General features: G+C 50.4%; 2 protein-coding genes across 2 annotated transcripts in view; both read right to left on the bottom strand.

The window, feature by feature from the left end:
• HDHD5 (haloacid dehalogenase like hydrolase domain containing 5) overlaps positions 1-989 on the bottom strand; it is a 13,254-nt gene extending 12,265 nt beyond the window's left edge. The window contains exon 1 of the mRNA XM_036865115.1: positions 864-989. Coding sequence (XP_036721010.1) covers positions 864-971 — 108 coding nt within the window. The 5' untranslated portion in view covers positions 972-989. The remainder of the gene's footprint in view (positions 1-863) is intronic.
• A 17,707-nt stretch (positions 990-18,696) lies between these two features.
• On the bottom strand, positions 18,697-44,300 carry ADA2 (adenosine deaminase 2). The gene is made up of 10 exons (XM_036866330.1): positions 44,229-44,300; positions 41,446-41,766; positions 39,612-39,837; positions 38,272-38,482; positions 25,732-25,859; positions 24,287-24,377; positions 22,892-23,000; positions 20,493-20,650; positions 19,787-19,989; positions 18,697-19,585 (listed from the first exon to the last, which is right to left on the bottom strand). The coding sequence occupies exons 2-10, from the start codon at positions 41,756-41,758 to the stop codon at positions 19,486-19,488; spliced, it is 1,539 nt and encodes a 512-aa protein (XP_036722225.1). The 5' UTR covers positions 41,759-41,766; positions 44,229-44,300; the 3' UTR covers positions 18,697-19,485.
• Between the last annotated feature and the right edge of the window lie 26,679 nt (positions 44,301-70,979).

The raw sequence follows: 70,979 nt of genomic DNA, 5'->3' as shown, positions 1-70,979 counted from the left end.
ACACTGTCCACTCCAACCAGCTCCATGTTTGTGAGAATTTACTACATGCGGTGACTGTGCAAAGTACTGCACCTACATCACACAAAGTACCCCAGGTACCCTCTAGCAAAAACACTGCAAGGTAAGGACTATCCCTGGTACACACACGGGGAAAGCCAGGCTTAGAAAGCTAAGTACTGTTGACCCTAGAACAACACAGGTTTAAACTGTGCCGATCCACTCACAGGCGGATTTTTTTCAATAAAGATACAGTCGGCCCTCGGTAACCCCGGGTTCCTCACATGTGGATTCAACCAACTGCTGATAGCAAACCTCACACACCACGGGGGTTGGTGGATCCGCGGGTGCGGGGTCCGCGGATGCCGGGTCCGCGGATGCAGGGTCGGCTGTGGGACTCGAGCACCCGCGGGTTTAGGGGTCCCCCGCGGACACCGAGGGGCAACGGCAATTTGCCGTAAGTCAAACAGGCAGTAAGCGGCCCGGGCAGGACTGATCCCTTAGCCGGTGCCGCATCCTTTCTTCCCTACTCCCACTCTCTCCACCGGGAAAGTCCAGAAAGTCAGGACCCGCGGGGCGGGGGCCGCAGTGTCCTCCTGGAGCACATCCCGGCCGACGAGTCACGGAGGCCCGCGTCCCCGCCCCCCGGTCGCCCCCGCGAGCGACGGGGTCACGTCTCGCCCCCGGGCTCTGTGGACAGAGCCCGGGGGAGCCAGGGACCCGCGCGGCGGGGCCCCAGGGGACGTGACGTCACCACACGCGGGCAGAGCGGGGGGAGTGACGTCCGGAGGCCGGACACCCTGCTCCGAGCCCGGCCCGCGAGGCCGCACAGCCTCCCGCCGCCGCCCCGCACCCTCCGCCCTCACCTGCGAGCCGCTCGCGAAACGGCGGCCCCCGAACCCCGCGGCCGCGCGCGTCGCCCGCCGCCACAGTCCGGGTGCCCACCGCGCCGCCGCCTCGCCGAGGGCAGCCATGGGCCGCCTCCTGCGCGCACCGCGCACGCCTGACCGCCGCGCAGCCAATCAGGGGCCGGTGGCGCCCGGGGCACCTCGGGAGCTGTAGTCCCGCCTCCGTGTCTGGGGCGGGGCGTGGGGCATCTCGGGAGCTGTAGTTCCGTCTCTGGGTTTTATCCGATAACTGAAAGTTTGTACTTTTGTTTATTTATTTATTTATTTATTTTTGGCTGTGTTGGGTCTTCGTTTCTGTGCGAGGGCTTTCTCTAGTTGCGGCGAGCGGGGGCCACTCTTCATCGCGGTGCGCGGGCCTCTCACTATCGCGGCCTCTCTTGTTGCGGAGCACAGGCTCTGGACGCGCAGGCTCAGTAGTTGTGGCACACGGGCTTAGTTGCTCCGCGGCACGTGGAATCTTCCCAGACCAGGGCTCGAACCCGTGTCCCCTGCATTGGCAGGAGGATTCTTAACCACTGCACCAACAGGGAAGTCCCTATTTTATTCCTTTTGATGCAGTGGTATGGTAAATGGGATTGTTTTCTTAATTTCTCTTTCTGATATTCTGTTATTAATATATAGAAATGCAATTGATTTCTGTATATTGATTTTTTTAAATTTATTATTTATTTATTTTTATTTTTGGCTGCGTTGGGTCTTTGTTGCTGCACGTGGGCTTTCTCTAGCTGCGGCGAGTGGGGGCTACTCTTTGTTGCAGTGCGTGGGCTTCTCATTGTGGTGGCTTCTCGTTGCGGAGCATGGGCTCTAGGTGCGTGGGCTTCAGTAGTTGTGGCACGTGGGCTCAATAGTTGTGGCTCATGGGCTCTAGAGCGCAGGCTCAGTAGTCGTGGCACACAGGCTTAGCTGCTCCGCGGCATGTGGGATCTTCCCAGACCAGGGCTCGAACCCGTGTCCCCTGCCTTGGCAGGCAGATTCTTAACCACTGCACCACCAAGGAAGTCCCCTGTATATTAATTTTGTATCCTGCAACTTTACTGAAGTAATTTAGTAGTTCTAAGAGGGTTTGTGTGTGTGTGTATGTGTGTGTGTGTGAAGTCTTTAGAGTTCTATGTATAGTATCATGTCATCTACAGATAATGAAACTTTTACTTCTTCCTTTCTCATCTGAATGCCTTTTATTTCTTTCTCTTGTCTGATTGCTTTGACTAGGACCTCCAATACTATGTTGAATAAAAGTGGTAAGGGTGGGCATCCTTGTCTTGTTCCTGATCTTGGAGGAAATGCTTTCAGCTTTTCACTATTGAGTATGATGTTAGCTGTAGGTTTGTCTTTATGGTCTTTATTATGCCCACTTTGTTGAGAGTTTTTATCATAAATGAAAGTTGAATTTTTTCAAAAGCTTTTTCTGCATCTATTCAGATGACCATATGATTTTTATTCTTCATTTTGTTAATGTGGTGTATCACATTGATTGATTTGTGGATGACAAGCTGTCCTTGCATCCCTGGAATAAATCCCACTTGATCATGGTGTATGATCCTTTTAATGTATTGTTGAATTTGGTTTGCTAATATGTTGTTGAGTATTTTTGCCTCTACATTCTTTAGGGATATTGGCCTGTAATTTTCTTTTCTTGTGGTGTCCATGTCTGGTTTGGGTATCAGGGTAATGCTGGTCTTGAAAAATGAGTTTGGAAGTGTTCCCTCCTCTTCTATTTTTTTGGAAGTTTGAGAAGGATTGGTATTAATTATTTGAATATTTGGTAGAATTCACCATCTGGTCCTGGACTTTTGTTTGTTGGAGGGTTTGTTTGTTTGTTTTGGCCACATCATGTGGCATGTGGGATCTTAGTTCCCTGACCAGGAATTGAACCTGTGCCCCCTGCAGTGGAAGCATGGAGTCTTAACCACTGGACCACCAGGGAAGTCCCTGTTGGAAAGTTTTTTTTTTTTTATTACTCATTCAGTCTTCTTACTAGTTATCAGTCTGTTCATATTTTCTATTTTGTCATGATTCAGCCTTTAAAGGTTGTATGTTTCAAGGAATTTATCCATTTCTTCTAGGTTGCTCAATTTCATGGCATATAACTGTTCATAGTAGTCTGTTATAATCCTTTGTATTTGTGTAGTATCAGTTGCAACATCTCCTCTTTCATTTCTGACATTTATTTGAGTTCTCTCTCTTTTTTTCCTTGGTGAGTCTAGCTAAAGGTTTGCCAGTTCTGTTTATCTATTCAAAGAATCAGCTTTTGGTTTTATTGATATTTTCTATTGTCGTTTTAGTCTCTATTTCATTTATTTCTGCTCTGACCTTTGTTATTTCCTTCCTTCTGCTAACTTTGGTCTTTGTTTTTCTTTTTCTAGTTCCTTGAGGTATAAAGTTTGGTTGTTTATTTGAAATTTTTCTTGTTTTTTGAGCTAGACATTTATTGCTATGAACTTCCCTCTTAGAACTGCTTTTGCTGCATCCTATAAGTTTTGGTATGTTATATTTTCATTTGTCTCCAGGCATTTGAAATTTTTTCTTTTAATATTAATAGGTTAATTAATAACTCATTGGTTATTCAGTAACATGTTTTTTATTCTCCACATATTTGTGAATTTCCCAGTTTTCTTCGTGTAATTGATTTCTAGTTTCATACCATTGTGGTCATAAAATATGCTTGATATGATTTCAGTCTTCTTAAATTTGTTAACACTTGTTACAAAAGATATTTGTTAAGAAATAGAGATCAATACAATTATAGAAAGGGACTTGAATACCCCTGTTACATCAATTGATAGCCTACCAAGACAGAAAATCAGTAAGGAAACATTGGACTTAAGTGACACGTTAGACCAGATGGTCTGATATTTGTAGAACATTCCATCCAACAGAAGCAGAATACACATTCTTCTCATGTGCAAATGGAACATTCTCCAGGATAGATCATATGTTAGGCCATAAAACAAATCTTAACAAATTTCAGAAGATTGAAATCATACCAAGATCTTAATAATGTCAGCTTACCCACAGTTGAGCAGGATCTGGAAGACTGACTCACATTACTCAAACCTACAATAGCCCAACACATAAACCCTGCCAGGGGACATAGCTTTCCAGGATTAGAATGTTCTCAATTTCTTCCTGCTATCAAACTACCTAGAAACTACTTCAGTAATTAGAGCATTTCTTGGTGTAGTGGTTTTTAAATATGTCCACAGTTTATTTGACAATACTTTTCTCAAGAGGTGGAATCTAATTCCCCTCCCGTTGAGTGTAGGCTGCACTTAATGACTCACTTTGAATAAGTAAAATGAGGCAGACGTGATGGTATGTGATTTCCAAGGCTAGGTCATAAAAGATATTGTGGCTTCCACATTGCCTTTGTTTGGATCACTGATTCTAAGGAAGTCAAATGCCATGTCATAAAGACACTCAAGCAACTCTGGAAAGGCCCACAGATGAGGACCCGAAGTCTCCTGCCCACAGTTGAGTGAGAGAACCATCTTGGAGGCAGACCCTTAAGCCGTGGCAGACATATTGGCCAAAACCTCATGAACGACCCCAAGATGGAGCTATTCAGCTATGTCACTCCTGAAGTCCTAACCCTCATAAACTAGGAGATAATAAATGTGTGTTGCTTTAAGTCATTAAGTTTTGGGGAAATTTGTTATGCAACTTGGTGATCAAAATTGTATTGTAGGGCTTCCCTGGTGGCGCAGTGGTTGAGAATCCGCCTGCCAATGCAGGCGACACAGGTTCGAACCCTGGTCTGGGAAGATCCCACATGCCGCGGAGCAACTAGGCCCGTGAGCCACAACTACTGAGCCTGCGCGTCTGGAGCTTGTGCTCCGCAACAAGAGAGGCCGCGATAGTGAGAGGCCCGCGCACCGCGATGAAGAGTGGCCCCCGCTTGCCACAACTAGAGAAAGCCCTCGCACAGAAACGAAGACCCAACACAGCCAAAAATAAATAAATAAATAAATAAATAAAAATTAAAAAAAAAAATTGTATTGTAATCACTGCTCTTTCATCTCCGGGGTTCTCAGTTTGGGTCAGGTTTGTCCCTGTCTGGGTCTGCCCTGCTTTCAGTCTTCCTTGGCTGTGAACTCAGCTCCATCTCTGGCAGGGATCAGAAATGGGCTGGTGTTTTTCAGGAATGATGACAGAACAGAAGGTGCATTCTGGGAGGTTCCAACCTGATCATTGTAATCCAAACTCTGTGTGCATGTGTGTTCAAATATTGATAAGCTTTCCGTAGATCCTCTAGGGTTCTTAAGGAAGAAGAGGTTAAGAACCATCCTCTAACAACCACAACAACAACAGCAACAATCCTTGGGGGCAGGGTCCCTCTCTGTTCATCTTTGTCTCTCTCATAAGGGCTGTCAGGGTGAGGTGCACATGACAGATGTACAATTAATACTAACAGGCAAGTGGATGACTAGCCACACTGCTACTTTCCCCATAAACTTGCTTATACGTGTTTGCATGTACACACGTGAGCATAAGCCTGCTCACACCCATGCACATACTTTGTATTAGTTAGGATTGGGTTTGGCTGCCGTTAACAGAAACCTCCAAAGACCAGTGGCTTAAATAAGAAACAGATTTGTTTCTCTCATGTAAACAAGGTTGGGAGAGAAGAGTACAAGCTTGGTATTGTGGCTCCACAAACTTACTAGGCACTCAGGCTCCTATTTTTCTCCTTTGCCATCTTTGCTGCACAGCTTCCACTTCATGGTCCAAGATAGCTGCTCAAGATCCAGCCATCATGTCCACATTGCAGCCATCAGGAAAGAAGAGACAAAAAAGGGAATGCCATCTCCCTACAGGTACAATTCCAAGAAGTCTTATATACCCATTCTGCTTACACCTCATTGGCCAAAACTTAAGCACATGACCACACCTAGCAGCAAAGAAGCTGGAAAATGTAGCTTTATGCCTGGCTAAAAATCAGGGGTTCCGTTTCCACATAAGAAGGGAATAAAGGATAATGGGGGTGGGGGGATTGGCATTTTATGCCTGACACCAGGAGGAAGCAGACAAAAGAAACAAGTCAGAGAGCTGTGGGTTCCCAGTAGAGGAACGGCAGGGATGCTGTGGCTTGAAGGAGAGTGGAGGCTGGGCAGCAGGGAGGCGGGCGGGCATGGTGGGTGGTCAGTGAAGGGACGGAGGGGGGCTTATCTCACAGCTACTTCCCCAGGCCCCCTGCGTGGTGCTGCGGGAGAATCCCAAGAGGAGGGTGCGTTCGCCTCTGTTGGGAGGAATACTGATCCCCTCCCCGCGTTTCCCTGAAGAGTAACGTCGGTCCATAGCACTTGGGCCTCTCTCCACCCAGGCCGAGGACATGGGACTCTCCTGATGGGTGAGCTCGGAAGGAAGAATGGGCGGCCGCGGCTCGGCCTCTCTTCCCTCTGGGAGCTGCCCCATCAGGGGCCCCGGTGTTCGGTCCAGTAATGAGGGGCTAGGGTTTCAGCTGTGCCAGGGATGGCTGGATAAGTGTAATTCAAGGGTAGAGTGTCAGCAAGTCCATTCATCTCCCAAATAAGCCATGCTCTCCAACAAGCTTTCAGCAGGAATACATGTGACCTTTTATTTCCATCTGTCCCACATCTGTTTCCCAACCGAGTTACATGTAAGCAGGAAAGCAAGGGCATCGTTTATGATTTATCCCCCAAACCCCGGCAGCCTCCTCCCACTGCATTCGCAGGTCCTGCCGATTAGTGGAATAAGTGGCCTCCAGTGTGGCTGGGAGGCCCCCAGTGCCCAGGCCAGCTCCTGGGCCCCTCCCCCCAAACCCCCAAGGAATCACCTTCTACACCTTGCAGAGAACGTTGACTTAAGATGGGGCAAACAGGGACACAGGAAGTTGAGATAATTCACTCCGTGGTACAGATGGATGACGCTCCCATCCTGAATGCGGGCTTTGTAAGTGGGCAGGAGGGGGACGTAGAGGCACCACAGGGTGGCAGTAGGCAGGGCAAAGGCCCACGGGGGCCCGAGGGCTCAGAGCTCAGCTCCCACCAGATCCCCCAGCACAAGGTCACTGCACTGCTCCGTGTTCCCAGGCCCACCTGTACCCCCGCTCGGGAAAGGCAGGCAGGGGACATGGCTGTGTTAATCCTGGGTGACAAGGTTTGGTTCCTGGATGGCCCCGTGCTGCAGTGGGTCCGGGTGGGAGCCCTGGTCCACCAGGTGGGACAGTGTCAGATGGATTGCGTGGCCCTGATTTGCAGCCGGGTAACATTTACGGAAAATCTTGAAAACCTGCTGAGGTAAAGCACTGTCATCGAGCCCCGCCCCCCGCCTCTGCCCTCCCGCCCCGGCTGCAGAGAGGGCGGAAGGGTGACTTCTGACACCTTGGCCCATCCATAGAAGAAAGTCCTAGAGAACGTCTTCCGTGAACAGAGGAACGCAGGGCTGCGGCCCGGGGCCTCACAAGGAGGGGAGGGCATTCGGGGGACGGGGGGAGAGGAGGCTCCTGGGGACTGTCCTCCCGCAGGTGGCCGGCGGGGAGCAAGCGGAGGCGCTGCCCCGCGTCTCCAGCCCTGGGCGGGGCACAGCCTGAACCTGAGCCTGGCTGCTGTGCGTTCTCCCGACTCGTGGCCTAGTCCTGCCTGCGAGAGGATCAATGACAGCCCACCAAGACCTGAGGTCCGACCACCGATGGACAGGAAATAGGGGCAGAGGGACTCGGTAAGGAGCATCGCGGGGCGTGCACTCAGTTCCAGACGGGGGTGCTCTGCAGGACGGACGACTTGTCCCGTCACCAAACAGACTTGAAGGAACGGAAGAAAAGAAAAAAGAGCAGTGACGGAGCCTGCAGAGCTGCTGCTGAAATGGTGCGCGGTAATCCCTGCCCTCCTCCCGGGGAAGCTGGCCGGCCTCTCATCTCAGGCCCCGGCTGCCCCCTGGTCCTCACCAGAGGCTTTCCTGCCAAGATGAACTCAGGGTTGGTTTTCACTCAGAGGCTGGCACCTCCTTCCCCTCCAGCCATTGGCGCTACCGCCTCCCCATGGACCGAGTTTTCTCCCTGCAGTGTTCACACCTCCTTCAGAGCACAGAACTGACTGTCAGAGCCAGAAAGGGCTCTAAGAGCACACCGGGCCCAGCACCTTCTGTGATAAAATGAGGCCGTCAGCCCAGAAGCCCTGTGAGCGGTGGACGAGGGTCAGAGCGCTGGACACGGTGGCAGAGACCTCTGGCTGGCGCTCAGACCCCAGGGACCAGCACTTCTCTCTTTCCTGTGCTGACCTCCCCAGATGCACCCCCATCCGACCCCTCACCTCCCACGGGCCTCCCAGTCTGTGGGGCAGGACTCCATGTGGAACCAGAGCTCACGGCCCTGCCACGCTCCTCCCAGGCCCTGACCCATTCACCTCTCCTCCTGGTGGCTTTGTTGCATTTGGCCTTGGGTGAGTTACTGGGGTTGAAGTGTGGGCTTTTCTGGAAGAGGTCTGGGACCCCAGATACGGCTCCCAGCATCAGAGGATGTTTAGGGCAAGGAGGACTGAGGGGGTTAGAGAGAGGGCATTCCCGGAGCTCACACACCGAGGCGCTGACCCCTAGGCCTCCAACCCCCTTCTGAGCAGACAGAGTTGCAGGTGTCCCTCATCTACAGAAAATTATGTCAGGTTTCTTATTTTTTCCTTCAAAATGTTGTTCATATATTTTCCTTTTTTCATTTCTACTTCTAATCTGCCTGAACCAGGTGTTTGGCCTATAAAGCAAGACCCTGCTTCCCTCTGTTGCACAGATGACTGTTTCAAACGTCCTAGAGCCTTCCCTGGAGCTGGTGCCTTGGAGGAAGGGGCATGTCTATAAATCCAGGGAAGTGCCCTCAGGGCTTCTGTCACCTGGCCATTTATTCATTCATTGCATATATTAGGTACTTATTACACTGCAAGAGTTTTTGTGGTTTTTTTGTGTATGGTTTCTTTGTTTGGTTTTTGGTTTTAGGGGGTTTTTTGGCCACACCATGAGGCATGCAGGATCTTAGTTCCCCAACCAGGGATTGAATCCGTGCCCCCTGCAGTGGAAGCGTGGAGTCCTAACCACTCGGACCACCAGGGAATTCCCAAGAGTTTATAATAACAGATATTTGAAAACAATCCAGGTGTCAGCTATCTGGGCCTTGTTTATTAAGCTCTGGTGTGTCCCCACTGAGAAACAGTGAGACAGAGGGTGGGGAAAGACCCTCAACTAAAAGCAAAGCTCAGGACAGTGGGCAACATGTGCCTTTCATCACAGAAAGAGGAAACAGAGTTTACATGTGCATTTGTTTATTTTGCACAAAGAAACACAAGAAACTAATAAACATGGTGGGAAAAACAGGTGGGGTGGGAAAGAGGTGTGGTGAGTAGAGGTGGGTATAAATTTTTCAACGTATCCCTTTTCATGTTTTTTTGATTTTTGAAATGTGATTCCATACCTATTCGAACTTCTTATTTTACTGTAACAAAATTTAAATACTTCGATGGCCCTGCCCTCCCGTCCCGCTACGAGCTCTAAATGGGGCCAGAGGGCAGGACGCCCATGGCAGGAGCGGGCCTTTCTCCCGGAGGAGGTGGGGCGCAAAAGCAAAGCAGGGGAGGCAGGTAGTGCAAGTGAGACGAACGCAGCCGGGGGAACGGACCCCAGGTCTGGTCACCGTGGGAAGGAGGAAGTGGAATTCCGGCCGATGTGTTTTCAAAGCGAGCGCACCTGCCCCTGCGGGTCGGAGCCGGAAAGGGCGCCGGGAGCGAGCGGCGGCACCTGCGCTACCGTTTGCGGCCACCAGGGGTCAGCAGCGCGCCGCCCGCCGCAGGTGCCGCCGCCACAGGTGCCTCAGGTGCCGAAGGTGCGGGTCGCAAGCATCGCCTTTGCTTTCCGACTCCTTCCTCCGGGCACTTCCCACCAAACGACGGTCCCCGGGGGCGGAGGGGCGGAGGACCCTGGACAAAGTCTCTGGGCAAGAATCCGTTCCTCCGGGGCCACAGGAAGCCGAGGCCAAGGGAAGCCAGGGGTCACGGGAGGGGTCAGCCTGTCCCCCGGGGGCTGATGCGTCCTGGCCTCATGGAGCCAGAACAGGGGTGAAGGGGCTGTCGTGGGTGGGTTAGGGGTTGAGCAGTGCGAACTCCACCCTCAGAGAACTGACCCAGGCCTGCCAGGGTGACGGGCCCCTGACAGGAGAGAAAACAGCCCCGTATTGTAGGGTGAGCACTGAGGCAAGACTCAGGAACCTGCTATCACCTGCTGTGTGACCTGGGAGAGTTACTGACCCTCTCTGGGCCCCAGTTTAGTCCTCTGTCACTCAGAGAGGGTAGATAAAATGATCTTTAGGCCTCTCCCCGCTCTGATAGTCTGTGAATCTAAAACTTCCAGTCCTCCCACCCCTTCCCCTCTGGGAGGTCTGGCTGGACTGGGAGACCTCATCTCCTAACATACGGTCTCCGGACAGTCCCCAAGGAAAGGCCCTTTGGAAGGTTGGATCCTGGCCACCCTGAAGGAGGAAGAGGAAGAGGCTATTGGCTAAAAAGCCTGGACCCCGTGGAACCCAGCACTCTGCCCCAGCCGCACCATCGGCGGTGAGAATTGGGAGCTACAGATGTTTCTCAGGGCAAAGCCCATCTGAAATTGCTCCCTGTCCCCACCATGATCCCAGATCCCACACCTTTGATGTACGCGCTTCGGGACACAGAAGAAAGAACAAAGAAGGTTACATTATTTTAAGATGACTGCTATTTAAAGTAGCATATATGACGGAACTGCCCCGGAGCCCGAGGGGAGGGCGACCTCACTGAGGCTGCCGGCTCTGGAGGTGCCCCGGCGGCCGAAGCCGTGACAGTCGCGGGGACGGCGGGCCGGATTGTCCACTTTAAATGCCAATGTTGAGATTAACCAAGATGGCGGAGTAGAAGGACGTGCTCTCACTCCCTCTTGCGAGAGCACCAGAATCACCACTGGCTGCTGGACAATCATTGACAGGAAGACCCTGGACTTCACCAAGGAGGATACCCCGCGTCCAAGGACAGAGGAGAAGCCACAGTGAGACGGTAGGAGGGGCGCAATCAGAGTAAAATCAAATCCCATAACTGCTGGGTGGGTGACTCACAGACTGGCGAACACTTATACCACAGAATTCCACCCACTGGAGTGAAGGTTCTGAGCCCCACGTCAGGCTTCCCAACCTGGGGGTCCGGCAACGGGAGGAGGAATTCCTAGAGAATCAGACTTTGAAGCCTAGAGGGAATTGATTGCAGGACTTTGACAGGACTGGGGGAAACAGAGACCCCACTCTTGGAGGGCACACACAAAGTAATGTGTGCATCGGGACCCAGGGGAAGGAGCAGTGACCCTGGGGGAGACTGAACCGGACCTACCTGCTGGTGTTGGGGGGTCTCCTGCAGAGGCGAGTAGTGGCTCTGTTTCACCGTGGGGATAAGGACACTGGCAGCAGAGGCTCTGGGAAGTTCTCCTTGGCGTGAGCCCTCCCAGAGTCTGCCATTAACCCCACCAAAGAGCACCGGTAGGCTCCAGTGTTGGGTTGCCTCAGGCAAAACAACCAACAGGGAGGGAACCCAGCCCCACCCATCAACAGTCAAGTGGATTAAGGTTTTACTGAGCTCTGACCGCCACAGCAACAGTCAGCTCTACCCACCACCAGAGCCTCTCATCAAGCCTCTTAGATACCCTCAACCACCAGAGGGCAGACAACAGAAGCAAGAAAAACTACGATCCTGCAGCCTGTGGACCAAAAACCACAGTTACAGAAAGATAGAGAAGATGAAAAGGCAGAGGGCTATGTACCAGATGAAGGAACAAGAAAAAACCCCAGAAAAACAACTAAATGAAGTGGAGATAGGCAACCTTCCAGAAAAAGAATTCAGAATAATGATAGTGAAGATGATCCAGGACCTCGGAATAAGAATGGAGGCAAAGATTGAGAAGATGCAAGAAATGATTAACAAAGACCTAGAAGAATTAAAGAACAAACAAACAGAGATCACCAATACAATAACTGAAATGAAAACTACACTAGAAGGAATCAATAGCAGAATAACTGAGGCAGAAGAACGGATAAGTGACCTGGAAGACAGAATGGTGGAATTCACTGCTGCAGAACAGACTAAAGAAAAAAGAATGAAAAGAAATGAAGACAGCCTAAGAGACCCCTGGGACAACATTAAACGCAACAACATTCGCATTATAGGGGTCCCAGAAGGAGAAGAGAGAGAGACAGGACCAGAGAAAATATTTGAAGAGATTATAGTTGAAAACTTCCCTAACATGGGAAAGGAAATAGCCACCCAAGTCCAGGAAGCGCAGAGAGTCCCATACAGAATAAACCCAAGGAGAAACACGCCGAGACACATAGTAATCAAAGTGGCAAAAATTAAAGACAAAGAAAAATTATTGAAAGCAGCAAGGGAAAAACGACAAATAACATACAAGGGAACTCCCATAAGGTTAACAGCTGATTTCTCAGCAGAAACTCTGCAAGCCAGAAGGGAGTGGCATGATATACTTAAAGTGATGAAAGGGAAGAACCTACAACCAAGATTACTCTACCCGGCAAGGATCTCATTTAGATTTGATGGAGAAATCAAAAGCTTTGCAGACAAGCAAAAGCTAAGAGAATTCAGCACCACCAAACCAGCTCTACAACAAATGCTAAAGGAACTTCTCTAAGTGGGAAACACAAGAGAAGAAAAGGACCTACAAAAACAAACCCAAAACAATTAAGAAAATGGTCATAGGAACATACATATCGATAATTACCTTAAACGTGAATGGATTAAATGCCCCAACCAAAAGACATAGACTGGCTGAATGGATACAAAAACAAGACCCATATATATGCTGTCTACAAGAGACCCACTTTAGACCTAGGGACACATACAGACTGAAAGTGAGGGGATGGAAAAAGATATTCCATGCAAATGGAAATCAAAAGAAAGCTGGAGTAGCTATACTCGTATCAGATAAAATAGACTTTAAAATAAAGAAGGTTACAAGAGACAAGGAAGGACACTACATAATGATCCAGGGATCAATCCAAGAAGAAGATATAACAATTATAAATATATATGCACCCAACATAGGAGCACCTCAATACATAAGGCAACTGCTAACAGCTATAAAAGAGGAAATCGACAGTAACACAATAATAGTGGGGGACTTTAACACCTCACTTACACCAATGGACAGATCATCCAAAATGAAAATAAATAAGGAAACAGAAGCTTTAAATGACACAATAGACCAGATAGATTTAATTGATATATAGGACATTCCATCCAAAAACAGCAGATTACACGTTCTTCTCAAGTGCGCACGGAACATTCTCCAGGATAGATCACATCTTGGGTCACAAATCAAGCCTCAGTAAATTTAAGAAAATTGAAATCATATCAAGCATCTTTTCTGACCACAACGCTATGAGATTAGAAATGAATTACAGGGAAAAAAACGTAAAAAGGACAAACACATGGAGGCTAAACAATACGTTACTAAATAACCAAGAGATCACTGAAGAAATCAAAGAGGAAATCAAAAAATACCTAGAGATAAATGACAATGAAAACACGACGACCCAAAACCTATGGGATGCAGCAAAAGCGGTTCTAAGAGGGAAGTTTATAGCTATACAAGCCTACCTAAAGAAACAAGAAAAATCTCAAGTAAACAATCTAACCTTACACCTAAAGAAACTAGAGAAAGAAGAACAAACAAAACCCAAAGTTAGCAGAAGGAAAGAAATCATAAAGATCAGAGCAGAAATAAATGAAATAGAAACAAAGAAAACAATAGCAAAGATCAATAAAACTAAAAGTTGGTTCTTTGAGAAGATAAACAAAATTGATAAGCCATTAGCCAGACTCATCAAGAAAAAGAGGGAGAGGACTCAAATCAATAAAATCAGAAATGAAAAAGGAGAAGTTACAACAGACACCGCAGAAATACAAAGCATCCTAAGAGACTACTACAAGCAACTTTATGCCAATAAAATGGACAACCTGGAAGAAATGGACAAATTCTTAGAAAGGTATAACCTTCCCAGACTGAATCAGGAAGAAACAGAAAATATGAACAGACCAATCACAAGTAATGAAATTGAAACTGTGATTAAAAATCTTCCAACAAACAAAAGTCCAGGACCAGATGGCTTCACAGGTGAATTCTATCAAACATTTAGAGAAGAGCTAACACCCATCCTTCTCAAACTCTTCCAAAAAATTGCAGAGGAAGGAACACTCCCAAACTCATTCTATGAGGCCACCATCACCCTGATACCAAAACCAGACAAAGACACTACAAAAAAAGAAAATTACAGACCAATATCACTGATGAATATAGATGCAAAAATCCTCAACAAAATACTAGCAAACAGAATCCAGCAACACATTAAAAGGATCATACACCACGATCAAGTGGGATTTATCCCAGGGATGCAAGGATTCTTCAATATACGCAAATCAATCAATGTGATACACCATATTAACAAATTGAAGAATAAAAACCATATGATCATCTCAATAGATGCAGAAAAAGCTTTTGACAAAATTCAACACCCATTTCTGATAAAAACTCTCCAGAAAGTGGGCATAGAGGGAACCTACCTCAACATAATAAAGGCCATATATGACAAACCCACAGCAAACATCATTCTCAATGGTGAAAAACTGAAAGCATTTCCTCTAAGATCAGGAACGAGACAAGGATGTCCACTCTCACCACTATTATTCAACATAGTTCTGGAAGTCCTAGCCACGGCAATCAGAGAAGAAAAAGAAATAAAAGGAATACAAATTGGAAAAGAAGAAGTAAAACTGTCACTGTTTGCGGATGACATGATACTATACATAGAGAATCCTAAAACTGCCACCAGAAAACTGCTAGAGCTGATTAATGAATATGGTAAAGTTGCAGGATACAAAATTAATGCACAGAAATCTCTTGCATTCCTATACACTAATGATGAAAAATCTGAAAGAGAAATTATGGAAACACTCCCATTTACCATTGCAACAAAAAGAATAAAATACCTAGGAATAAACCTACCTAGGGAGACGAAAGACCTGTATGCAGAAACTATAAGACACTGATGAAAGAAATTAAAGATGATACCAACAGATGGAGAGATATACCATGTTCTTGGATTGGAAGAATCAACATTGTGAAAATGAGTATACTACCCAAAGCAATCTACAGATTCAATGCAATCCCTATCAAATTACCAATGGCATTTTTTACGGAGCTAGAACAAATCATCTTAAAATTTGTATGGAGACACAAAAGACCCCGAATAGCCAAAGCAGTCTTGAGGGAAAAAAATGGAGCTGGAGGAATCAGACTCCCAGACTTCAGACTATACTACAAAGCTACAGTAATCAAGACAGTATGGTACTGGCACAAAAACAGAAACATAGATCAATGGAACAAGATAGAAAGCCCAGAGATTAACCCACGCACCTATGGTCAACTAATCTATGACAAAGGAGGCAAAGATATACAATGGAGAAAAGACAGTCTCTTCAATAAGTGGTGCTGGGAAAACTGGACAGCTACATGTAAAAGAATGAAATTAGAATACTCCCTAACACCATACACAAAAATAAACTCAAAATGGATTAGAGACCTAAATATAAGACTGGACACTATAAAACTCTTAGAGGAAAACATAGGAAGAACACTCTTTGACATAAATCACAGCAAGATCTTTTTGATCCACCTCCTAGAGTAATGGAAATAAAAACAAAAATAAACAAATGGGACCTAATGAAACTTCAAAGCTTTTGCACAGCAAAGGAAACCATAAACAAGACGAAAAGACAACCCTCAGAATGGGAGAAAATATTTGCAAATGAATCAACGGACAAAGGATTAATCTCCAAAATATATAAACAGCTCATTCAGCTCAATATCAAAGAAACAAACACCCCAATCCAAAAATGGGCAGAAGACCTAAATAGACATTTCTCCAAAGAAGACATACAGATGGCCACGAAGCACATGAAAAGATGCTCAACATCACTAATTATTAGAGAAATGCAAATCAAAACTACAATGAGGTATCACCTCACTCCTGTTAGAATGGGCATCATCAGAAAATCTACAAACAACAAATGCTGGAGAGGGTGTGGAGAAAAGGGAACCCTCTTGCACTGTTGGTGGGAATGTAAATTGATACAGCCACTATGGAGAACAGTATGGAGGTTCCTTAAAAAACTAAAAATAGAATTACCATATGACCCAGCAATCCCACTACTGGGCATATACCCAGAGAAAACCGTAATTCAAAAAGACACATGCACCCGAATGTTCATTGCAGCACTATTTACAATAGCCAGGTCATGGAAGCAACCTAAATGCCCATCAACAGACGAATGGATAAAGAAGTTGTGGTACATATATACAATGGAATATTACTCAGCCATAAAAAGGAACGAAATTGAGTCATTTGTTGAGACATGGATGGATCTAGAGACTGTCATACAGAGTGAAGTAAGTCAGAAAGAGAAAAACAAATATCGTATATTAATGCATGTATGCGGAACCTAGAAAAATGGTACAGATGAGCCAGTTTGCAGGGCAGAAGTTGAGACACAAATGTAGAGAATGGTCATATGGACACCAAGGGGGGAAAACTGCGGTGAGGTGGGGATGGTGGTGTGCTGAATTGGGCAATTGGGATTGACATGTATACACTGATGTGTATAAAACTGATGCCTAATAAGAACCTGGGATTGGGATTGGGATTGGGATTGACATGTATACACTGATGTGTATAAAACTGATGCTTAATAAGAACCTGCAGTATAAAAAAACAAACAAAACAACTAATACTAAACTTTCATTGGGTTATTTGTATGGAAATATGTTAATATAAATGTTTCAGACATTACATGAAATTTCTAAAAATCTTATATTTGTATTTGTATGGAAATATGTATGGAAATATGTTAATATAAATGTTTCAGACATTACATGAAATTTCTAAAAATCTTATATTTGTATTTGTATGGAAATATGTATGGAAATATGTTAATATAAATGTTTCAGACATTACATGAAATTTCTAAAAATCTTATATTTGTATTTGTATGGAAATATGTATGGAAATATGTTAATATAAATGTTTCAGACATTACATGAAATTTCTAAAAATCTTATATGTTCTGGTATAATGTTATAAGTAATAATCCTAGTTATTACTTTAAAATGTATATCTCAGAAATAACTAATTTTCTTGTCAACTGCATTATTATGAACTTTCATCAAATCTTTAACCGTGGTCATTTTTAAGTCTTTTGTCATTTACAGACAGTTCTGGGTGTACTCTGATGATTTTGCAAATATGTTCCTATAAAAGGGTTTCATCTTCAAGAAATTCATGGAAAAGACTCTGACAAGTACAGGTTTCTGGTAACTGACTGTACTGCTGAACTGAATGAATAAGCATTTTCAGAACTCTAATGAAAAACTGATGAACTCATAAAAGTGCTAACAAAAGATCAAGATGAAAAAAAAATTAATTACATGGGACTGAGTGAACTGATGAGGATGAGTATAATTTTTGTGACTTTCTGTCTGAATTTAAAAAAAAAAAAAAATCCCACAAGGACTCAGAGGCAAAGAATATACGAATCAATTTTCACTACAAAGTAAAGGAACTGTTACAGTGGAGGATTACTGGACTGAATGTCAATATTATGACATAGTATGAGTGTGTTTCATGTTTGGTAATTGCAATCATTGTTGCTTTTGTTGTGGTCATCCATGTACAATGCTTGGTGTCAGTCGATTTATGTCTTGTAAAAATAAAATACAGGGTGTGTGTGTGAATAAAAAAAAAATAAATAAATAAATGCCAAAAAATAAATAAATAAATAAAGTAGCATATATTATGTATGTGAAAATAATATTTATAATCTAGCAAGCTGACTTAATTTCGGCTGATAGATGCATCTACACGAAGCCAGACCTCAAGGGGTCTGGCTTCTCTCAGAGGCCAGGCTGGGAGCCGGGATCCGACCTCAGCTCAGCACGAACAGGGCACGTCCGTTCTTGCAACACAATGTTTATTGGGGGCTGACTGGGCGAGGGGCACGGGCTGGGCTCTGGGCTCGCGGTGGACGTGAACCAGTCATTCGTGCCTGTCCTCGGGGAGATGACGGCGTGGGGGAGGGCGGCCCCGCAGAACTGAATACATGGTCATTACACATCACGGTGGGGTGGGAGGGAAGAGCAAGGTGCCCCGAGGGAGAAGCGTTTCAGCAACAAGGACATGAAACGGAGCCCGAGGGTGACAAGAGTCAGACACAAGTGGGAGAGGGAGCATTCCCGGCAGAGAGATCCAGGGGGGCCCTGGGGCGGGCAGAGCTCGGGACACCGAGGCTGGAGTCCCGTGCGGGGCGGGATGGAGTGGGAGGGGCCCCGGGTCACAGGATGCCACGTGCCCGGTGAGGACGGGAGTTTCCTAAGTGCACAGACTTGTCACAGTGGAGGACCCTGGTTTAATTTAACTTTTTTTAAAAAATAAATTTGTTTATTTATTTTATTTATTTTTGGCTGTGTTGGGTCTTCATTGCTGTGCACGGGCTTTCTCTAGTTGCGGCGAGAAGGGCTACTCTTCTTTGCGGTGCGTGGGCTTCTCATTGCGGTGGCTTCTCTTGCTGTGGAGCACGGGCTCTAGGCACGCGGGCCTCAGTAGTTGTGACTCACGGGCTCAGAAGTTGTGACTCACAGGGCCTAGAGCGCAGGCTCAGTAGTTGTAGCGCAGGGGCTTAGTTGCTCCGTGGCATGTGGAATCTCCCCGGACCAGGGCTCGAACCCGTGTCCCCTGCATTGGCAGGCAGATTCTCAACCACTGCGCCACCAGGGAAGCCCCTAATTTAACTTTAAACAGTCATTGCTCCGGGGAGAAGGAGCTGGAAAGGGCAAAGAGAAGAGGGAGACCAGCTAGGGACTGTTGGGGGTCGGGCCAGTGTGGATACAGCGGCTGGAGGCCAGGCAGCAGCGGTGGAGGGGAGGGGGGCGACCAGGAGCAGCACGGACTCCTCTGACCACCGCTGCGCCGCGTGGACGGAGACGCCAGCCACCGAGACGGCTGGGAGGGAAGCGTTGCTCGGAGCCGGTCTCCGAGGCTCCTGGGGACCATCGAGTGTATCCCAGGTTTGGGAATCATCAACAGGTTTGGGAATCAGCAACAAGTACGTGGTTTCTTAAAGGGAAGGAGTGGACGAGACCACCCAGGAGAAGAGTGCGGAAAGGGGAGGAAAGCAGCCGAGACAAAAGCGCAGGGCTGAGCTGAGGGACGCCCACCCGAGATCAGGCCGAGAGGAGCTTGGGGACGGGGGCCCAGGAGCTGCGGCCGGAGGGAAGCAGGAACCCGGAGGGGTTGTGTCACCAAGGCCGAGGGAGGACATTCCACCAGGTGAGTGGGGTCCACTGATGAGGGCTCTGAGAGGCTGGGCAAGGTGGAGGCTGAGGGTGACCTTCGCGGGTCGTTCTGGTAAAGAGACGGAGGTGACTTCCCCGGGTTCCAGACCGGCTGAGAGAAGGTGAGGCCCGGGCGGAGGGAAGCAGAGGCAGCGGGTGACAGACGGCCGTCTCCTCACTTGGGGCCCCTTGCCAGCTCAACCACAAACTTCTGCCACCTCTCCTCCCAGGTTGCCATGGCAAACTTCTTCTCCATCTCCGACAGGGCGCTGTACCTGCGGGGGAGGGGCGCCCGGGTCAGCCTGGGGAGGGGCGGGAGGGGACCTCGGATGCTGGCAGGGCACCATGTCCCCAGCCCGAGAGCAGTCACAGGATAAGAGACGATGCGGAAAGCACACGGAAACCTTCGGGCCTCCGCCCAAACTTCGGAGCGGTCAACACAGGCGGTGACCGAAGAGGAGAACACGTACACTCACCTGATGGAGTTCATGGCCAGCTGTTTGAGGGTCCTCAGGTCGGCCGTCATCCCCCCGATGCCCATGAAGGCCTCGTAGAAATCATAGGACAAGCCTTTGGCTCCAAAAGTAGCGGGGTCGTCAGAGCTGATGACCATGGGGTACCCGGTGGCCATCAGCACGGCTGCAGGGTGGTTTCTCAGGTCAGACACCAGCTTCAGAACCTGCCCAGTCAGAGACAACCGTGCATCCATGAAGCGCCGTCACGAGGAAGGTGAGGCCACGAGCATAATCGGGCCTTGCCATCCCCGCCACTGTTCCGAGCGTCGGGACTCTGGGCGGTCCTGACGCAGGAAGAGCCAGTCCTCCCGCGATTCCTCGTTTTCTCCACAAACATCTGGTCTCTCTTGGTCCTGCTCGCAGCAGCTGTCCTAAGCACAAAGCCCCAAGCAGCTGCGCGGCAGTGGGACCCCACACTACCCCCTGCGTGTCCGTCCCGGGCCCCTTTAGCTTTGTCCACATCTTCACCCACAATCCCGCCCCACTGGGGACCCGCATTACTATGAATGCTTTAGGCAAAGTCCATTCCTACATAACTTCACGAACGGGAGTGAGAGAGTGGAGGGACAGAGAAACCAAGGGAGTTACGGAGAGATTACGCAGGAGAAAGGTTGGTCGTGGCTGGGGGAGGAGAGTGCCCTCCACTGGCCCCAGGGAGCCCGCGTACCTGGTTGGAGATGGGACAGACTTCGATGGGGATGTCCTTCTTCCAAGCCTCAGCCCAGACGGCCGGGTGTTTGCTCAAAGCAAACCCATGGCCAATCCTGGTCGAGTTCAGTAACAGGGCATCCAGAACGTTTCTGTCTGCGGAAGTACCCTGCCAGTCTAGGAATAAAGGGGGTGGGGCTTCAGTAGGATGGATGGGACCCACAGACCATATGCAGGTGAAGGGCCCAGACTCCCCAAGCAGGAAAAGGAAGAGAAATGAACATTAACACAAAAGCGCACACATGCACACCTTTTCCTTATGACAATGCTGAAGAGAGGTACGGCCTGCCTATAGGTACATATGTATGTATGTACGCATGTAACAGTTGAGGAAGTTGAAACCCACACAGGCTTTATAAACTCAAGGAAGGTCCTCAGGTAGGAAGCAGCAAAACTGGGTTTCAAGCCTTGGTCTACCCAACCCACCATCCATATTCTTTCTTTCCATTTTATGTTTGTTTCCAGAGCTGTTTTCTGGGAATTTTATATGTATGATCTCTACAACAATGTGCTGCAGACTCGGTCACTATAATGATTTGTACGTACTTTAATTTCTATCTTTAACAGAACTCTTGGGACAACCCGTGGCAGGATGGCAACAGCCAGCAGGAACCAGCCACCCCGAGGCAACTTCCTGCTGGCAGGGCCTCGCTGGAGGTGAGAATGGCAGTTCTGACTCTGCCAGCTTGGGGCGGGAGGGTGTGGGTGAGGACTCCTGCAGCTGCCCCCCCAGTACAAGGAGGTGCCCTGGAGGAAAGAGCTCCTCTTTGGTCACGCCTGGATGTGACTTCACTATCTGTGACCAAGTGGGGTGAAATCCCGGACCCAGAAAGAAAGCAGAGGTTGCTTATTGCGGGAGATCACAGAAGACCTAATTGTGAGACCCAGGTGGTAGGGCCCCATGCCTGGATGCCAAAAGCGTCCTGACTGATTCACATGCGAAATGGGAAAACTCCACTTTTCTGTTGGGAATGAAACCCAAGTATTCCCATTGCTGGTGAGGGCATGTGCTTCAGGTGGATTTTCACTAGTTTCCTAACTAATACTTCTTTTCAAAGATTTTTTTCTTTTTAAATAAAGGTATTAAATACCCAAGTCCTGGCAAAATCCTCTCGTAGGACCATGCGTCTTGGAATTGAGATGATCTCACAGAGGTGAGTATGATTTTCCCAACCAAACCACGCGGTCTTCAAGGCTAACGCCCCCCCTACACACACCCCCTGACCCACCTCCACTTCCCCATCCCCACAAACAATTCTTTAAATCTCCTAGAACAGCTTGGATCTAAATGGACTTGAAAATAACGTCAGGAAAAAGAGATTAACGCACAACTTCCCTGGCAGGACTTCCCTAGTGGTCCAGTGGTTAAGACTCCACGATCCCTGGTCAGGGAGCTAGATCCCGCATGCCGCATGGCAAAACTAAGAGTCCGCATGCCACAACTAAGAGCTCGCATGCCACAACTAAGACCCGGGGCAGCCTAAATAAATAAATAAATAAAAAAGAGATTAGTGCACGGGAGCCTTCCTCTGAGAGACGATGTGAGACACCAAGGTTTAAGCCTGGCTACGAAATCTCAGCTCCCACGGCTCTGCCCTTGTCTCCTAGGTCTTCTCGGGTGGCTGGAGCCTAAGGTGCTCTGAGGGGTGCCAGTAGGGATGCAGCAGGTCTAAGCCCCCCAGATCTTTCCTGGGATCTGATGTCGCAGCTGTGACCTGGTGCTGCTTCTGCTGAGGGTTGACATGTTTTAAGGTCTGGAAATTCTGGAGGCTGAGCGATGACCAGTGAGCCCGTGAACTGAGCTTTGAGGAGCAGAGACATGGCTGGGTGGATGGCATTTCAGAAACAAGGGCGGCCAGGCTGCCTGAGTGGGGTGGGGTCCCCCCTTCAGCCTGGCGGGTGTGGACAGTGCCTCCCAGATGTGGAGCTGGTCTGGTGGTCCCTCTCCCACCACCTCCCGGTGTGCCACTTTGCAGGTGAGTCGACCTCGAAAGCACAGTTCATGCCTTATAAAAAGGAGATCATCAGAAAGGTTCCCAGCTCCTTACCGTGGACCAGTTTCCATGTTTGGCTGGAGCCTTGGGCTCCTCACCTGTAAATGGGGGTAAAGTGCCCTCCTGGCAGGACCGGGTGAGAGCTATGAATAATGTATGTGAAGGGCAGCTGCCCCAGCATCACTGTGCCTCCTTCTCCGGGCGTTGCTGTCAGGACAGATGTGATAATGCACGTGAAAGGGACAGGTGCCGCGAGGCGCCTTGGGGCTGTCAGTCCACTTCCCGGTGTCCCGTCCATGCCCTCAGAGGTGGCCAGGGCCCCTGCCCATCACCCACCCTGTCCCCGACAGGGTCATAGGCTCACCTGTCTCTCCGGCGTGGAAGAAGTAAGGCAGCTTAATGCCCTGCGAGGCTGGAATCATCAAAACCTCCTTGTAGTCATACAGGGAGTGGCCCGTGTCCTCTCGCCCCACCTGCAGGACAGAGTGGGGGACCTTGCTGGTGTGCCCTGCAGCCCTGTACCTGCCAGCACTGCTGAGGCCTCAGGCACACAGCCTTTTGAGAGGGACCAGTAGCAGGACCGGGAAAGAAAAAGAGAGCGCCGTTGCCCCGAAACAACTCCCGCCTTATTCAGAGGCTGTACCTCGACCCTCCCAGCCTTTGCGTTGTGTCCTGCACACGGCCTTCCCAGCCCTGTGCTCCAGCCCAAGCTCCTTGTTGGGGGAGAGAGAGACTCAGAGAGACACAGAGACAGAGACAGAGAGGGCGGGAGAGCCTGAGCCCTAGAGCAGGGTCGGGAGGACTCTGGCCTTCGCCCCCTGGGGTCCCGGGGCCTGGCAGCTCCCAGCAGAGTCCCTCAGCTGTAATTAACCCGACAGCAATTGCACCAAAGTCCGGCTCTTCAAACGAAGGCCCACCCCCAGGGGCGGGAGTGAGAGAGCCTTGGGAGAGAAAGCGGGGAGGGGCGCTGGCACTCTCGTGATAACACAAGCTGGGTGTCCAGCGCAGCAGGACCGGCAGACCCCAGGAAACGTGGGGCTCGGGAGCCAACCCTTTGAACAACACCAGCTCGACTTCCCTCGAGGACGGGTGCACCTGAGTCCTGTAGGCAACGGTCGGGAGGCGCCGCGCACAGAGGGGAAAAGGGGATGGAGAGGCCGGACCCCCTGAGCAGCCCCCAAGGACCCCAGGAGGACACCCTGGTCCAAAGAAAACCATTCCTTGAGATCCGCTCCCGGGGCCCTGGTGGGGCTGAAAGTAAGAGCTGCAGCACAGTCTCGAGTAAAATGTGCAGATTCTGGAAGAGGGGGTCAGGGGTGCATTAATTTAGCTTCTTAATGAGATTAAGGAGTTGTCACCTGGCAGCGTGGCCTGGCTGTTATTTGGGGCAGGGGTGAGGGGGTGACACCACCCAGGGATGTGCAGCTTTGGAAGCAGCTGGGGCGAAGGGGGCGGGGCTGCTTTTGGATCCTGGACGGTGCGCCCAGGCCCAGCCCCACGTCTCCTTCCAGACACCCCAGCCCTGGGCTGCAGCTTGAAGAGTGATGTGTCGTGGGCACTGAGGCCAGAGCAGGGCAGAGACCGGGGAGTGGGGGGCAGCCCCTCATCCCGGCCCTTCCTTGTTCTGGAGCTTCCCTTTCTAGCCTTTTTCTGAACTTTTCTGCTCTCCCTTCCCCACCCACCCCCAGGCCCCAAAGGAGGGTCTCAGTGGTGCCGGCCGCCCAGCTCTTCCCGGAGGGCTTTGGGCTGGGCCCATTACCAGGTCAAACCCCGCCACCATCCCGGGGAACTTGGCTCGAAGTTCCATGGCTGTCTGGATGGATTTCGTGATGGCGGACGCATCTTTGGACCTGTGGGAGAGATAGAGAGAAGCACGGGCACAGGTTCCTCGGGGCCAGTGGGTGGGTGAAGTGAGCGCCCCTCACGGCCAGTCTAGCCTCGTCCAGGGCACCCAGCCGCCCTTCCCACGCGACCCCGCCCCATCCAGGCTGTTGTGCCCCCCAAGTGCCACATCACGGAGAAATTCTGCCCAAATCCACCCTTTCAAGGACTCCGGCGGGGTCCACAGAGAGCGTGGGCCCTGAAAAGCCAGTGGGGACGGGGACCCACAGGATCAAAACAAATAATGCAGTTTTATTTGTCTGCATTTGGCTGAAGCAAAGCGGCCATGCCTGAAACTCGCCCCGCATCCCTGAGAGGATGGTCCTGGCTGTGCCCAGCGCACTGCTCCCTGGGCACCTGTGGAACACCACAGGCCACCCAGCCCCTGCCAGGGCAGCTGGGCCTGGGCCCTGGTTCCGTCAGCGAGGCCTGGGCACTGCAGAAACCACACGACCAAACTGCCTCTTCTCCCCCGCAGGTCTCTCCCTTCCAGCCCAGGGCAGGGAAAAGGCGGGAGCGACACCACGGAAGCACAAAGAGAAAAGGCGCAAGTCCATGATGGGGCCGAGGCATCGGCCACCTGTTCCATCCCTGGCTCTGTGAGCCCCACACCTGCCCGTCCCTCCTCTGCACCGGGAGCAGCTGCCTCCGTCCCAAGCGCCAAGGGGACGCCGTGCAGCCGCGCTCCTGCCACCGGCCCCCGGGAGCCTCCACCGTCCACCACTGCCAGCTCCACCCTAGCCCACCAGCTCCGGCGGCCCCAAGTCTCACCAGGAGGGGAGGGGGCTCCAGGGAGGTCTGACTGCCCTTCCACCTCCCCCGGCGGGGGCTGAGCAGCCGGGATCTGCCCTCCCCAAACCCTCCAGCTGGACACGGCACCGACTGTCCAGACTGGCTGCTTTTTGACAAAAGGGAGACCCTTCCTCGGTAAACTCCGGAGAATTCCGCTGTAGGCTTCCTTCTCTTGCTTGGGGCAAGGGTGAGTCTTTCTTTGCAGCTCCCAGAGGTCTCCACACAGACGTGGCCGCCATGAGGCAGAACCCGGCCGCAGATTGAAACAAAAAACATTCAGGCAAAAACACTAAACCCGTAACTGATGACCCAGGCCAGTGTGGGTCACAGCCTGGAATGATCTGGTAAGTTGCCACAGTTCTTCATTCCAGCCTGGTTGTGATTTCAGAGTGGATTCTGCACTCCCGCTATGGCACATGGAGTCCCCCGGGGTCTCTGGCCCCAGCCTCCCAGCCCCTCCTCACCCCTTTCTCCTCCCCCCCACCCCCATCTCCTCCTAGCTCCTTCAGCCTTAGCCGTCCTCGCTCTCACCTGTGATCCGAATAAATGAGTTTGATTCCAATAAACCCAGGATGCTCTTTTGCAAAATTACGAGCCACTTCTTCGTACAACCTCACCGACCACTCTGGGCTGTAGACCGTCCCGTTCAGTTCATACACCTGCGAGGGAAACATGGTCCCGACCAGATGTCAGAGATGAGCAGAGCAGATCTCCAGTCCCAACTGCCAACAATCTCCAAAACCAGGTTGGACTCTGTGATTTCCCTGTTCAGTGCCTTTGACGGCCTCTGAGGTTGATCAGAAGTCCCAGCCCTGAATGGGATAATGCTCTTTGGTGCCACGAGGCTGGGATGTCTGCCTCTTGTTCAGGGCTGGGTCCCGGCACCTAGAACAGTGCCTGGCACATGGTCGGTGCTCAGTAAGCGTTTGTGCAGCAAATGAGGAACAGGCCAGCTGAGGACAGGACACAAGCCAGAAGGGGTGTTCCAAGGACCCACTTAATCTCCCCACTCTCCCACCCCGAGGCGGGGGACCCCTGAGGTGGCCAAGCCACGAGGGACACCAAGAGTGAAATGGTCAGGGGTAGAGTGGGGAGAGCCAGGGGTGCACAGTAGGTGAGACAAAAGAAAAAATGCAGTGGGGAAGAGCGGGCTTTTTGCTTGTCCATCTCTGGGGGTCCTGAAGGATATCAGAATGTGCTACCCCCAAATATCCCACTTTTACATAAGGATTATTTTGAGCTGAAGGCAATTAAGAAGCACAAAAGCAGACAGAACTCTGTGCCCTCCTTTCTGCCTCAGAGCAGGACATATATTTCTGTCTGTGAAGGCGCCCCCTTCCAGCTCCCATTCCAGGGGAACAGCCCTTATCACTGGAGACAGAAACTGGGCTCCAAGCTGGATCTGAACAGGCAAACCTGACTAAAATAACCCCTGTCTTCTATTAGTTCCCCCATACACTTACCTCCCCACAATTTACTGCACCTGGAAGCCCAAACCTCTTTTCCTTTGTCTTATTGCTTTTCCACAATTTCTCACCATTTGTTAAAATACTGTAGTGTATAAGAACCTGGTCTACCCACTTCTTTGGGTCTTCACTTCTGTTCTATGAAGGTCTCCATGCACGTAAAACTTAAACGTTAACATCAAATAAAATTTCTATGCCTTTTCTCCTGTTAATGTGGCTTTTGTCAGTTTATTTTATTTTTTAAATAAATAAATTTATTTATTTATTTATTTTTGGCTGTGTTGGGTCTTCGTTGCTGTGCACTGGCTTTCTCTAGTTGCAGCAAGCAGGGGCTACTCTTCTTTGTGGTGTGCAGGCTTCTCGTTGTGGTGGCTTCTCTTGTTGCGGAGCACGGGTTCTAGGCAACACGGACTTCAGTAGTTGTGGCACATGGGTCCAGTAGTTGTGGCTCACGGGCTCTAGAGTGCAGGCTTGGTAGTTGGTGGTGCATGGGCTTAGTTGCTCCGCGGCATGTGGGATCTTCCCAGACCAGGGCTCGAACCCATGTCCCCTGCATTGGCAGGCGGATTCTTAACCACTGTGCCACTAGGGAAGCCCTGCTTTTGTCAGTTTAATTTGCACATCCCAAGAACAGAACGTAAGAAGGTAAAGGAAACTTACTTTCTTCCTTTCCTACTTACAAAGGATTTTTTCTTTTTTTGGCTGTGTTGGGTCTTCGTTGCTGTGCGCGAGCTTTCTGTAGTTGTGGCGAGTCGGGGCTACTCTTTGATGTGGTGCACGGGCTTCTCATTGCAGTGGCTTCTCTTGTTGCAGAGCACGGGCTCTAGGCACGTGGGCTTCAGTAGTTGTGGCATGCAGGCTCAGTAGCTGTGGTTCGCAGGCTCTAGAGGGCAGGCTCAGTAGTTGTGGTGCAGGGGCTTATTTGCTCCGCAGCATGTGGGATCTTCCTGGACCAGGTCTCGAACCCATGTCCCCTGCATTGGCAGGTGGATTCTTAACCACTGCACCACCAGGGAAGTCCCCAAAGGATTTTTTAAAAGAATGCTTTTCCTGTTACTGATCAAGGCATTCTGTTAGAATCTTCAAATCTTTGATACTGTACTCCAGCAATTCTCAAAGGATAGTCAGGGAGCCGCTGAGGGTCCCCTAGACTTTTGCAAAGTCTACAGATTCAAAACTGTCTTCATAAAAATGTTGAGGTGTTTTCTTTTTCACTCTAATTCTCTCAGAGTGTACAGAATTTTCCAGAAGCTGCATCGTATATGGCAATATTGCTCTGACACAAAATAGATGGTGTAATTGTGTAGGCTTGTGCTTTGAAAATTTCTCAGTTTTAGTTTCTAATACTGGTTATGTTATACAGGACATAGTAGATATAATCCACATAAACAAAAGCCCTTTAGGATCCTCAAAGATTTTGTGAGTAAAATTTGAGAACCATTGTATTAACTCAACCCAAAATTATTAGCTGACGTCATCTTGGCATTACCCACCTGATTTGCAGAAGGGAAGGACAGAATTCTGCCCCGTGCCTTGACTGCTCCGTCATTACGAGTCACCTGTCCAGACACCCCAACCAGGTCGCAGATCCCTGAGAGCGGGGTCCATGTCGCTTGACCTTCCCACCTCCTCTCCTAGGACCAGAGGAGGACCTCCAGAAACAAGCTTTAACCTAAGAAGAGTGCTGTCTACTTGCACCTTTTTCTTTTCTTTTCTTTTTTTTTTTTTTAGTTTCCCAACCCAGGATCGAAAATGCACCCCCTGTAGTGGAAGCGCGACTGGACCACCAGGGAAATCCTTACTTGCAGCTTTAAAATACTAAAACAGGACTTACTGTACAGCACAGGGAACTATACTCAATTCCTTGTAATAACCTATAATGGAAAAGAACCTGAAAAAGAATAGATACATATATATGTGTGTAACTGAATCACTTTGATGTACGTCTGAAACTAATACAACATTGTAAACCAACTATACTTCAATTAAAAAAAAAAGTGCTGGGTCTTTCCTCGCGGTCCAGTGGTTAGGACTCCGCGCTTCCACTGCAGGGGGCGTGGGGTCCATCCCTGGTTGGGGAACTAATCCTGCCTGCTGCACAGTGCGGCCAAAAAAAAAAAAAAACAAACCAAGCCCCACACGGCACGTTTTAGGGGATGGATGGATAGGTGGATGTTGGAGGGGCACAGGAGACAAAAGAAAGAAACTTAAATATATAGATCAACACATGACATTCTGCCTAAAGGAAGATCCCTGGCAGGTTAATCGAGTCTGCATGGATACACAAAAGGTGCCACGGAGGCCTGATGGGGCTGCACTCAGGGTGGTTCCCACTCATGGATTCTGTCCGCGGTCCCACTGCTAGTTCCCGTGGCACGGAGAGCCACAAGGGCAGACACTGAAGCCTCATCCAGAGCATTTCCTGGTCTTCTGGCGCCCCAGTAAGTCTCCCCTGGGGCTGCCCAGGCCCCGAGCTCATGCCCCTCTGGCCTCCAGCCTCTGCCCAAGAAACTGCAGCCTTGATGGGAACACCAAGGTGGGAATCTGAATGCTCAAGAGCCTCCCACTTCCAGGAGTGGAGACCCTTTCCAGGGTGAGACCTGCAGCCCCTCACAGCCGCACTGGTGCAGTTAAAACAGGCTCTGAAGCCAAGCCTCAGAGGAAAGTTCTCAGCTGGTTTGGGGTTGTGGTCAGCCTTCTGGGTTCAGGCTCCAGTGAGATACAATATATTCCAAACCAATCATACCTCAGAGGCTTGTTGCAAGGATCAAATGAGTTAATATTTGTAAAGCACTCAGAAATGATAACTAGGTCATATGGTAGTTCTATTTTTAGGAATTTTTAAAAATAAATTTATTTTATTTATTTATTTTTGGCTGCATTGGGTCTTTGTTGTGCACGGGCTTTCTCTAGTTGCAGCGAGTGGGGGCTACTCTTGGTTGTGGTGTGCGGGCTTCTCTTGTTCCAGAGCACGGGCTCTAGGTGCGTGGGCTTCAGTAGTTGTGGCACTCGGGCTCAGTAGTTGTGGCTCAGGCTTAGCTGCTCCACGGCATGTGGGATCTTCCCAGACCAGGGCTCGAACCCATGTCCCCTGCATTGGCAGGTGGATTCTTAACCACTGTGCCACCAGGGAAGTCCCTATTTTTAGTTTTTTAAAGAACCTCCATATTGTTCTCCATAATAACACAGCACTCCCACAACTGGGCATATACCCTGAGAAAACCACAATTCGAAAAGATACATGCACACCAATGTTCACTGCAGCTCTATTTACAATAGCCAGGACATGGAAGCAACTTAAATGTCCATCGACAGATGAATGAATAAAGAAGATGTGGTACGTATGTACAATGGAATATTACTCAGCCATGAAAAGGAACAAAATTGGGTCATTTGTAGAGACATGGATGGACCTAGAGTCTGTCATACAGAGTGAAGTTAAGTCAGAAGGAGAAAAACTAATATCGTATATTAACACATGTATGTGGAATCTAGAAAAACGGTACAGATGAACCTATTTGCAGGGCAGGAATAGAGGCGCAGACATAGAGAACGGATGTGTGGACACAGTGGGGGAAGGGGGGGTGGGATGAACTGGGAGATTAGGTTTGACATACATATACCACCACATGTAAAAGAGATAGCTAGTGGGCACCTGCTGTATAGCACAGGGAGCTTAGCTTGGTGCTCTGTGGGGACCTAGATGGGGGTGGGTGGGAGGGAGGTCCAAGAGGGAGGGGATGTGTGTATACCTATAGCTGATACACTTCGTTGTGCAGCAGAAACTAACACAACGTTGTAAAGCAACTATACCCCAATAAAATTAAAAAAAAGAAATAACTAGTAACACAGTGTTGTTATTAGCAACCTATCACCAGATGCAGAAAAACAACTCAAATCTGCAGATGTCCTAGGAAGATGAGTTACCATCTAAGAATGTAACAACCTGTAAGTACAAGAAGGGGTCTGTCATTCATCTAAGGCTCAGTGGTACAAAAGCGGCTATGTCCCTATAATAAGCCCCCTTGGATTAAAAACACATTGGACTCAATTTAAATGATCTCAAATCTTACAGTTTACTTGAGGCAGTGTAAATTTGTGGGGAAGTTATTCAAACTACATACTACTTTCATAAACTAGTATAAGATTACAAATTCCCGTTGTCTATGATATTATGGAATTAAAGAATTTGAAGCTGAAGGAACAGAAAGGAAATTTGGGGGCAGTGTTGCTTAAGGTCACACAATTAGTTTGTGTCAGACCAGAAACTAGGACTCAGAAGCTCTAATTCCGAATGCAACCAGCTTTCACTTCTAGAGCCTGATTCACTTAAAAAGCATTAACTGAGCTTCTACTACGTGCCAGGCATATGCCAAGAGCTTTCCATCAATCTCATTTAATTCTCAAAACTGCACCGTTAGGTAGGTCTCATTTTACAGATGAGGATTCTGAGGCTCCCTGGCTGGAGTGGGGGGCTGGGGGTCGGCGGCGACGCGGTGGAGGGGCGCTGTCTCAAAGTCTCCAACCACCCGGTGAGGAGAAAATGCCTGGATCCCACCCCGGATTAATGAAATCAGATTCTCTGGGGGTAGAACCTGGTTTTTTAAACTCGCCCAGGTGATTCTCATGTATAATGTACCTCTAGGGTGAAGATCTACCGTTTTTGTCGATTTCACAGCCTTGTTAAGAGCACAGTCACAGCGTAACGTAGTAGGAAAGTGCTGCCGTCAGGATTCTGCAGAGCAACACCAATGACGTGAAACACGGGTCACCGGAGCAAAAAGCCAGGTGGAGTTCCTAATGAAGGACTCTGCTAAGAATCCAGGACAAAACCCTGGGAGTGGGTAGGGGGAGCGCTAGGACCGCTGGTTACACAAGCGACAGCATCCAAGAAGCCGTCCGCGAACGACCATCCTGAGCTCCCTCGGCCCCCCGACGTGTCCCCCCCCCCAAGACCGCCCACGGGCAAATGCCAGCTGGGCTAGCTCCTGCGCATAATCCCCTGGGAGCTCCCCTCGGACGGCTGGCCCGACCCAGTCTGAGTCTCCGATTCCGGCCGAGGGGGCGGGGATGGGGCCCAGGAGATCAGACCCGCCTAGCAACTGTTGCTACGGGTGAGTGGCCTTTGTGATGGAGCATTAGTGACACAATAGGAGGCTGGGCAGTGGGATAGTCCATCAACATCATCCCAGGCCCTGAATTAGCCCCACAGGCAAGGAGGGGGAGGCAGGGGGCTCAGAAAAGAATTCCAGGGCAGACGTTTTTAGTTGTTAATGTGTTGATGGTTCCCCTACTCTGGCTAAGGGGGCATTAGGCAAAGACTCTGGACTGCAAGGGCCCTTTGTTCCAGGGTCAGACCAGAGCAAACAGCAAATCCCATCCCCCTCAGTCTCCACCGCAGCCCAAATCCCAGCCGCCCTCCACCTTCAAGGAATCCTGGCTGGGTGCCGGAGTGGGTGGGGAGAGAGGCTAGCTGGGCAGGTCCCCAGCGCAGACCCCAGAGCCAAGTGTCCCCAAGGGGCGTGGGGAGGGGGGAGGGGGAGAGGAAGCAAGGTCCAATTCTTTGCAGCTTCCCCAAATACCTCCCCAGGGGCTCAGGCCCTCTCTCCGCAACCCTCTCCCTCCTCTCCCCTTCCCCCTAAGGAGCCGGAGGCCCCTCCCCAAGGGGAGGCCTCCTCCCACTCCCCACTCTGCGAAAGCTGCCAGGATGTGCCCACAGGAAGCGACACCCCCAGGCCGGAAGCCCATCGGGGAGCTCCTTTTGAGATGCGTGTAGCCCCACAGGGCTTCTCAAAGCCCAGCACCCCGGCCCCTGTCCCGTCCCTACTTACTGCCCACATGGCCTGGGTCAGGCTCTTTGACCTTTCCGAGCCTCAGTTTCCACATCTGCAAAGTGCAGGTTGTGAGGCTCAAAGGGGACGATGCAGATAAAGTGCTTTGAAAAGGTCTTAAAGAGTGGCCTGGGTCAGATCATCTGCATTGGAACCACGGGGCGCGGGGGACAGGGGTGTTTGGCTTGTTAACTTGGCAGCTTCCTAGCCCAACCCAAGACCCAAGGTTTGGGACCCTGGGAGGTCGGGGTCCAAAGAGCACCTCCAAATTAGTCCCCATGTACACCTACCACTCCTAAGCGTGATGATCACCCCTGGAGCCTCTGGAGGACTCTGCCGGGTCTGAAATGACTCACAGTCATTTCTCTAGCTGGGAAACCAGGGCTGACATACACACAGGTGCTGGGAATAAACAGGGATTCAAGGAGAGGAAGCCAGTCCCAAGAAGGTGGGGGTGGTGGTGGAGGCAGGGCTTAAACCAGACTCCAGAGGAGGATGGGCTTAGGGGGCGGGGCCCAGGCTGGGCGAAGGAAGGGATTTCAGGCCAAACAGGGGACTAAGGGCTGTGGGAGATGCCCCGTCCTCCACCCTACACGGGCTAGTCCAGGGCCAGCTCATCTCTTTCCGAAATTCTTCTCTTAGTAGAAGGGGGACTGGACCCTCTCTTTTCTTTTGAAAGGATCGTTTGTACCCAGGACTTATTGACTCTGCTCACAAGGCTGACGAAGTCTCTCCTGGGGGCCAAGGTCAGGCCCACTCCCACTTCCCAAGAATCAGAAATAGGTATGCAGGTCTGTGCTCAGCGTTAAACCGGCAAACAATCACCAGATCCTGGTGGAGATGCACACCCTCACCTGGGCCGACCTCGAGGAGGTGTGAACATATCCCAGGAAAAGGGGGTCATCCAGGATGCACAGGAGAGTGGAGACCTGGAAGCGGGGGAAAGGGGGCCCTGGCTCAGGACGGGAAGGACGGGTTCTCAGGGCTGGAGCAGCCTCCACGACAGGGTCCCTCGACCCTTCAAGTCAAACTAGGGCAATAGAGTCAGTTTAGGGATCCCACCCAGGATTTAAAAATTAGACTCCGAACGCAAAAATATCAGATAGTTTGGCTTCAGGAGAAGTTAAGATTTGCCTTCAACCCAAGGCAATAGAAATTAAAACAAACATAGACAAATGGGACCTAATCAAAGTTAAGAAGCTTTTGCACAGCAAAGGAAACCATAAAAAAAACAAAAAGACAACCTACAGAATGGGAGAAAATATTTGCAAACGATGCAACTGACAAAGGCTTAATCTCCAAAGTATACAAACAGCTCATGCAGCTCAACAACAAAAAAACAAACAACCCAATCGAAAAATGGGCAGAAGATCTTAATAGACATTTCTCCAAAGAAGACATACAGATGGCCAGTAGGCACATGAAGAGATGCTCAACATCACTAATTATTAGAGAAATGCAAATCAAAACTACGAGGAACCACCTCACACCAGTTAGAATGGTCATATTCAAAAGTCTACAAATAACAAATGCTGGAGAGGGCGTGGAGAAAAGGGGACACTTCTCCACTGTTGGTGGGAATGTATGTTGGTGCAGCCACTATGGAGAACAGTATGGAGGTTCCTCAGAAAACTAAAAATAGAACTACCATATGATCCAGCAATCCCACTCCTGGGCATACACCCGGACAAAACTATAATTCAAAAAGATACATGCACCCCTATGGTCATAGCAGCACTATTCACAATAGCCAAAGCATGGAAATAACCTAAATGTCCATCAACAGATGAATGGATAAAGATGTGGTACATATATACAATGGAATATGAGTCATAAAAAGAACGAAATAATGCCATTTGCAGCAACATGGATGCAACTAGAGATGATCATACTAAGTGAAGTAAGTCAGAAAGAGAAAGACAAATACCATATGATATCACTTATCTGTGGAATCTAAAATATGGCACAAATGAACCTACCTACAAAACAGAAACAGACTCACAGACGTAGAGAGCAGACCTGTGGTTGCCATGGTGGGGGTGGGGAGAGGGATGGACGGGGAGTTTGGGGTTGGACTGGGAGATGCAAACTATTACATTTAGAACGGATAGACAACAAGGTCCTACTGTATAGCACAGGGAAGTATATCCAGTCTCCTGGGATAAACCATAATGGAAAAGAGTATTAAAAAAAGAATGTACATAAATACACTACCATGTGTAAAATAGATAGCTAAAGGGAACTTGCTTAGCACAGGGAGCTCAGCTTGGTGCAAAAAAAAAAAAAAAAAAGAATGTATATATGTGTAAAACAGAGTCACTTTGCTGTACAGCAGAGACTGGCACAACATTGTAAATCAATTATATTTCAATTAAAAAAATAATTTGTCTTCAAGAGAGAATCTACTGACAGGGAAGCATACGTGACTGGTCTGATTGATAATTTTCTCTGAAAACTGCATTCTGACTTTCTTGTGGATACATCTGTCTCTTATGACTTTGGTCAATGTGTGTCAGTCCTCTGGAGCCCTTTTACTTCTGGGTGTACAAACAGTAAAATTTCTGAGCCAATAAAGACCATGGAATATGGTAACAAAACCAAAATAGTGCCACCCTTGAAGTCAGTCCAAATTATTGAGTGTGGCAAGGCCTTGGCACACTCCATAATTTGGATGAAAGGACAGACCAGTTTGGATACTGTCGGGGAAGTGCTCTCAGCTGGACATCACATCCGTTCCCATCAAACACTCCTCAAACATTCCAAGCTTTATAAACCTTGTCTACCCTCACACCCCAGCTCGGCTCCACGAGCGGTTTTGGTGCCACAGCTCCTGGGGCTCCCGCATCGAGGGGTTAGGGGAAGTTCCCTCCACCCTCCTTTGTCAGAGGCCTTGGGTCCCCAGTGCGGAGTCCAGCCCAGGGACCCAGGCCCTCCTGTCAATCTTTAACTTGGTTAATCAGCCTGACTGTTGCCCTTGCGATTGCAGGTCGGCTTATTAGGTGTCACCTCTGCGTCCTGGCCTTTAAATTTCTCCAAACTGGGGGAAAGAGAGAAGACTTGTTTGAGGCCCTTTCATATTGGGGGGGGCTGGCGGGGGGTCCTTTTGGCCCACCCAGCCTTAGGTAGTGCTGTTATCAAAACCTTTGTTTTAATCCCATCAATGTCCATTGTATTCATCCCATTTCTTAATAACCATCTATAGATTCCCACACTGCTGGGACCAGTCCTGTGACTCTCCCCTTAATAACCCTTTACAAATGTCTACCTTGTTGGAAAGAGTCCCAACTTCACCCTTCTTCTCACTCCCTTGTTAATTAATGGACCATTTTTATTAGCATCTGTAAGACCCATGAGGCAAGCTAGGACCCTGAATTCCATACGGCTTCCCAAACCATTTTGTTCGTTTGAGTTAAGGTAACCTTTTGGTCTTAACATTGGTACCAATAAAACAGGTGTTTACAAGGAGAGGTCTCTAAAAAATTTACCAATTTAGAAGTTTTTCCAGTTCAAAGTATCCATCCTCTGGCCATTGACTGTAGGATCTTAATACCAACTCACACCATAAGGCTTTCCGTGGCTTAACCATGAACAAAAGAGGTGTCGCAGGAGAGTGCAAAGGACACAGCCTCACAAGCTCCAGAAAGTTCGCTCCCAAGGATGGTCTAAGGAAGCAAAGGCGGCCATGAAAGTTGAGATGACAGAGGCCCCTTGTGGTCGGAGACCCCTTGTGACAAACCCCCGGCAGCCGGCACAGTCGGACAAGGATGCTGGTCGCGAGCCCAGCTGTGGCCTGTGCTTCCGACCAGAGGTAACAGCTAGGAATTCCAGTCTATCCGACTGGCCACCAAATGCCCTGGTGCCTGCGCCTTCCGGACGGCAGGACCAGAGCGAGTTTTCTCACTGGTGCTGAGGCCAAACTCTCAAGACGTAGAACAAGAAAAAAGTAAAACCAATCAGACCAATGGTTTTCCTCCTTATGACACAAAAGACAGAAACACAGAAAAACAGCGACCATCTCTGGGAGGAAAAGGATTCACAAGCCCAGAGCTCTCTTCCAAATTCACTGACCCAGAGGCCCTAAGGCCCAAGAACTAGCTCCACAAACATTTTCTCCTGCTAATCTGATTTTAGAAAAGAAAAAAAGGACTCTTACCACTCCTGTTTCCAAAAGCCCCTGCAGGCAGAGATCCAGGAGACTGACAGGATAAAGATTCTCACCTTCTGCCAGGATCTCTGAGATGCAGGAGCCTGGGGCCAGGGGTGTCCAGCCAGTAAAGCTGAATCCAGCTGCCTAGGCCAACTGGCCAACTGTCGGGGTGTAGGGGGAGACATTTCCATCTACCCTTCGAGATTCTGGCTGGTCTGAGAATTAAACTGACATGAGACAGATTAACAGGAGAAAATCCAGCAAAAGTTTAATAACAGCTCTACGTGGGAGAGACCCAGGAAGACTGAGCCACTCACCCAAATGGCTGAAGCCCTCACCTTAAATACCATCTTCAGCTCAAGACAAAAGAGGATGTTGGGGGTAGGGGTTAGGGACTTCAAAGGGGAGGAAGGCAATTCACAGGGTGATAAAAAGCAAGTGTTTGGTAAACACATGTTTGCTGGGCCAGCAGGGACAATGGGACAGAGTGGACTCTGGTGTCCAGGCCCTGAGGAGTCCCCCCACCACACCCCGCCATGCTCTCTGCAGCGACTCTGGTTGTGGCTCTACGCTGAGAACAGGCCCTCTAGGTGCTTTTAGGCGCTTAGGGGGAAGGTCAAAGGCTCTTCCTGAGTCTTTTGGGCCTTGACTGTTTCAGCTCGAAATAATCCACATGCCAAAGTGACATTTTGGGGGCGAGTGTGCTCCCCTACAGCGCAATGCATGCACTCTTGTGAGCCCCCTAAAGGTACTGGAAGAGGCTTCCAGCACCTCGGCTACTCCCTCAACCCCCCAATCCCCACCTCCCCCCAGAAGTCCTCAGGAAAGTCCTCTTCCATACCCACCGGAAGGGTCCTCTCTCGGCAGCACTTGACCCGCCCGGGCTCCTCGTGGGACGCCTCCCCCGGCCTGGAGCCCGAGCCACCCCGCTGCCTCGCCCAGCTCAGGTCTGCAAAGCTGAGGTTGGCCCGTCTCAGGTACCTGAGACCCCATCACCCTCTGCTTCTGGCCAACATGCAAGGTCCTAGTGAGCGATTTGTTAATATTTTGACACTTTGGGATACTTTTGGACTCTTCCCAACCTTGTCCTTTTCTTCCTCTTTGACCTTCCTTCCTCAAAGTCAAATCAAATGTCTCTGTTGCCCATAGAAGACCCCGTGCTCCACAGAGAGGGCCCCCAGGAACTCACCAGACCCCACTCTACCTGCAACTAGACCCATTTACCAGATGAAAGGCTCAGCGGGCCTTGCACCAAGGGCATCGTCCTGTGGGACTCACAGTAGCGCATTTTGATAGGAAAGGAGACGGTCAAGGATGGTCTGGGCACGAGGCACTGCCCAGAGTCCAGGGCAGGTGCCCAGGCATCAGCAGGCCCCGTGCATCTGGGGAGAGCTGGGCCGTGGGGATCACGAGGGAAGGGAGGTGACGGGCAGTGAGGGGCACGTGCCCAGTTTTGCAGGGCCAGCCCAGGGCTTCCTGCTCACATGGCCCCCGGAAAGCCACCAGGCCCCTTGAGGGTGAAGCCGGCCCTCGGTCCTGTGCAGCACTAGGGTGGGGAGCCCGTGAAGCCCTACAGGGTGAGAGCAGAGAGTCCAGCCTGAGCAGAGGAGAGCAGAGACGGACTCACCGGGTACAGCATGGCTCTGAGCTCCAGGTAGAGCACGTTGTCCTGGTAGAACTCCTCCAGGCCCTGGGAGATGTAGTCTCGGAATACCGGGGCATAGCTCACGAGGCCCGCGATCACGAAGAAGATGGTCTCGAACTTGGCCCAGACCGCATCTTGGTTTGCATAAGTCGCCTGGGGGTTCTCGGTCATCAGAGTGAAATTCCTCAGCAGGCTGTCAGGATACAAAGGGTGGGCAGAGGCTTGCTGCAGGCTGTCACCTCCGGCCTGTAGGACTCCTGCCCAGGCTCCCTGATGGAGGCCCCCTGCCCTGGGACCTCCAAGTGCTCCAGGAGACACCTGGCAAGATGTTCCCACCAGCCAGGCTCTGCTGTCCCCCTTGGCCTCTTAGCCAGGCCGACCCCACGGAACGGACATCTCAGACCAAGCTCTCCTTGGAAGGTGCTATGCACTGAATTGTGTCCCCAAAATTCATATGCTGAAACCCTAATTCCCAATGTGACTGTGTTTGGAGATGAGGACTTTCAGAAGGTAATTAAGGTTAAATGAGGTCATAAGGGTGGAGCCCTGACCCAGTAGGGCTGGTGTCCAAGACCCCAGGGTCGCACGTACAGTGAGAAGGCGGCCGTCTGCCAGCCCAGGAGAGAGGCCTTGGAGAAACTTGCCCACACCTTGATCTTGGACTTCCAGCTTCCAGAACTGGGAGAAAATACATTTGTATTCTTTAAGCCACCCCGTCTGTGGTATTCCATTGTGGCAGCCCCAGCAAACTCAAGCCCGAGGTCCGATGGAAATAATTGTGGACTTGGCAGTACAGGACACAGGTTACTTCCCTGATTAGCCGTTTACCAGCTGTGTGGCCTTGGGCAACCTCCTTAAAATGCAGGCTGAGCTGCATTTTCTTACTCATCAAGGAAATACCTCAAGAAAGCCCTCTGTAGATGGTTCTACGATTAGAATAGTTATTGTAATATTTGTATACAAGTCTGTTAGGAAGCTGCCCCATCATGTTTTCAGGCTGTTTCATCCATCCTGGGCCCTCCTGGCTCCGGGAGCTGGGAATCCCCTTGTCTCCGGCCTTACTGAGGGTCCAGACAAGTCCCGTTCGGTGCAGCAGCTGTGTCGCTGGTCAAGTCGGGTTTTAAACGTACCAGGAACTTGCTGCGGATGGGATAGGTGTTGAATACCTTGGTGAAGCAAAGGATCCCATAAAGTTAAGAGAAAAAGCCTCCTGACTTTTTTAACGCCAGGTGTTTCTAGAAGAGTCTGTCCCACGGGGACACCGCACACGCCAACCCCACCTGCGCAGGTGCGACACGGGTTCTTCCCGAGCTACCACCCACCTGTGGTCAAACTCGGTGATGTTCAGCAGCCCCTTTCGAAACTTCTCCAGCAAAACCCACTGGGGACATTCTGTTGTGTTCAGGGTGGGGGGAGTCGAGCGAGCAAATCTGAACTGCGGGGTCCCCCTCGGGGTGAGGCAGAAATAGCAGTGGGGCCTGTAGGTGACGTTTCTCACCAGCCAGTCCGCGCTGGCGATGCTGAAGTCGTGGACGTGTAAGGCAGCCCCTGCAGGGAGAGGGGCGGGGGGGTGGTGAGGCGAGGGCAGCGGGGGCCGAGAGCCCAGCAGAGGCGGACGAGAGGGGCGCGGCTTTCTATGGGGCCACGTTCCTGGGGACACGGGGCCCTTTCCCTCTGCGGTGGCCTCGTCCCGGGGCGGCCCGGCCTCCCGGCTCCTTGACCCCGTCCCTCACCAGCAGGAGCCCTGGGTGGTCTCATCCAAGAGGCCGCAGGCGGGTGTGCAATCAGAAGGCTGGGCCCCATCTATTGGCTTCCAGCTCCCATGGGGAGCCTGACCTCCAGATGAGTCCTCCGGGCCCAGCGCGGCGTGAGGGGCGTGAGAAGGCCGCCCCCGCCCGCCCACGCCAGCCTGTTCGCCCAGGGTCCCTGAGTCCCCCATCCTGTTCTGCGTCACCCCACACGCGGCCTGCCCACCTCCTGCTTCCCGCCGAGCCCTGCAGCTTCTGGCCTCCTTCAGACCCCACACCGACTCGAGGCTCAGGGTTCACCCCCTCTGCCCTCCTGCTGCGTCTGAGCACCTGGCCTGGACACTGGCCCCTTGGCAGGTGTCCCGCTGTGCGAGCTCTGGCGTGTCCCCTCTCTAAACAGGGAGGCTGCTTTCCCAACCTCACAGTTTTTACATTTTTTAATCTCTATAACACTAAAAAAAAGGTATAGAAAGCTTGCAGCTGCAAGTTACGTGTTCAGGATCATGATTGTTCTACTGTTCACAGCGATGCATTTATACAGTAGCGTCACCTGCAAATTGGCACTTGCCATCTACCTCTACAAGGATTAAATCATGAGCCGCTGCAGCTGCTGACCTTCAACATCCCCTGGAAGGAGCTCAGGTGGAGATCAGGAATGAGGCCCTCTGTGCTCTGGGAAAAACTAACAGAGCAGGTCTTCAGATAGATATTTTCAGGAGCTGATTTTATGAGCCCTATTCTTGCATCTCCTCATATTTACAAAAACACTAAGATCCTTCATGGTGACGTCTGCTCCTCGTGACTAGCAGTAACCTTCACGAGACTAGCAGAAACCTTCTGCAGAAAATATGTGCTGGATTGTATATACTCCCCCTTCACCAAAATCACATATATACTGATCTTCCTCCTACCTCTTTGGAGCAGTTTCTCAGAGCTATCTGAAATGCTGTCTCCCGGGCTATAGTCCTCATTTTGCCCCAAATAAAACTGAACTCCCAGCTCTCACATTGTGCATTTTTTTTCCAGGTGACAGTAGCAATGAAGTACTAGAAATGTGTTTATCTAGGATGCATCCTCTTCGGTAACTTAGCCCCTGGAAAGGCTAGAAGAACATATGCAGGGAGGGATAGGGTTCTTATGGGGGATGACTTTCAGCCCTGCCAGGGATGCCCGGTGACATCCAGGCCCCCTCCCTGCCATCTGTCTGAGGCCGAGTCCCCTCGGAGCCAGGGTTTTGGTTTCAGGGTGGACGGCAGCCACGTGGAGCCCCCGCCCCCAGTCCACCAGCAAGGACAAGGGCTCAGGGCCCCAGTGGAGTCTGGGCTCCACTCAGAACAAGAACCACCGGCTCCAATTTAGTACCTCCTATGTCCCCAGGACCCCAGAACCATCCCCTCCAGACCCCTACCTTTTGGCATCTTCTTCAGGATGTTGAACACCGCACTTTTCTCAATGAGGCTCTTGGCTTGGAAGAAGTGCATGCTGGGTGGGATACTCCCCGTCCTCAGGGCCTCCTGCATCTCGGCCTCCTTGAGGGCCCCGAGCCTCTGGTTGGCCAGCTCCTCCTCCTGCTTCAGCACCAGCTGCCCCCCGATCCGCATCATCTTCTCTCTCATCAACAGCCGGTTTCGTGCTTCGTCTCCGGATGTGGCCGAGCAGAAAGAAGACACGGCCACGGCCAGCAGCAGGGTGGGCAGGGCTGGCCGCCCTGACGCGGACATTGGGACGCCTGGAAGAGGAAATTGCTCTGCTGGAGACTTGGGAAGGGGGGAAGCTGCAGGTTTTAGTGTTGAACCTGGACGGCCCTCCTCCCATGCTATACTCAGATGACCAGGAGGCAGCATGTACACGACGCTCCTCCTTCTCTGAGATCCCAGAGAAGAGACCTCTGGGTACAGACAAGGGGGGATTCCCCACATAAAAGTTCATCACGAGGCCTCCCAGACCAGGGCTTGTCCTCCGCGAGCCCTGCTCACATGCACAGGAAGACACCGAAACCGGATTTTTAGTGTTTCACTTTTAAATATAACCGGAGAGCAGAGGATCACGAGGCTTATGAAGAAAGGCTCCAACATAACAAAGGAACTTAAAAAATAACACAGAGAAGGAACTAGCATAGGAAACGAAAGAAAGTCCAGAAGAACCATAGTTAGTATCTTTACAGAGATGAGAAAAGATATGTGTCCTTAAAACAGGAACAGGGCGGTGTAAAAAATAAACAAAACGAGTTTTTAGAAATTAAAAACATGAATGCTGACATTTAAAACATTGACTAGCAATATTAAAAGATGGAACTGAAGAGAAGCTTTTAGAAATTAGGACAGAAATAAGAGAGAAGAAAATGAGAAGACTATTGGCTCAGGAAATCCAACACCCAAATAACAGACATTTCAGAAGGAAAAAGAAAAAATAGGTGGGAGAAAAAAAGGAAATAAATACTATAAGAAATTGTCCCAGAACTGAAGACCTGCCCCCCCGCATTGGCAAGACGTGCTAAGCACCCAGCACGGTCACTCAACAGAGACATGTGTTCCTGACATTTCAGAATATTAGCATCAAAGATTGTAGGAGCTTCCAGAGAGCAGCTGACCCAGGTCTCCAGTGAGCGGGGATTTGAGGGAAGAAGGAAGGAACTGCCCTGGTTGGGTCTGCGGGCGGACCCTGACCTGGGCTGACTACTGGTACCACATTTAGGAATTGTTTCTGCACTCATGAGGGTATGATACTTTCTACCAGAAAGAATCAAAACTGTAAATGGGGAGACCCCAGGCCCAGCCCCAAATTAGCACGTCTTGGTGAGACTTTGGGCAAATCACTTCATGACTGTGGGTCTGTTTCCTCACCTGCAAAAAGGGTGAATTGGATGACATCAGTGGTTCTCAAAGTGTGATACACGTGTCATCCCTGTTCAGGTGGAATAAAAAACTTAAAGCGGTTAATTTAAAGAAAAATGTTAAGTAAATAGAGGTACAGCAATACAACAAAAATGGAAAGTCTGGTCATCATCAGGACACATTGTCCAAGGTCCTTTCCAGGGCTGGCTCTCAATTATTCTAGGTATTTATTCAATGATTTTACCGGACATCAGGGGGAGATTTTCAGAAGGAACCAGATGGCCATCCACTGGGACGGCAGCGTGGCAGGGCTGGACCCCAAATCCGAGAGCTGGGCTTTCGGAGAATCCCTGCCACTTCATCAGGCCCTAAAATCTTTCCTTGGATGACAGTGTTTGCCAAAGCTGAACTCTCCAGGCAGAAGGACAGTGACATGTGCCCCATCCCCATCACGGAGCCACCTAGCCCCCTAACATCCTCCACCAAGGGCCCCGCCCCTTGTCCCCTCTCCCCATGACATTTAACAAGGGCCACCACCCCCAAACGTCCCACTCTGTCCTCTCCAAGGACCCCAGAGCATCTGTGTGCCCAGCACCCGGGGGCTCCTCCCCGCCGGCGAGACCGAAGTGTGTCCAGTGCAGGTCAGGAGCAGCCGGGCTGCGTGGGAGAAGGGGTCATCCCATCCACATAGCCACTTCATGTCCTCCCTTCCTTTTAGAAGAAGACGCGTAGGGGTTTCCCTGGTGGCACAGGGGTTAAGGGTCCGCCTGCCAATGCAGGGGACACGGGTTCGAGCCCTGGTCCGGGAAGATCCCACATGCCGTGGAGCAACTAAGCCCGTGTGCCACAGCTACTGAGCCTGCGCTCTAGAGCCCGCGAGCCACAACTACTGAGCCTGTGTGCCACAACTACTGAGCCCGTGCACCACAACTACTGAGCCCGTGCACCACAACTACTGAAGTCCTCGTGCCTAGAGCCCGTGCTCCGCAACAAGAGAAGCCACCGCAATGAGAAGCCCGTGCACCGCAACGAAGAGTAGCCACCGCTCCCCACAACTGGAGAAAGCCTGCGCACAGCAACAAAGACCAAATGCAGCCAAAAATAAATAAAATTAAAAATAAATAAATTTCTAAAAAAAAAGAAGGCGCATAAAAGCTCTACAAAAATAGCTTGTTTGCAGACTAAGAAGAAAGGATCTGTGCATCTGTGAGCCTGAGTCATGTCCCCGGGCTGCCCTGCCCCCACCCCACCCCCGGGGAGTCACCCCGTGGGCAGGGCCCCCGCCCAGGTGAGTCACCAGTGCCCGCAGCCACCTACACGCCTTGGCCCTGGACCCCACCCAGGAGACCCCAGTTACCTCGGGGCAGCTCCAGAGACCGTGACCGTGGACTCTGTCCCCCCAGTGGCCCGTTGGAAGCCCAGGCTCCCGGCCGTTTCACTTCCCCAAGGGGTTTCACTTCCCTGCAGCCCAGGGAGGGGGGGCTGCCCGCGCGTGCATGTTTCTAAGTGTGTGTGAGCGTCCATGTGTGTGCTTGTGCGTTTCTGGGGGTTATACACACGTGTGTCTGTGTGTGTGCTTGTGCGTTTCTGGGGGTTATACACACGTGTGTCTGTGTGTGTGCTTGTGCGTTTCTGGGGGTTATACACACGTGTGTCTGTGTGTGTGTGTGAGCCTGTGTGCAGGTGGGTTATGCTCGTTTGTCTGGGGTGTCTGAGTCGCTGTGCACCGTGCCTGTATGACCTGGAACATAGTTCTGGACCACACGGACCACCGGGAGGCACTCAGACCTGCTCATGAACTTTGGGAAGTGTTCCCCTCCTCAAAATGCAGGGTGAAGTGTGGGCCAGCCCACTGGACAGCAGGTAAACAAATAGATATAATAAAAGGTAGAGGTTTGGGACTTCCGTGGCGGTCCAGTGGTTAGGACTCGGCCCTTGCACTGCCGAAGGCCCAGGTTCAATCCCTGGTCAGGGAACAAAGATCCTGCAAGCCGCACGGCGTGGCTAAAAAGAAGCAAAAAGGTAGATGTTTTACAGAGAATCAGGGATGTCGGGGAAGGACAGTGGAGGATGGGGGGGTGGGAGGCCGAGGGAGGTGGGGAGGGTAGCCCCTCCGGGAGGGAGGGCGGAGTGGACACAGCACTGATGCCCAGACGCTGTGATCAGGCCGAGCTTCGCACCAGCCTGGCCACGCACAGCGGTGTGACCTCAGCCGTGTCATTTAAACTCTCTGTACTTCAGTTTCCTGGGCTGAAAGTGGAGCACGTAGAAGCAGGGCCGCACACGGTGCCGCACGGGTCAGTGGGGAAGGACTGCAAAGGGCCCAGCACCCGGCCAGTTCCCAGCAATACGAACATCTCTGTCATTGGAGTAACTCTTGTGACTCAGCCCCCGGCCAACCTAATGGCGACACCATGGTAGGCTGTCCCAGTGACCTGTGTCACACACACGGTCCACATGCTTGCCCTGCACCCTTCCCATCCCAGCCGTGCCCCACTCCCGCAATGCCTTCTGCCCCAAATCACCCACAAAGCCACTTCGCAGCTCCTAATCTGCTGGAAACTCCGGGCCCCTTGTCATCACTCCAAGAAGTAAAAAGGCCATTGCTTACTAAGTGGGAAGAAATTCTAAAGATAAAATAAATAGGAATTAAGAACTCCCTCATCAAGAGTTCAAGATTAACATATATTTTTTAAATTTTTATTTATTTATTTTTGGCTGCGTTGGGTCTTCGTTGCTGCGCGTGGGCTTTCTCTAGTTGCGGCAAGCAGGGGCTACTCTTCGTTGTGGTGTGCAGGCTTCTCATTGCGGTGGCTTCTCTTGTTGCGGAGCACAGGCTCTAGGTGTGCAGGTTTCAGTAGTTGTGGCTCATGGGCTCTAGAGCGCAGGCTCAGTAGCTGTGGCACATGGGCTTAGTTGCTCCGCAGCATGTGGAATCTTCCCAGACCAGGGCTTGAACCTGTGTCCCCTGCATTGGCAGGCAGATTCTTAACCACTGCGCCACCAGGGAAGCCCTCTAGATTTATTTTTAAAAGTCAGAGGAATCAGGGACTTCCCTGGCTGTCCAGTGGTTAGGACTCCATGCTTCCACTGCAGGGGGCACAGGTTCTATCCCTGGTCAGGGAACTAAGATCCCGCATGCAGCATGGCATGGCCAAAAAAAAAAAAAAAAAAAAAAAGTAAGAGGAATCAAAAGGAAAAAACAAGTAGTAAAGAAAAACAACATTGGGCTTCCCTGGTGGCGCAGTGGTTAAGAATCCGTCTGCCAATGTAGGGGACACGGGTTCGATCCCTGGTCCGGGAAGATCCCACATGCCACAGAGCAACTAAGCCTGTGTGCCACAACTACTGAGCCTGTGCTCTAGAGCCTGCGAGCCACAACTACTGAAGCCTGCGCGCCTAGAGCCCGTGCTCCGCCACAAGAGAAGCCACCACAGTGAGAAGCCCGCACGCAGCAACGAAGACAAATGCAGCCAAAAATAAATAAATAAATAAATAAATAAACAAATAAACAACAACAACATTGATTAAAGCAGAAGGTAAGAGGGCAGACCACCAACCTTGAACAGAAATCATCTGAAGATTTTTAAAATACCAGATCAGAGTTAAAGATAAACCTCGTCTTTTGAAAAGCTTTGGTTAAAAGTAGGAGCTAATTTTCACATCTCAAAAGCTTGGCTCTGGGGCCTGCACTGGCCGGGGTGGGGTCCAGGTGCTGTGCTGTGGAATCTACCTGGGAGGGGGGAGCAGGGGACCCAGGTGGGCTAGGCGGAAACAGAGGGGCCGGCCGGGCGCGCATACCTGACACAGAGTCAGAAACGAGGAGACCCAGCAGGGTCAGAGCCCAGAGACTGAGCAGAGGCTGTACAGTGCAGCAGGTCCGGGACGGCTGTCCAGGCCAACCTCTCGGACTTCTGTAGCTACGGTCACCTCTGAGGTCGCTCAGCCTCCAGGGTGCGGCACGGTCCAGCAGAGAAGGTGTGGCCTGTGATGGCAGCTCCAGCAGGGCAGCGCGGTGAGGCCATGCCAACCACAGCTGTGCCAGTGCAGGGACCGTAAAATGTAGAGTAGAATGCTGGTCCCACACATTCCTGAAGACCACCGTCAGAAGCCGAACTGGGCTTCTGTTCAAATCAGAATCTCCAGAAAAGGGAACCAAAGCACCCTTCTGGCGCTACAAAATTACACCTGCACGGAATGAAGCCTGAAGGGACAGGTGGGTCATGACCCCTGCCAACTTAAAAAAAAAAAAAGCACAACGTGAGAGTTGTGAATTAAGTTTTATTTGGGGCAAAAGGAGGACTATAGCCCAGGAGACAGCATCTCGGATAGCTCTGAGAAACTGCTCCTAAGAGGCAGCGGGAAGGTCAGTATATATGTGACTTTGGTGAAGGGGGAGTACATGCAATCAAGCACACATTTTTGCAGAAGGTTTCTGCTGGTCACGAGGAGCAGACATCATCCTGAAGGATTTTAGTGCTCTTCTAGATATGAGGAGATGAAAGAATTGGGCTCATAAAATCTTCGCCTGAAAATATCTAACTATCTGGAGACCTGCTCTGCCAGTTTTTCCCAGAGCACAGGGCCTCATTTCAGCTCTCCATCCTGAACTCCTTTCAGGGGGTGTTGAAGGTCAGAAGCTGTAGCGGCTCATGATTTAATCCTTGTAGAGGTAGATGGCAAGTACCAATTTGTAGCTGACAGGGCCCCCTCATGGTCATAAATTCGACCATGGTTTGGGAGGCATTTCATGACCATTTCGTCCCATGGTGCTAGGAAGGCTCATTCCCAGGTCTGGCGAAGATTTCGCTGATAGGCCGCTCAGTGTGCTATTACTGGACTAGGCCTCATTAACAGTAACCAAAGGTCCCTGGACCACCTGTCTTACTAGTCTGTTATGGTCCAGGAAAAAAAATTCCCTCTTATTGCATCTTTGCCTATCTAGAGTTACACCATTACAGTCATTGATCGCATACAGAACTATATATTTGATCAACTGCTTCAAATCGCCTCGTCATCATTATTTTTGTTGGCGGCTCAGTCACACATTTGGTAAGACAAGAAACAATAATTTTGTAAAACAGGTAAAATACAAATAATATAGCTAATAACATTAATAGGGTTATAAGTAAATATTTAAGCCAAGAGCTTCCATGCCAAACCAGTTTTTGAAGGGGTCGTTAAGACTAGGGAGTGGGTCACTAAGGCAGAAATCTGATTTTTCATATGGTTCATTAAACGTGTTATATTAGAGGATTCATCAGGTATGAGAACACGGCATTCAGTTTGAATTATGGCACAGGTGCCTCCCTGAGATGCCGTAAGGATGTCAAGGGCCAGGCGGTTTTGCAGCACCGCTTTTCTCATCATAGAGACCTCAGAATTCAGTAGGCTAATAGCCTCATTACAATCATTTAAAGTTTGTTGAGTGAATTTTGCTAAGGCTTCAATATGGCCGATTACGTTCTCCAATCCTATTAAAGGTGCAAAAATAGCTGCGAAATGGTCATACCAGTGGAATACAGATCTCTTGACCCATAGGGCTCGTACCAACGGTAGATTAGCTGGGGTCATCTCTAAATTGTTACGTATATGACCTTGAGTCCAAGGGAATCCCAGGGTGCATCTTCCTATCCATCCTGGTGGAAGCCAAGGCCATAAATTAGTACCACAAATCCACTGAGTTCCATTAGGTGCAACCCAGTGAATCTCTGGTCGTCTGACCCAGTCGGTTCCATACCAATCACAGTCTCTAAGGGTAATAATATGTAGGCATTGTTCATAAGGCACCCACCCTAATTTCCTAATGTTCCTAGGCTGATCATGCTTAGTATGATTTAATTGTTCCCAACATAAAGGAGCTTTTAAACTTAAATGACTATAACCTGTTGTTAACCACATAAATCCATCCCATAATTGTGGAAGGTTTCCTTCTAGTAAACGGGAGGTTAAATTTTTGATTGAGACTTAGCTTATTGTTCTGATTGAGCTTGAGTGACCCTAAAAGAAAATTCATATCTATGGCCAGGGTCGGAGCAGGTATTATTAATTGGCTAGGTGAGGGGATCCCACCTAGTATACCAATAGTGGCCTGAACAGGACTATAATTTCTTTCTTCTAGAATAAATTTCCTAAGGGCTATCCAATCAGAGCCTTGGAGTGGAAGAATCCACCAAGGTAATCCAGAAGTACTAGACACAGGTAACTGGCCACAAACCCAACAGTTGGATTGATTTTTAAAACTAGCATAGTATAGGAAAACATTTGATTCATATGCAAAGGTCCAAGAAGTCAGGAAAACACTATACGAATCAGGTCCAGTATCTTGGGTAAGCTGTCTACTTCTGAAGTCATCTTCTTCTCGTCCTGGTGTGAGTGCAGCTTCTCCTCTGAGCATTGATTTTGAGGTTAGCCGTCCTCTCTATAGGCCAGTCCAGCGTAGGGGCCCTTTGTAAGCGGGAATGAATCCAAGAGTCAGTTCCTTTCAGTTTCAGCGTGCATGAGCTCATTAAGAGTACCTGATAAGGGTCCTTCCATCTAGGTTGGAGATATTCCTTTAAATTATGTCTCTTCCAGTATGCATAATCTCCTGGTCGCAGGTCATGGGGCATCTGATCTTCATCTAAAGATAGATTACTGAGATAAGCTTCAGAAACAAACTTAGAGAGTCCTTTTAATAATTCAGTTAAACTTTACATTAATATAATATAACAGCAAGGAACTATCCGGAACTGAGTCTTAGTAAATACAGACCTCCACTAACAAAACTAGGATTTAATATTCATTGAAACGTAATATTTTTTTCTCTAAAATTACCCTCACTTCTACCAAATATAACCAAATTAAGACTAATTTGTTGCAAAAATAAGTCTGGTCTCAATAAACTTGGCCTGATGATTTATATAACTATAATTGATCATATAGACTTTTTTTGCTTTGCTGAAACTTTTCTAAGGAGTCTCAGACTGAACTTTTAAAAGACCTCTCAGGGCTAGGAAAATCACACCCTGGGCTTATCACAGATTTTGCCTAACAGATCTGGGTGAATTCCTCCCTTTTCAAGGTCACCAAAATACCTTGAGATTTCTGTACCTGTTAGTGAGGTAGCATTCCTAATTTATCTGATAAAGCTGCTGGGAACCTACGAATTTCCAATCTCCAGAGGGATAAGATAGAGAGAAAAGATAAATGTGTCAATCCTGCTTACAAAGGTATAATTTACCAAGTTACTGTAAGTCATAATGAGTTTGAGGGGAAGGTTTTCCTTATACCTGGAAAACACAGATTTAAACCAGTAATTTTTCAGTTAGAAACCATAAAAATGATGACCATATTCACCATTTCACTCTGTCCTATATAACTAATCCTTTTTGTTAACAGTTTATGAAGCCATCAGATTTCTCATTAGAATTCTTTAATTTCTTACTCAGTTCAGCATTATGGACTGAAAGTCAGAAACTTGTATTTATCCAAAAGTCCTTTCTATAAATCTTCTTGAAGAGGAAGCATTTTTGCAAAGGCATCAGAATAAAACCATAACTGTGTATAATGACAGAAGACTTAAGAAGGTATGTTTAAGGGACTCCCCTGGTGGCACAGTGGTTAAGAATCTGCCCACCAATGCAGGGGACACGGGTTCGAGCCCTGGTCCGGGCAGATCCCACATGCCGCGGAGCAACTAAGTCTGTACGCCACAACTAGAAGAACAACAAAATTAAAAAAGAAAGCATGCTTAAAATCTGATTACAATGCAATGCAATTGACAAAGTAATTTGGTTATTGCTGTGACATACAACACTTTAAGATAATAACAGGAATTATGACTGATAATGTTTTACCAGGACATATCAGAATTTGAGGAATTCCATATAATTTCTAGAATATTCATATTAACAACATTTACCATACAGTATAACCTAAGAAGATTTATTACTCATTTGACAATACTTCCCATGCAATTTAACATACCAAGTGAACCTAATTAATTTAATATCTCTCTTTGGGATGCTTCAGGGGCCCTTTGAAGCATCCCAAAGTTAGCTAGAGGTCAAAAGGACTTCATTAGAATTTGATTTAGGAAGTTTTGTCAAAAAAAATATCAAAAGGGTTTAGAACACTCAGTCAGATAGGATCATAGGTCACTGTGAAACAATAGGTATTCACTTAGCCAAAGTGACAATAAAAGATTTCAAAGACAAATAAAGAACAGATCACTTAAAAGGTAAAGAACTTAAAACCTGTTATCAAAGGCAGTTCAACATGTTAAGAAAACCTGTCTTTTTAACAGAGAGAAAAGCCAAATTCAGGTTTTGCACCAGCTTACTTTTAAAATTCATTTACTGAATTAAATTTACTCTAAACTTAGTCAGTCCTGACCTTGCACAAAATTCTTTTCTCAGGGCCTACTTTCCACAAAACTTTCATCATTTTCTGTATCCATCACTGTATTTTTTTCCATCCAGAAGCAACCAGCTATTAAAGCAGACTTCCTTCCTTTTCCTAATAAAATGCAATTTCATTCCTTATACCTTCTTTGCTGACAACACACATCCTACTTTCCTGCTGTAGACTGAAATGTTTCCTTTATTATTTCCAGTAGCTTTAATTACATGTTTAAATTAGAATCCTCAGCTCTTAAAACCTTAATTTCTTGTGAAAACTAAGAAGTAATTAATTATGAACTGTCCTTTACATTAGCATTTTGTAGACTGGTGAGTATAAATACCAGTGATAATGTCTAAAAACATTTGCTTTCTTACAGAGAATGTCTCAGGATGGCACCAAACATATTCATTACCAGTCCTAAATATCTTTAGTTTCTCTGTAACAGGACGCCAATGTTCAGTAATTAATGTTTCAGTATCTTATTTCATTTGGGAATGACCTAGCTATTCAATAAACTTCCATCACTTAACTTAATTTAGCAGCAACTCTAGAATTTCAAGTTACCAAAATCTGGAGAGACTATTTTAGATAAACATTCCTAAAGCATAATTATTCTTAATAGAGTTTATCTAAAAACTCTTATCTCATTTACATTTTCTTTCCTTAAAAGTTTCTTCAAAAAAAAAAAAAAGGGCTTCCCTGGTGGCGCAGTGGTTGAGAATCTGCCTGCCAATGCAGGGGACGCGGGTTCGAGCCCTGGTCTGGGAAGATCCCACATGCCGAGGAGCAACTCGGCCCGTGAGCCACAATTACTGAGCCTGCGCGTCTGGAGCCTGTGCTCGGCAACGAGAGGCCGCGATAGTGAGAGGCCCGCGCACCGCAATGAAGAGTGGCCCCCGCAACGCGATGAAGAGTGGTCCCCGCTTGCCACAACTAGAGAAAGCCCTCGCACAGAAACGAAGACCCAACAAAGCCATACATACATACATACATAAATAAAAAGAATGTAAGCAGAGAAGAATAGCATTAAAATAAATAAATAAATAAATAAATAAATAAATAAATAAATAAATAAAATTAAAAAAAAAAAAGGCTTTAAAAAAAAAAAAAGTTTCTTCACATCAAGTTACTTTCCTTGCTGATAAATTTGCAACAGATGTAACAAAATTTTACTTAACTTATATTAAACCTAGGCACAGTAAAAGTATCATACTTGATGAGTCTAAAGACGTCTATATTAATTAGATCAACAAACAAACATTAATACCAGGTATTAATTTAGTACTGAATATTTCCCAGTTCACGTGAACCTGAAATTAATTCTGGCCAGTTACCGTCTGTATTTTTTTTTTTTTTAATAAATTTATTTATTTATTTATTTATTTTTGGCTGTGTTGGGTCTTCGTTTCTGTGCGAGGGCTTTCTCTAGCTGCGGCGAGTGGGGGCCCCTCTTCATCGCGGTGCGCCGGCCTCTCACTGTCGCGGCCTCTCTTGTTGCGGAGCACAGGCTCCAGACACGCAGGCTCAGTAGTTGTGGCTCACGGGCCCAGTTGTTCTGCGGCATGTGGGATCTTCCCAGACCAGGGCTCGAACCTGTATCCCCTGCATTGGTAGGCAGATTCTCAACCACTGCGCCACCAGGGAAGCCCCCTTCTGTATTTTTTGAGAATTTATGTAAGTGCTTAATTTCCTTTAATCCAGTTAAGTAGAGCTCACTTACCCAAAGGTAAGAAGAAAGATAATGCACACATAAACGTATAGACAGACACAGCAAGAGATCTCATAGCTTCATTTTCTAAATTTAGTCATGAATCAGATATCACAATATAAAATTCACTAGTTGTAAATAACAGTTGGAGTAAGTTAAATTTAAAAAGAATTTTCCCCCCGTCCTTTTTTCCTCCCTCAGTCTCAGGAATTAGAGATGATCTAGATAAGTTATCCTGAGAGCTCTGGTCTCAAGGCACAGGGAGAGAAAATCAGGTTCACCTAGTAGGACTTATTCCCTTAGGGTCAGAATTCTGAAGAGAATTTTTTTTTTCTTCTTCAAGCTAGCTTTCTCTACTGATAGAGAATTAAATGGGGGTTGGTTAAACTTCGACAAGCATTGTGTACTTAACTGGCACAATTGAAGGTTCATAATTTTTGTAGATATCCCCTTCTCTTTCTTTTTTATGGTCTTGAAAAGTTGGTCAGTCAACATAACAAGGGTGTTTGTATATAACGTGGACCAATCTAGATTGTGTCTTTTGACTAGAGTAGCCAAATCCTCATCTAAGCCTTCTAAAAAGGCAGAGTTAAGCAAAGCATCATTTTGGTGGTTAGAGAATGATTCAGATGTCAAGCCGGAATAGTGCTTAGAAGTTTTTTTTAACCCTTTCATGATAGTCCAGAAGGATTCAGCCGATCTTTGCTTGCACTGTTGAATCTGTCACATCAACGGTTTTTGGGAAAAGCTATGGGATCATTTCGAGTAATTTCTGAGCTAATTTCTTGCATTCAGTGAGAGCCTGTGGTTCAAAATCCATTAAGGGGTGTTTCCATTCTGCTTTCTTTATCCATTCCCTTGCTTTGCTTTCAGAAACGAACAGCTGTATTTATTGATATAGATCTGAAAACACGGGCTCATAGGTCCGGATGGTTAAATCAGATTCCTTAGCAAATCCCAATGAATCCTGACTTGGATCAGGAAATTCCTTAACCAAGGCTCTGAGTTCTGCTCGGGTCCAGGGTGTGTACGTAAGCACCGAGGATGGTTCATTTCTCCCTGTAATAGGTTTCTCCTTAAAGGGAGCTATAGTCACTTCGGATTTTTTTTCCTTTACTGGGGAAGAAGGAGCAGCAGGAGACGGAAGAGCTCGAAGAGGGAAAGAGATGGCATCTGGGCTGGGCAGTTCAGATAGAGAAGGACACGTGTGAGGGGAAGGCAGTTCAGATAGAAGAGGACATGTGCGAGGGCGGGCAGTTCAGATAGACGAGGACATGTGCGAGGGCCAGACAGTTCAGATAGAAGAGGGCACGTGAGAGAGGCGGGCAGTTCAGACAGACAAGGACACGTGCGAGGGCCGGGCGGTTCAGACAGACGAGGACACGTGCGAGGGCCGGGCGGTTCAGACAGACGAGGACACGTGCGAGGGGCGGGCGGTTCAGACAGAAGAGGCCACGTGAGAGGGGCGGGCGGTTCAGACAGAAGAGGCCACGTGAGAGGGGCGGGCGGTTCAGACAGAAGAGGCCACGTGAGAGGGGCGGGCGGTTCAGACAGACGAGGACACGTGCGAGGGGCGGGCGGTTCAGACAGAGGAGGACACGTGCGAGGGGCGGGCGGTTCAGACAGAAGAGGACACGTGCGAGGGGCAGAGGGAGAGACGGAGTCAGAGACAGAGGGCTGGTAGCCTGCTTTAGTTCTGATGTAGTTTCAAGAAGTTACTCTATAATTTCCTCTTTTAGAAACTTCCGGATACCAATCAAAGTCAGCATTCCATTCAGTCTGTTTGATCTTATGGCCAGCTTTTTCTAACTCTGCACACAAAAATGTCATTTCTGGAATATCGCTGCACCCCAATTTGGCCATCTTAGCTTGAGATCTTCTTTAGTATAATTTCCCCAATTAAGTAGGTACTTGCAAGTATAAACCTGGCTGAGGTGTTAGTCAGAGGCTGGCTTTCTGACGCCCCTTGTTTCTGTGTTTGAGAGATACTACTTCCCATTTTTAAGTTGAATTTGTCAGGGATAAAAAACACTAGTGAACTTGTGTGGCGGCCAGCATGCTGCTTGTGAGCTTACCTCCTCTAGGTGTCCCCCCAGAGTCGTTTCAGCCCTCCTACGTGCCTCAGTTTCTCCCTTTGGCGGTCTAAGACCACCATGAGTGCTCAGATCGCTGAATGGCCAGTTCTTATCTGCAACCCCTGGACAAGCAAGTGTTGTAATTAACGAGTGGGCTTCCCTATGGGACCACGGCACTGTATGAGGACGCTGCTTCCACCACTCCCGTAAACGTCTCAGTTGCCTGAGAAAGCTGTGACCCGCCGGGAGGAGTCTTGTCTCTTTGGAGCAGAGCTCTCGTGTAATATCTTCACTTTATCCCAACAAATTCCGTTAAGGCAGCCGAATTGAGGGAAAGCATCAGATCAGCCTCTTACCTAACCACTCAGCCAAGACCACTCAGTCTCCCACAGCTGGGCAAACCCTGGTATCTTTCAACCAGGCCCTGCCCTCCAGTATCTTTCACCTGGGTGGGTATTTCCCTGGTATCTTTCAACTGCGGGGTGGAGGCAGGTGCCTGCTACACCGCCAAATAAAACTCAGGATCATCCACCAATACGGGAGATCCGTGAACCAGGAGAGACTCACCCAAATTCGTCTGGACTCTCCAAGGAGGCGGATGCGTGCAAGGGGCTTTGCTGGTACCAAGGCTCCGGTTCCTCGTAGAGTTCAGGCGAAGGAGAGAAGTCCACTCCGGGTCCCTTATCCGTGGTCGCCATAACTGCAGACTTAAAAAAAAAAAGCGCAGTGTGAGAGTTGTGAGTTAAGTTTTCTATGTGGAGCAAAATGAGGACTATGGCCTGGGAGACAGCATCTCGGATAGCTCTGAGAAACTGCTCCGAAGAGGTGGGGCAGGTCAGTATAGATGTGATTTTGGTGAAGCGTGAAGAGTCCATGCAATCAAACATATATTTGCAGCAGGTTTCTGCTGGTCACGAGGAGCAGACGTCACCACGAAGGATCTTAGTGCTTTTCTAGATATGAGATGCAAGAATCGGGCTCATAAAGTCATCTCCTGAAAATATCTAACTATCTGAAGGCCTGCTCTGCCAGTTTCTCCCAGAGCACAGAGGGCCTCATTCCTGATCTCCACCTGAGCTCCTTCCAGGGGATGTTGAAGGTCAGCAGCTGCAGCGGCTCATGATTTAATCCTTGTAGAGGTAGATGGCAAGTGCCAATTTGTTGTTGACACCCCCAAATTGGAGACAGGAGAGCTTTTCCGGATTCAGGATGGTCTCCGGCTGCACAAATACGTGAGAGGTATTTTCATTAAAACTTCTTTTTCCCCAGTACAGTGAATCATGTGCTGTTGCTATATGCAACCCACAGCAGTATATAGGTTGAGGTTTTAATGTGATGGATATACCATTTTTACAGATGATGATAAGGTCTCTGACCACCAGAGTTAAGAAAATGGAAATAATAATAGGTAAAGCTTATTGAGAATTATATATATTTACTCACTGAATCCTTGCAGCCCCCTTGACAGGTGGGTGAGCACAGAGAGAACCTGGAGACCGGGTAACCTGCCCAGCCACATGGACGTGCCCCAGGCAGGGTCACCTGTCGCATCCCTGGCAGCAAGGCAGAGGGTCTGCAGGCGTCAGGGCAGCTTCCCCCAGCACAGGTGGGACATCGGACAGAAAAGATCAGGCATAAGACGAATTTTCCAGATACAGGAGCTTGTGTTTTTAACAACTAAAGTATTCTTAGGAAGCAGAGAAGTCAGTGCTTCCACAGAACTGCTGTGTGGTATTGAAAAAGCTCTGAGCATTCCTCAGCCTTAAGGACTTTATCTGCAGAGGGGGGAGTAACAGGTGTCTCCCGCTAAGCTTTTTACCAAATCGGTTTGTATGTTTGTGAAACGACACAGGTGGAAATATTTTTTAAACTGTAAAGTAACTATGCAGTTATACAGGGGAAGTAATGTTCCTTGCACAAGTCTTTCTAAAGTATGTTTTTTTCTGGCTTTGTAGAATGTACCGAACATAATTTGACCTTTTACACCGTGTCAGGGTCACGCTCAGGAGCCTTTATTTTATCCTCGTGTAGCTGCTGGGCCATCACACTGAGGTGTGTCCACACTCAGCCCTGTTCTCAGTGGCTCTGCCCCTACACACGCTTTATATCAATATGACTCTCTGTCCCTCCCCATGCAGTCAACCTGCTCCTTTTTTCTTTTTCTTTTTGGCTGTGTCGCACGGCTTGCAGAATCTCAGTTCCTTGACCAAGGACTGAACCCAGGCCAGGGCAGTGAAAGTGCTGAATCCTAACCACTAGGCTACCAGGGAACTCCCCCACCTGCTCCTTCTGGAGGGTCTTTTCTCTAAACTCTCCCCTCTGAAGTGTCCCTTCTTGTTGGCTGTGGACTGAGGGACCAGATGACCAAAACTACAAGGCATGTGGGTCCCTAGCGAGAGCTTGGAGAGTCCTCCAAGCTGGGCACCTTCCTAACTGCATGGACTGATTTCCAGTAGCAAAGGCAGACTGAGCCCAGGAATTAACCTCGGCTCCCCTCCTAAACCCCACTAAATGACAGCAGAAGAGGTGTTTTTTTTTTAAAGCATAGATCCACAAGGATGAAGAAAACAGGAGTGGAGAAAAGAGCAAAATATTTTTGGAACAAGTGCTAATAATTTGGAAGTATCAAAAAAACAGAATCTTCAACCAGCAGTGAGGAAGGTTAACGACCTCGCTGCGGAGAGAAGGAGTGGAGGTGGGTCCCAAGCAGGAGGAATGCAGGAAGGACCCAAAGCTTTTCAAAGAAAAACAGCCAGGCAAGCTAGGCCGTTTAAAAACAAAAGCACACCAAAAAATCGAGAGCCACAGACCTCCTTCCCGCTCTCCGTTCCGCAGAGCACTACAGGTTTGTTTTCGGAGAAGGCAGCGGTTTCTGGCCTCGTTAAGGATGGGGGTACCCCGCTAAAAATGAGGGCATTGTTGAAATTTTGCATGTTGAGCTCTGAGTCTTCCAAGCTTTTCCCCTGTTTGTCTCCCAGACATCAGTAACCAGCTCATGCCCTCAGCCTAGAAAATCAAAGCCCCAAGATCCCGACAGCGGTTTGCCGGACGGCTGCACAGCAGCGGGTGTGAACAGCAGCCTGCCCCTGTGGGCACCAGCCTGAGGACCGGGGCTGCATTCCATTCCCGTCCACCTTCCGTGGACACTGAGTGTCCCTCGGCCTGTCCTCCTGCCTGCAGGTGCCAGCTCACTCTTGGCAAGCCCCACATGTGACCTTTACACTCTCTCTAATGTTTTTGTTCCAGACTTATCTTTCTTTTCCTTTTTTTTTTTTTTTTTTTGCTGGGGGGAGCTTTTCCCTTATTACACCTGTCCTACCTGCAAGGCTGCTCTGGGGTCCCTCGCTCTGGCTGGCACAGGGGTTCATCACCAATCATGTCACCTTCAGTGTGGGTTCCGAGTCCAAAGACAAGACGCGGCCTCTGGTGAGACGGTGCACGTTTTGGGTGGCGTGGTCTCTGCAGACGTGGGGACCTGAGCCTCCCAGGGGCGGGGGACTCATCGCCGTCTGCCGACAGGGCGTTGGGGGTCCGCCGCTCCCCTGGGCCGTCCCCCAGCAGCGGGAGAGAGAAAGGACTGCTCCCTGGACACCGAGGCCCCCCTGGCTGAGCACCTCTCGCCGAGGATTCCACTTTGGCCCGTGAAGCTCTTCCAGCATTTTCTCCTCTCTGGGGGAGGGACTTTCATAAAACAAAGCAGATCCCATCACTTTTCTTCTAAAAACCCTCCGGAAGTCCCCGTGGGGCCTCACCAGCCTTACCAGTCACCCACGGCCTCCAGAGAGACTCCCTGAATTCCAGGCTGTGCCCCTGTCGAGCCAGGCTCGCCCCGACCTCAGACCTTGGCGCCCATTCCCTGGGCCTGAGAGGTTTCCCCTCCCCTTCAGGCCAACTCCCACTTTCTTATCTCAGCTAGGGCTCCTTTTGCTCTCAGAGGTCATGACTCCTGCCCCAGGGCAGAGACCAGGTCAGGGGCCCCTCCGGTGCTCAGCCCCCTGTTTTAGGGCTCGCTCACTACACTGAAACGTCCCGGGGACTTTGTCTGCGAGAGGGATGCATCTCCTTTGCGGGCAGAGACCGTCCACAGAGCCCTGGGCCCCTCGCACTGAACCCCCATCAACGCCTGTCCGGCGGACCGTGGGTGGTGAGTGGGTGAGGAAGCGTGGGGTTTGCTCAGCTCTCCCGGGAGACTCAGACCCCGCACGGACAGGGCTTTGTTTCCCTGGCTTCACCAGGCCTTTTATCCCTGAAGTGCATCTCCTCGCCCCGTCCTCTGTCTCTACCTTCTCTTCGATCCCCAAGCTCCATCCGCAGCCTGCCAATCTCTGACTCTTCAGGAGATCAGGGGAGAGTCTGAGCCCGGAGAGAGGAGACCTAGAGCAGGAGGAGGGGGCAGGGGAGCCCCCTGTGCGCTGCCCTTGACCCACAAAGGCTGCCAACATGCGCAAGACCTGTCCTTGCCCCTACCGTCTAAGATGCTGCGACAGAGGCCTCAGGGTTCAATACCCAGCCCGGGTGGTCCGTTCTGCAGCCTCCAAGAGGCGGGGCCAGGTGGGAACAGCCGCGGTGGCCTTTACCGTGAGCTCGGCTTGCGAGGCGAACCGTGTCCTGTAGTCTTCACTCTGTAACCCGCATGGTGGCCTTAGGAGGTGCGCGAGCCTTTCGCCCTGTTTGACAGACGAGAAACCTGAAATTCAGAGACGTTCATAAACTCTGTCCAGGTCACGCAGCAAGCGGCTGAGCCTGGAGGTACGGTCCTCCTGCCCTTCGCTGAAGCCCCTGGGGGACCCCGCAGGTGTGTGGACACAGACAAAGCACCGGAAGGATGACCAGCGGGGCGAGGCTCTGCGCAAGGAGTGCTTACTCACCAGGAGGCCACGAGCGCGTCGCACACCTCTTAGGCGCCCTCATTACTCCACGGAGCGGACGGGCCTCACCTCCTCCTTACTGGCTGCGCCCAGCCCTCCCGTCCATACGAGACCTCCGACAGCCCTGCTGAGGCCAGCCCTGCCTTCCAGTTCAGAGCCTTGACAGCACGTGGGGTCCCCTAAGCCCCACCCCGGGCCACTTAAATCTGCTTCCCCGGCCTTGGGACTTGGGTACCAGTATTTTTTTTTAAGCTTCCCTGTAGGTTCTCTAGCGCAGCCAAGGCTGAGAACCACCGCATTTCGGGAGATGGGTCCACGTGGAAAAGTTAAATAGTAGTTCATGGCATTATGGGCACAGATTAAAAAGGCTCAAATTCTTGGGGACTCAGGGAGGGGAGCTGGCGGCTGCCTCGTAGAGGAGATGAGATTGGGCATCGGAGGAGGGGCCCTGGGCCCCCACACTTCATCTCCCGGCGGTGGTCCCGGGCTGGAGGTCAGCGGGGAAGTCAGACGGTCCAGCAGAAACGTTGACTTCAGGGCTTATTTAAAAGGCGCCTGGGGACTTCCCTGGTGGTGCAGTGGTTAAGAATCCGCCTGCCAATGCAGGGGACGCGGGTTCAAGCCCTGGTCCGGGAAGATCCCACATGCCGCGGAGCAACTAAGCCCGTGTGCCACGACAACTAAGCCTGTGCTCTAGAGCCCGCGAGCCACAACTACTGAGCCCACGTGCCACAACTACTGAAGCCCGTGCGCCTAGAGCCCGTGCTCTGCAACAAGAAAAGCCACCGCAATGAGAAGCCTGCACACCTCAACGAAGAGTAGCCCCCGCTCGCCGCAACTAGAGAAAGCCCACGCTCAGCAACAAAGACCCAACACAGCCAAAAATAAATAAATATATTTTTAAAAAATAAAAATAAAAAAAATAAAATAAAATAAAAGGCGCCTGGTGGTTGTTAAGCAGAAAGAAGTGACGGCAGTGGGGAGAGGATGGGAGGGGGAGGGAGCCCCCCTCCTCTGCCCCCATCGCTCCATCCTCCTCCCCCATCTCCAGACCCGGCGCTTTCACCCCCAGCCTTGGGGATACGGTGCCGCCGCGGGGAGCTGCACTCAGAGGGCAGTGCCAGCTCCTCTGCTCCCAGAGGGGCTCCTGTGCAGCTCCCCCTAAACGGGGGCATCGGCCAGGCCTGGCTGGCCCATGCTGTGTGGGGGGCCTCTGTCCTGACGCCCACACCCTCTCCTGACTCCACCCCAGAGTTTCAAAGACAGAACCTGAGGTCCGCTGCAGGAAAACCATCTGTTGGGCAGAGGCACAGCGGAAGTTCCCAGCTGAGACGAGATTGCTCGAGGCCGGTTCAAGTGCAGGAGGGCAGAGAAGGGGAACATGTCTGTCTCTGCCTCAGAACAAAACGCAGACAGGGCTTAGGACAAATCCACAAGGATGCCTTGCTTCCCAGACCTACCAAGGAGCCCGAAACGTCGGCCAGCCTCTCGGTCAGCCTGGGGGCCAGGTGGGCTCCGGATCAGGGCGTGGGGCTTGTGCGGCCTGCGTGCCCGGCCCTGGCCACCCCCCACTGGCCGAGCACCTGCATTAGCATCTGGAATTGTTCCACAGGTATGCCAGAGCCAGCGCCCGGGCAACGCTTCTTTTCCCCCAACGCAAATGGAGAGATTTGGGGTGACTCTACCCCCCTAACACGGAACCTGGCGAGGTCTGTGTTAAAATGCAAATGCAGGGGTCTTAAATATTTTTAGGGTTGGAATACCAGAAACAGATTGTCCCGGGGCCACAAGGATTACCTTTTAAATGCAAATGAAAATAATGAATCTTTAAGTGCAGTTATTGTCACGGTGATGAGCTGAGGGCTGGAGGGAAGGGACTGACTGGGTGGGCCAGCATTTTATTAAAACAACAACAACAAGAAAAAGACCGAAAGGGGACGCAAGAGCCCAGGAGAGGTGATAAAAATTTCGCGGGGGAAGCCAGGGTGTTGACTGAGGTCCGGATTCCTGGGGTCAGTGACTCAGGGTGACAAGGAGGACATTTATTCCACCAGAAAACCCGGGGTCATCTGGGAAAGAAACGGGCCCAGAATTGCTAGCTCGACCGAGTACAGGAACTGAAATCAAACGGGGGCACCGCGGGCGCCCTCCCTGCCAGAGACTCCTGCCCACATCCCCCTCCTCGGTACACGGATGCGCTCGATGTGTGGGATTTATTTTGATGTTCCCAGTGTCCGGCTGCCTGCGCGCTCACTGACAAGCGATGATTGATCCTTTGCCTCTGATTTCCTTCTGTTCATCCGTTCACTCACCAAACTCTTACCAAGATCTGCTCGGTGCCCAGCCCTGTGCTGGGGGCGGTCCTGCCCTCAGGAAGTTTGCCATCTGTAGGGGGACACAGGCGTGGACGCGTTTAGGGTCTGGAGGGATGGAACAGTGTCCGGGGGGGGGGAGACCCAACCCAGGGCGGGGGAGCAAGGCAGTGTCTACCGGAAGTGACATTTTAAATGAGACCTGGGGGGGAGGGGTGGTGGGCAGACGTGGCAGAGGGAGGAGAAGCATCCACCAATGGGGGGACGCGCGCGGAGGGCCTGGGCGGAGAGTGAGGAAGGGAGGGAAGGATGGAGGTGGAATAGAGGGAGCCTGGCCCGTGGCTGGATGTGGCCCTGCCCAGGCGCTAGGGCCGCGGGCGCTCAGTCCGTGGAGCTGAGATGGGATTGCTCGTCCCGAGGGCCCGGCCCTGTCGTCGTCCCTGCCCCGCACCGGCTGGGAGCAGCCCTGGCCTCCCAGAGGACACCTCCTGCGTGAAGCGCGGTGCCCCCCGCCCCTGGGCGTCCCCAGTGGTGACAGTAGAGTTGTGTCACCAGAGGGTCTGGAGGAAGGGGCAGAGCCCCCCGCCCCCGCCAGGAGCCTGCAAGGGACTTGGGTCTTTTCTGTGTAATGAGGCTGATGCCCGAGGGCCCGGTGGGGTGAGCGGGAAGGGCCTTAGACCAGAGGCCAATGTGGGCTCCCTGCTGGGGGCTGAGTGAGCCATTTTAGGTGCCGAGGAATCGCGTGTGCGCCTTCTCCGGACAACTGAAGAAAACTCGGAGGGAACACGAGAAGAGGGGGGACTGGGCAGAAGCAGCGTGAGGAAGTGACCCTTAGGGTGAGAGAAGGGACATCACCGGGTCAGGGGACAGTTGGGACTGCGGCTGAGCTGGGGTTTCCCTCTGGGGCTGGGGACCAGGCGGCAGCTCACACCACCACGGGGTGCGCGGCCTGGTGGGCTAGGGGCTGGCCAGGAGGTCGAGGTCCTGTAGAAAAGCCAAGAACGCTTTCGGGGACATTGAGATGGTGTCCCGGTCCAGCCATGACTCAGTTTCACAAATTCCAGCTGAAGCCTCCATTCCTGGAAGAGACTGTCACTGAGCCAGCTCGTCAATAGCCTTAGGGACGTTACACCTGGAAAGGAATCAGTGGCCACAGGCAGGAAGTGACACCGTGTGAAGCTGGTCAATGATGGCCATGATCACGCGGCCGAATGTTGGAAAAGACCAGCAGGTCATCAACAGAGACAGGCGAATGATAGGCTGTGCTTTATCGAGACAGGAAGACCTTTCTCTGTGCAAACTTCATTTAAGTTAAAAGAAAAAACAGGGTGCAGAGGTATGTACTGGGCCACCCCAATGTAAGAAAGGAAGAAGAGAGAACAGTACATTCTCGTGACTGTTTACAAAAAGCACCCCTGGGAGCACGCCAGCGAAGCTGGTGGCTGTGATTAGCGACAGGACGGCATGGGGTCGGGTGCGAAGGACAGGGCACGGGGGCAGACTGTTTTCTGGAGACATTCTCATGTTATAGCAGAGGGGACTCTGCAGATGTCATTAAGGTCACTGCAGGCCACGTGTCCTCGGAAGCATAGTCCTGCAGTTACAGGCCTGCCTAGAAAACGCTATTCCAGATTTTGAACAGGTCGGCCTCGTGAGCCAAGGATGCCTGTGACGATTACTGGAGAATGTTGTTAAAAACCTGAAAGGAGTTTGTGTGCTCAGTCCAGATCCTATGGGGGTGGGCAAAGTTGGGCAAGTGTGACTCACAGCTGACCCTGGGAAGTAGGAACTCACGAGCGCAAACGGCCTTCCCGGGTGCCTGGAGGAGGAAAACGAAGAACAGTCACACAGACACACAGGAGAGCGCTCTGGGGTTAAATCGGGGAGCCTGTTCACCCAGGGCCCGCGGCCCAGGCCTCTGCTGGGTCTCGTAAACAGACACTTGTCCAAATGGCCTGACCAGCCTCTGCTGTTAGTTGCCTTTTGGTCTCTCCTGGTTGTGTCTCCCTATCTTTCCCCAGGAATTGTTCAGGCTGACGTCTCCGTGGCCCGCCCCCCGTCTCCGTGGCCCGCCCCCCGTCTCCGTGGCCCGCCCCCGTCTCCGTGGCCCGACCCCCGTCTCTGTGGCCCGACCCCCGTCTCCGTGGCGCAGCTTCCTGGCTGGCGTCCAGGAGCTGGCCCGGCTGAGGGTGGTGACAGCTTAGCTAGACGGCGTGGGTGGCTGCCTGGTGCCGTGCAGCTGTTCGGAGACCTGGGCCCTGGGAGGGCGTTCCTAGGAGCCCCCTCAGCCACAGCGCAGAGTGGGCCTTGCACTTCCCCACGATGTGAGGTGACACTCGGTGGCACTTTGCTGTGATCTGGGGGCAGAGCGTGATGGAGTGGGAGGGGCGTGGGAGGCCCGGACCGGGGGGAGGATTCCTGATTGAGACACACCCCGTTTTTTTGTCTGCAGGGAGCCTATGAAGGAGTAAACCCAGGGCACAGCGGGACTGCAGCCCCCTCAGGGCACCCCACCGGGGGCACAGGACACCCACAGGGGATTTCCAGAAGCTGGGGCACTGACTCTGTGGCAGGAGACACTTCCTTCTGGGAGCTCACTTCTCTCTCTGTATGAGCTTGCTGGCACTGCCATAAGGGATACCACAGACAGGGGCTTAAACAACAGAAATGTGTTCTCTCCCAGTTCTGGAGGCTCAGAGTCCAAGATCAAGGTGTCCACAGTTCGGTTCCTTCTGAGGCCTCCCTCCTTGGCTTGGAGATGGCCTTCTTGCTGTGTCCTCACATGGCCCCTGGTCTCTCTGTGTGTCCAAATTTCCTCTTCTTGTAAGGGCATCAGCCAGATTGGATCAGGACCCACCCTGAGAGCCTCATTTACCCTTAATCCCTTCTGTAAAGTCTCCAGGTACAGTCTCATTCTCAGGTCCTGGGGTTAGAGCTTCCACATACGAATCTGGGGACACGATTCAGCCTAGAACACTATCTGGAATTCTAACACCAAACCGTTTCACTAGCTGAAGGAAGAGACTGGGACGAGAAGGCAGAGGTGGGTCAGTCGAGTGTGGAGTGAAGCACCCCCAAGACTTTTGGGAAGGGCTGTCTTGTCCTCTGTTAACAGAAAAGGGTCCCCCTCCACGTGGTGAAGCCAGGGCCCCGCAGCAGGGCAGAGGTGTCTGGTCTGAGCAGGAGGAGATTCCTGGCGGTGGAGGGTCAGACACCCTGGACCCCAGGCCTGAGGGAGCTCGTAATTCTTGCTGGGGGGCTGGACAAACTCCTACGAAACAACAGGAACCTCCAGGCCCTGCGTAGCTGGGTTCTATTGCAGCTGGACTTCAGAAGGAGGAGGGTCCGTGAGGCTGGGGCTGAAGTACCCAGGGGTCTTGAGCCACTGCTCCTGCTACAGATCTTTCTGTCCAAAACAGTGAAAGCCAGTCAGAAAGCCTCAGTCACACGGATGCTCAAGATCTCAGCGTTTCATTTCAACTTTCTAAAACCTCCAGACAACCGTGGGGTTTGCTCTGCTCCCTAAGCCCCCCTACCCCACACACCAGGTGTGAACTGACACTTTCCACCCCCGAGGGTGGGTAAGAAAACCTCCCCCCGCTGTCTGCAGGCATCCCTGAGCTCACCCCTGCCGTCCACCGTCCACCGCAGCCCAGCCCACGGGAGCCCGACCGCTGGTGGTAAAGCCCGGCTCGCTTAGGGGCTCGGGGCTCCTTCCTGGCCGCTCTGGCCTTGGGCAACAGGATGTGGGCAGAGGGGAAGGAGGAGCCTATAGAATTAGGGAAGGACAGATGGAATCAGAGAGACAGGATGAGAACATGCGGAGCTGAGGACCAGGCAGATGGTCTGACACCCACATCTCGGCCCTGCGTTTTCAGGTCCAGGGATCCGGCCTGGCCTGGCGCCCCCCGGCTCCCCTCAGATCCGTGTGCCCCACTCCACACTGCCCTCCGGAAGGCCCCCGTGTTCACCGCAGGCACATGACCCCTCCCAGGCTCCCGGGTTTGCGGTGGACCCCTCGCCCCCGGGTGGGACCTCCCTCTCTGCGCCCGTGAGTCTAGGGCAGCGGCCTGGCCCTGGAGGTGGCCAAGGTGCTTCCATTTCAGGTGATGCCTCGGGACTATCTTTAAGACCTGCCTGAAGCAAGCAAATTAGAATTCACCTTTGCTGAGCACGTTAAGTGGGGCTCCCAGGGCCCTCGTAGGGGCCGGGTTGCTGGGTGGAGCAGAGATCAGTGGAGCCATTCAGACCGGGGACGGGGACGCAGGCTTCCCGGGCCTGGCAATCCCGAGGGCCGTGCCCCCTGCCGGCAGCCAGGGGCGAGGCGGTGAGGTCACAGTCTCCGCATGTAACGTCCCCTGGGTCTCTGACTGGGGCTCCAGGGGCACCCGCAGCTCCGCAGAAGCCCTGTTTCAGCAGGAATCTGGCTTTAACAGGAACAGAGGATGTCCATCAACCCTCCTTGAATTTCTAAGGAAAAGGAGCCCAAATCTGAGCTTCCCAGAAACTGTGACTTCAGCTCATGCCCTCCCTCGGCGCCCTGTGGACCCCTGGGGTGCGGGGGACCCCCCTTCCTCAGGCGCCCTGGAGCTTAGTGATGGAGTTCCCACCCAGCGGCGGGCGGAGGAAGGGGTCCCCCCTGCTCAGGCGCCCTTGGTGGCGAGACCTCCCAGTGATAACTGTATAACCCCCCACGGGCTCCATTGTGCCAGATGCAGTATGTGTATCATCTCATTTAATCCTCCAGGAGCTAATACGGCCATTCCCATCGCAGAGATGAGGAAACTAAGATAACTGGCCCAGAGGGTGAACGCGCCCAAGGTCACAGCGCGGGTCAAAGAAAGTGGAAGTGAACCCAGGTGAGGTAACCACTGGGCTGTCCTGCCGTCCCCCATCGATGGGCGTCAGCTCTGAGGAGCTGGTGGGTCACCAGCAACATGGACCTCAGCAACCAGGGAAGGTCGTCCTGACCCGCTGTCAGGAGCGCCCAAGGCAGGTGGGTGCAAGCCCAAAACCAGGACAGGAAAGGCCTTGCGAAGAATATTCCAGGCCACAGGCAGCGGACCTACAGCCTGCAGGCCAAATTTTTTTCATACTTTATGGAGGCATATTGACATATCATATAATTCATCCATTTCAAGTGTACAATTCAATGATTTTTTAGTAAATTTAAAAGTCAGGTTGTGCAATAATTACCATAAATATGTTTGAGAACACCTCCATCACCCCAGTAACAGTTCCCAAGCCCGTTTACCTGCAGGTCAAAATCTGACCCACAGATGTGGTATTTGGTCCACCATATTTTAAATATATATTCTCTAAATTTGCTAGGTTTTTAAAATGAGACCATTTCATATAACATTTTTAAATTTTGACTTCTCTTGAAAGATCAGCAGATTGGGCAAACCTGGACCCTCCTTCATACACGACAAAACCAGCTGTCCCTCTCAGACAATCCTGTCCCCCAGTTCCTCACAAAATCAGTGAGGGGCCCCGGAGGGTCCCGGACCACAGCCCAACACCTGGCTTCATCCTCACGGCAGACGGCACAGCCATTGTGGCCTCTCCGTTGTCACAGAATCAGTTCCTGCTTTTCACCAGAGAGGAGCTGATCTTTTCACCTGGGCGACCTTCTCCGAAAGCAAAGCCATTTCACAGTTAGTGTTTGTCCCTTCTCTTGCTCTCTTTGGGGTTCGCTGTCTGCACACAGGGGGCCTTTGTTGAAGCTTGCTTCTCTCCCCAGGCACCTTGTGACAGTGGCTCAGAGGATGACTCTCCTTAGTTACCACCGTAGACCTTGCTGGCTGTCCACCAACTCCTGCTCTGCTCCTTTTGTTTTGTTCAGAATGTAATACTTTCAGGGGAGGTGGCCCAGCTCTGAAGGGTGGAACGCGATTGGTCGGAGCCACGCCGGGGCCGCGCATCTTCTTGGATAGCGACTGGCTTGGAGCAGGTGTGTGGCCTGCTCTGGGTGGGGGACGCTGACTTTGGCTGGGGCTCTTGCAGCAGACCCCTCCCCCCTTTGCCATCTTTGCTTATTGTCACAATGGTGTGTAACACTGGGCGCTGCAGCAGCCACCTTGGGATCATGAGAACCACAGGGAAGCTGGGACAGAGCCCTGAGGGTGTTGAGCTGCCCGCCCATCCAGATGCCTCCTTCTGGACTTCTCGTGGTGAGATTAGACGCCCCATTGTTTAGGCCACTCCTCGTCACGTGCTCTGGTATTTGAGACCAAAATCATCCCGCCTGGAGTGTAACATTATCATCCCAAGTGTGTGACCGACACCAGGACACCTCCAGTTCCCACCATTTGCTCAATTCATTACCCATATTTTGGGGTGGGTTTCTCATGTATAAAGCTACACTCAACCATTTTACGTTTGAATGTTTTTTTTTTTTTTAAATCTCAAGAGATGAATTTTCCCTCATCTTAACTCCAGAGTTTGTGTGTAAGAGATATGCCCAAAAACCTGGATTACAGAGGGCCGAGGGGTTCACCAAGGGCTCAAACAGCACATGCACGGAAACTGCCACAGCAGGTGTCGCCCCCCAACCCCCCCCACCCCCCACCCGGCAACTCCAACTCGCAGGCGTACAGGGCGGTTGGCCCTGAGGACATGTGACATGGCTTTGTGCGCCGCCAGCCTCCACCCACCGGCTTCTCCTAACTAGAGAATTAAGAGTCCCTTATGCCGGGGAGGCTCCAGCTGCTCCCAGCCTCACCGCCCCCAACACCTGGGGGAAAAGGGGGCAGCCCCTCGCACCGGCCCTGGCCCACTGCTGTGCCCACAGCTCTCCCCACACGTGCGCTCCCATCTGCTGGGCACCCCCGTGTGCCAGTGTCTCTGTCCATTGGTGCTAATCCCTGAGATTCCTCTGTTAAGTAGGATGATTATGGCGCCCATTTCACAGACAGGGAAACCAAGGCTCAAGGAGTTTGAGTGAGTTGCCCAAGACCAAAGAGCTGAGAACCTGCAGTGCTGGGTCTGCCTGTCTCTGCTTGAGCCCTTCTTCCTTGCGCCACTGCACTCAGATCCCGACGAGCTCCTGGGAGGGACCTTGGGCCGGAGCTCAGGGCTCTCTGGACTGCTACCTTCCGGCAACGGGACTTTTGCACCAGAGCCCTAAGCCTGAGCTCCTCTTAGGCCCCCAGTTGGTAAAGGAAGAGCCTTCTGCCCTGGCACACGTGCTGAGAGTTATCATAGGGACTGCCGCGGGAAGGCCAGGCGGCTCCCAGACCACGTCCACCCCCCTCCCTGGAGACACCCCCCCATGACACCCCCGTTAGTAATAGAACCAGAGGCAGCACCTAGGACGTGCTCTTGCCAAGAAGCTTTCATCAGAATCTAATCAGGCCTCTGAGGTCTAACTTTCAGTTTAAAAATATACGGATAAAGGAACAAGTAAAATAGCACAATGGGGATATAATTAGATTCACAGTATGGATTTTTTAAATTAATTTTTATTGAAGTGCAGTTGCTTTACAATGTTGTGTTAGTTTCTGCTGTACAGCAAAGCGAAACAGCTCTACATATACGTATATCCCTTCTTTTTTGGATTTTCTTCCCCTTTAGGCCACCACAGAGCACTGAGTAGAGTTCCCTGTGTTATCTCCCAATTCATCCCACCCCCCTACACACACACAACATGGGATATTATACAAGGTAACTTATCTGTCTCTTCAAGAGTCAAAGACACAATAAAAGGAGACACGATGGTTCTGGATTAAAACAGATTTGAGGGAAATGATAACAAAATGCAATGCCTGATTCTTGATGTCAAGAAACCAGCTTCAAAAAATATTTGGGGCAAGTGGGGAAACTTGAATATGGCCTTGTTATTAGATTGAATTCATTATTTTGTTAGGTATGAGGATGGTATTGTGATTATACAGGTGACTATCCTTACTTTCTGGGGATGTATTTGAAGGAGAAAATTCACTATGTTTGTAATTTACTTTAAAAGGATTCAGAGGTATACAGATAATAGGTAGGTAGGTAAATAGGTAGCTAACAGGTGGGTAGATATAGCGAGTAAATACAACAACATGTCAACCATTGTTGAATCTAGGTGGTGGATCTATGAATACTCATTGTACTGTTATTTCTACTTTTCTGTATGTGTTTCAAATATAATAAAAATGGGGGGAAGAAACCTTTTCAGGATGAAAAGTTTACAAACTGAATGCAGATGACTGTCGGATGATGACCTGAAGCCGGGGCCCCTGTTGGTCCCGTTTTGCCCACCTGGTGCCCTCTCTTGCCGTTTCAGCCTGGACTCTTTGAGGCTTGAATGAGCTTGCAGACCGGGAGCCCTGGCTCTGGGGCTGGACGACTAAGGCGTCTTGGAAATGAAGAGAAAGGCAGCCCCCGTGGCAGGGATGGGGTTTTGGGGAAGCAGACAAGCCAGGCGTGATTCTCCTCCTCAAGGAGCTTACAAGCCCCAAATGTACTCTTCCAGTCTGTGTTTTTGGCCCACCTCTTTCTCCATAACGAGTTATGCTTTGATTTTGTCAAGTTCCATAAAGTTGTTCACTGGTGTTTATGGAACCTGTGCTAAATCTGTTAATTGACCTGGGGAATGTCAACCTCATCTTCCATCTGTACAGCCAGGAATGACTTTCTACTCTGGTAAATGGTTCTAACTTGGGCCCAGCCTTGTTGCTGGTCATCTTGCTGTGCTCTTCATTTTGTCCAGCTTTATTGAGATACAACTGACGCAAACCAGTGTGTAAGTTTAAGGTGTACCAAGTGTTGACT

The sequence above is a fragment of the Balaenoptera musculus genome, chromosome 10 (genome assembly GCF_009873245.2).
Source record: "Balaenoptera musculus isolate JJ_BM4_2016_0621 chromosome 10, mBalMus1.pri.v3, whole genome shotgun sequence".
Classification (NCBI taxonomy): Eukaryota; Metazoa; Chordata; class Mammalia; order Artiodactyla; family Balaenopteridae; genus Balaenoptera; species Balaenoptera musculus.
This window is presented reverse-complemented; position numbering and strand designations above follow the sequence as displayed.

Excerpts from the sequence above, each read along its gene's own strand:
- ADA2 (XM_036866330.1), bottom strand. The coding sequence starts at position 41,758 with ATGTCCGCGTCAGGGCGGCCAGCCCTGCCCACCCTGCTGCTGGCCGTG. Across the intron at positions 39,838-41,445 it reads CCTGAAGAAGATGCCAAAAG|GGGCTGCCTTACACGTCCAC; the intron begins GTAGGGGTCTGG and ends CTCTCCCTGCAG. Across the intron at positions 19,586-19,786 it reads CTGGCCATGAACTCCATCAG|GTACAGCGCCCTGTCGGAGA; the intron begins GTGAGTGTACGT and ends CCTCCCCCGCAG.